Here is a 71,207-nt window from a genome sequence, read left to right as displayed (position 1 = left end):
CGAGCGTCATCAGTGTCTTTTAGATCACTAAGGGAGTAGCCACAAATATTGACTGAGCGCCTAATATGTGCCAGGAATTTGGGAGAATGTATTATATCGAATGCTCACCGCAATCACTGGGAGGCAGGCTGTTACCCTGTTGTTATTGATGAGGAAAGTTAAATTTCCAGAAGTTAAATAATGTGCCTCAAATTTTCATGGTGTCCATAGAATCAACCCAATAGACTACTCGGCAAAATGCTTCTACTTATAAAATCAAAAAGCCTTGCCAAAGCATGAAAAAAGCAAGTTTAAGGCTAAAAGAAGGACAGATAGCCTCACATGGTCCTGAGTAGATATACAGAATTCAATGCTTACAAAAGTTAGTCGAAGCTAAGAATAAATACTGCTTCACAAGATGCTATACAAATGTATTAATAATATTGTTAATGACATTCTTACGGGAAAGTAGGCTGTTCACAGCATGTTTCTGAAAATGATATTAGAAAGGACAGTCATATCTTTCTAGAAACTACCTTGAGACTAGGCCTAATTCTGTGTCTCTCACTTAACAGTCAATCAACAATTGCTTGTCAAATTAATGTGAAATTCTTGGTACTCTACTCAAAGGCAAAATTCAACTGAATAGGCCACGGATTTTCCCAGGCTTGATAATTTGTAAGTTTAGATGTTCTTAGCTAAGAGAAAGAGATAAGAAAGGAAGGAAGGATGGAAGGAAGGAAGGAAGGAAGGAAGGAAGGAAGGAAGGAAGGAAGGAAGGAAGGAAGGAAGGAAAGAAGGAAGGAAAGAAGGAAGGGAGGAAGGAAGGAAGGAAGGAAGGAAGGAAGGATGGAAGGAAGGAAGGAAGGAAGGATGGAAGGGAGGAAGGGAGGAAGGAAGGAAGGGAGGAAGGAAGGAAGGAAGGAAGAGAGGAAGGGAGGGAGGGAGGGAGGGAGGGAGGGAGGAAGCAGATGGAACTGATAGTGGATGAAGTCCGCTCAGGAAGTGACAGGATTTGGGGTAGTTACATTTAAGAATGCATAAACACATCTCAACCCCAATTCAGGGAAATCTCCTTGAAGATGGGGTAATATATTGGGGCAGAGTTTCCAGATTTCTCCACTCATCTATTTCTATTTTAACACAATTTTCAAATCTGGATATATTAGTATTAGTCCCAAATCTGAGTATTTTTCAATTTTACTATTTTATAAAATTCAGCAGATCTGCGACCTTTAAATCAGATCTCACCTGTCCTCATGACCTCAGGCTCTGTGACGTTTGCATATCATCAGGAGGTGGATCAAACTTTTGCACGCGGACTCGTTCTATGTCCCATGCACAGCTTTTGTGTATTTCTTTTAAAAATAGCCCACTTTGGTTCCATGCCAGAGCTGGCTCCTCATTTGCTTCTGCATTCGCTGGAGAGGTGCCCAGGCTGGAGGGTCGGCGGAGATGTGTGGGAGACTGCAGATTCCAGCCAAACCTGATGCAGCCCTAGGCTCAGGGACAGCTAACCAGAGGCCCATGGGACGGCTTTTGTTCCTATCCCCGAAGCCTTTCCAAGAGGCCTTGCGGCTTAGGAGCCTGTCTCTGAAATCCAGGGTTGGACTAGATTGTCTTCGGGGCTCATCCAGCGGGGAGCAGGGGAGCCAGGAGCCCCATAGATGCCAGGCTCCACAACCCTGGCAGGTGCCGGGCTCCGCTCAGGTGGGCCACACCTCTGGCCGTGCTCTTCCTCTTCCTCCCCGCTTCCTTCCTTACAGAGCCCTGGGGGCCTGACCCTTCCGCCCTCCAATAACAGTGTGAGGGGACAGGGGGGGAAAAAAACCCTTTTTATCTCACTAGGTGCATTGCCTATGTTGGGGAAGGGAAGGGAAGGTAGGGGAGGGCAGCGGGGAGGAGAAGGGAGAGGAGGGAAGGTCCCTCTCACAGGGGAAGGTCCCCTCTGCCCCTTACACCCTCCACTAAGGACACAGTCCCCATCACCACAATCCCTAGGCCCTTAGTGAGCCCCTAGGGTACCAGGTGTCCTGCTGGGTGTTGAGAGCTCCAGAAGAGAAGGTGAGGTCCCTGCTCATAGGCAGTTCATAACTCACTTGGGGAAAAGAATAAGCAAAACCATCCATTAATGTGATGTGCTTTCCAAGAGAGACATGAAGGCAGAGCTATCGGACTCAGCTTCGTCTCCGGCCCCCTCTGTCCCAGGTCCCTCCTAGTTTCACCCGGAAGTCCAGCACCACATCCTGGGATAAGCAAGGGGAAGCTCCAGTGGTGCCAGCAAAACAAAAAGCAAGTGAACCCTCTGGGGACAGAGGTTCAGTGTGTGTATCTGTCTGTCTGAGGGATGGTGAGATCAAGTGCTGAATGAATGGCCAGGAAATCATTCCATATGCTAAAGTTTCAAAGGCCACTGGGTGCCTTTTCCCTGCACACAATAGTGAGTGTTTCAAGGACAACCACATTCCGTGCTCTAGCAGACTTTATCATTTTTTAAAGATGTTATCCATTTATTTGACGGCAAGAGAGAGAGAGAGCACAAGCAGGGGTTGCAGCAGAGGGAGAGAGACAAGCAGGGTACGCCTGAGCAGAGAGCCTGATGTGGGGCTCGATTCCAGGACCCTGGGATCATGACCCGAGCCGAAGGCAGACGCTTAACCGCCTGAGCCTGGCAGGTGCCCGCTAGCAAAGTGAGCCTTGTCAACACAGTGCTTCCCAAACTAGCCGGAGAGGGGCTGGAGAACGGAAGCCACAGCCACCTGGAGTGGACACGGAATCCATACTCAGAGGTGTCCCCACGCTCTGCACAAGCGCAGGCCCGCTTCGGTCCACTCCTTTAGCAGGGTGCGCTCGTTTACTGGGACTGCCATAACCAAGTACCATTTTCTCACAGTTCTGGAGGATAGAAATCCAAGATCAACCCTGGAAGCAGGGTTGGTCTCTTCGGAGGCTTCTTTCTTGGGCTCGAAGACGGTTAGCTTCTCCCTGTCTTCCCACACTCTCCCCTCCGTGGTGTGGTCTGTATCCTAATCTCTTCTCACAAGGACACCGCTTGTACTGGATCAGGGCCCACCCAAATGACCTCATTTTGCCTTAATTCCTTCTACAAAGGCCCCCGCTCCAAATACAAACACAGTCTGAAGTCCTGGCCGTTAAGACGTCGCCGCCGTGTGGGTTTGGAAGGTGGAGAGGACACAGTTCAGCCCATAACAAGGGACATCTGCGGATGTGTGTCTTGGGTTGAGGAGGGACACAGCCTTCCCCTCACCCCTAAACCACGCTCATGTACACGTGGCTGAATAATCCAAATAACCGGCACTCTGGGGGACCACAGGTAAACTGAGGAAGGTGAGCTAAGGGAGTCTCAGGGGGGTAAGCCCCTCAGGATGAAGGAGAGATCATTTTCCAGCACAGAGAACAGAAAGGGGGGGAGGGGGCCCTGGGGGCCATGGGGTGAACAAGAGGGCTGGATCCCCCCTGCTTCTCAGTTAGCCCACACCTGAACCCCGTGCTCGGACTGGGCAGGTAGCTCAACACACACATTTCATGAGAGTAAAATGGCTGATACCAATCGAGAACGATCCACACCTCAGCTTGAGTGTTTCCTCCAACTCTCAGAAAATATAAACATATCGGCAAAAAATGCTCTGCCCTTCAGGACAACATTCTAAATTCTATCCAAACACCAAAATGTTGTTTGTATAATGAGTTTGTAAACAAAAGGAAAATATTAGAAGGCGTTGTTCGTGAATTCTGATAAGGTTATTAGTCTGTTCAGAGGCATCCTAATTATAAAGCTACACAATAAACTTCAATTCCCACAGAGTTATTCTTCTCTATCAGGCAGATGGTAATTGCTTTTTAAAATGTGTGTGTGTGTGTGTGTGTGTGTGTGTGTGTGTGTGTGTGTGTACAATGCATGGCTTATCTATTTAAGTTATCTGTTTCGAGGAAGTGATATCTATCTTTTCAAATTTTATTCTGCAGAGGCTAACTGAATAAAATGTCTTTTCAAGAAACATGTTGCTGCCGAGCTGAAAAAGCAGAGCTAGGAAAATAGAATATATTCTCAGAAAAGATGAGGTTGCAGAGTGATGGCTTCAGAGGGAGGTGGTATATGCCTCCCCCATCCCCCACTCGTGAATACAAAGGGCAGCAGTAAAGGTTTGGGCTGTTCTGCAGGCGGCACACCAGGCAGGTTGGGATGAAGGCGGCCTGCAGGTTTGGCCACATCCCAGCGGGAGGAGGAGTTCCAGCCATTTTTGGAATAGTCAAGTATTGGTTACTCCCAAAGACTTAGAGGATCATTCCCTTTCTTTAAAAGATGGCTTCCTATCGAGTGCTCCAGCCATAGCCCAGAATAATGCCTTTCTGCCTATAAAATGTTTCATGAAGATGAATATTTTGTGGCAGAGAGAGGGGGTTACCTTTCATTAGCAGAGGACGATGTAGGGCAGAATTTTAATGCTGTAGGTCAAAGCTTATTAGAAGTGAAGTCAATTTAGCATTTTCTGGATAATGAGAGACAAGACTAGACTAGACCAAATGAGGGCAGGACAATAATAAGCAAATAGCCCCATGCCGCGCATGGAGAAAGGGTAAAGGCTGTATGGTAAACCTTGAACACTTTCAGAGTTCAATGCCAATTCAGCCTGGATGCCCACTCACCCAGTCACCCACCCTCAGGGCAGGAAGGGTGGAGTGCTGCCCCTGAGCCATCCAGGCCCAAACCAAAGGCACTGGAAGGGAAAGAAGGCCACTTAGACCGGCAAGGGCGGCATCAGGCATCAGGCATCAGGGAGTCCTGCGGGATGCAGCGCCAATGCTCACAAGAGAAAGCCTTGCTATCCTGGCTTGCTTGCCCACAGAACGACAAACAGCCCGGCCTAGGCTTGTTTGTTGACTCAGAGAGCTGGTTTCAACAGAGAGACGCGAGTCTAAAGCAAAGAGAAAAGGGTCCTCACAATATCGTTGTGCACTAAAATACACCACCCTTGCAAAAACGATAATGGGACATTTGAGACACTTTTTTTAAAAGGGTCCACTTGCTTCTAATGAATTACTATAGATTTTTCTGTCATGGTGCCTGTGTATGTAACAGCCCACCCACATAAGCCATCTGTCCAAAACACATACATTTCTTGCAGATATGTTTATAATTAAAATTTATATTTTTAACAAGATAAAGGACAAAATGAAACCCAAACATGGGTTTAGCAGCATAGAGGCAACTCAGAGTCAGCAGCAGAAATCCAAAAATACCATTTGCTCCTGAAATAAATATTTGAAGTCTTGAACCACCAGCATCATTCCCCAAATATCTTGCTTTCATCCAGTTAAACACTCTTGCGCTTTGGGAATACTGTGAGATTCTAGAATCATGATGGGACAGTAACAGCCTTAGGCCTTAATTAGGGTCTCTGCATTCCATCAAAATTGTCATGACTCGTCCAAATCCAAAATTGGACACTGACTCGTGCCATCTTTTTTCCCCTCGCTCACACTTACTCTCATTTAAGCTGTCGCTCTCTACCTCCGGCCCTTTCTGTGTGTTTGAAAGACTTCCACGCCAGAGCTGCCCGGTCAGCTGATTTGTCTGTCTGTCAGGGGCTCTTGTCACATGCTAGGGATATAACCCTTCCCTAACCCCCCGCCAGGGATTCCAGGAAAAGAGCTGAGCTCAGCGACCCTGTGGAATGGCCTTGGTCTTGGCTGTTAAATGTCAGTCATGACTCATTCCAGTGTGGGGCAACCTGTGGTGTCTCTCCCACTCGTGGTCCTACAGTTTGTGGGGTCATGTGGCTCCAAGCAATGCGGGATCTCTCAGAGGCTGGCTGCCCACCTGAGACCCATTGACAATCAATCCCCTGCTTAAAAAACCAATACATAGGACAGTGGGGGGCATGAATCACCACCACAACAACCACCACCATAAAATGACAGCTCAGGTAGGACTCTTGCCCCTCCCTGCCTGGAGTGCCTGGATTTCTACACACGGAAGGCTGCAAAACATGTTTCCGGAGAGGCAGCGTCCCCAGTGAGGACTGCTGTGATCAGGCACAAGCGTTTCCACTTAAATACCCAGTCCTGGGCTAATTCGTCCGCACACACATTCAATCCTTCAGTAGGAGTGCGATCAGAAACGGTATCCACTAGGGGCGCCGGGGTGGCTCAGTCCTTGAGCGTCTGACTTCCGCTCAGGTCATGGTCCCAGGGCCCTGGGATCCAGCCCGGCATAGGCTCCCCGATCAGCGGGAAGCCTGCTTCTCCCTCTCCCGCTCCCCCTGCTTGTGTTCCCTCTCTTGGGGTGTCTCTCTCTGTCAAATAAATAAAATCTTTAAAAAAGAAAAAAAGAAATGCTATCCACTAAAAGACAGCAGACCAAATTTTATCTCCCATTGCTCTTGAAGATAATTGTTGCATATATTAAAATCTCTGGTTTTGTTCTTTTATCGTTTCAGATGTGAGTTCTTTGTTTAGAGTCGCTTTTTCTCAAAGGTTTGGTGGAGTTTTATCACTGTGAATCTGTGATTCCTCGGGAATTCCTGCCCAAATCCTGAGGGAAGTTGATGTGAATTTCTTGTCTCCCACGACTGACAGGGAGGGGTATCCTTCCAGAAGGACTGAACTGGTACTGGTTAACCAGGTAAGCAGCTTCCCCCTCATCCTGGGGTCTCTAGGTGCACCTACACTTTCTCCTAAGTTTGGGGACATCTTCCAACACAGTCTGTTGCTGACACAGCCAGGATCACCTTGGTGACTCTCTGGAACCCCTTCCTGTTCTTTACCTCCACTCACTCTGGAACAGCTCCAAGCTTTGTGGAAGAGCTTCTGTGCTGTGGATTCTCCGTTCTCTGACAGTCTGCTCCAATCCGCTCTTGTCTTTCAAGGGCTCCTCCAAATTTCATGTCCACAGATGAGCCTCTTTCTGGTTTTCTGGCAGTCATGCTGGTGGGAGTGCTAGCCAGGACAGTCAACCTGGAAAAGCATTTAGAAGAGTCTTGTAAAGTTAAACATATGCCTAGCTCTTGACACAGCCATGCCACGCCTTGTCATAGACCCGAGAGAAGTGAAAACGTATGTCCAAGAAGACTGGCACGTGAGTGTGCATGGATCTGTACTTCTGAAACAAATAATGCAATATATGTTAAGAAAAAAAAAGAAGAAGAAGATAGCAGAAGGGGAAGAATGAAGGGGAGTAAGTCGGAGGGGGAGACAAACCATGAGAGACGATGGACTCTGAAAAACAAGCTGAGGGTTCTAGAGCGGAGGGGGGTGGGGGGGATGGGTTAGCCTGGTGATGGGTATTAAGGAGGGCACGTTCTGCGTGGGGCACTGGGTGTTATGCACAAACAATGAATCATGGAACACTACATCCAAAACTAATGATGTAATGTATGGTGATTAACATAACAATAAAAAATTATTTTAAAAATTAAAAAAAAAAGAAGCTATATGCACCGCATTCAAAACTGGAAGCAACCCAAGGTCCTTGCACAGGAAGGTAGATAAATGGATCGTGGTATGTTCATGCAATGAGTTCTGCTCATCAATAAAAATGAACTATCAACACACACACAACATGGATGGACTACTTTATGGCGATAAAAATCACTACAGAGGGTGCCTCTGGTGGAGGGGTGGGGTGCGGGGGGGAGGGCTGGACCAGAAAGGAACTTTCCGGAGTGACGGAATTAGTCCATATCTTGATCGGGGTGTAAGTTACACAGGTGCGAACATTTTTCAAAATCCACTGGAATCTGCAATTAAGATCTGTGCACTTCACTGTATGTAAATTAATCCTCTATTTAAAATAATTTTTAAAATAAGATGCTATATTTGAGCACGAAATATGCATGGTTTATTTTTAATTATATTTTTCAAAGCTGACATGAGGCAAAAAGACATTTACTGTCTTACACTGCTGGTGAGATAAACAGCAAAGAAGCTCAAAAGATCCCATTACATTCTAATGCTTTGAAAATGCCTAAGATAAATATAATACATGTTCTCGGTTTCAGCTAATTATAATATTTCACTCACCACCCCTCAGCTGTGCCAGGAAGCAGAACTGACTTTCCTTTCTCAGAATACTATATTCCGACCTATATTTAGACCAAATATTTAAGGTAACATTGAATAGAGATGCCACCTTGACACACAATATCAGCTGTCATTTCACACTTCCACACAACCAGAAAGTAGTTGCCTTTGCCTCAAGCGAAGATGAAAAGGACAGGAAAAATGAGATGATTATCTCTGGAAATCTCTTTAGGACCAAGTGGTTTCTTCTCCAGAAAAGAATGCATGACTCATTGCATCACTCAAGCATTCCTTCAACTGCCAGTCCATATTCCGTAATTACAAAAGCTGTCGCGGACCCTTCCTTCTCTGCCCAAAAGCTAAGCATAGCCCAAGAGGAACTGTGCAGAGATTGCCGTGGGAGATGGTTCTCCCCGGGGCCTCCAGGTAAGCCGCATGCGCTGACCACCAATGCGCGGGATCACCTGACGCTGCGAGGTCCGGAATGAACCAAGGCTTTGTGATGCGAGGCTGGCCCCCCGGGGATGCTCCAGCCACAGTGGAGGCCAAGCAACTGTGGACTAGGGGCCCTGGGGCAGCGCACCTGCTGCCCTTCCAGCTCCCACAGCGGCTTCACCTGTGGCCCCTGAGCTCCCTCTCCTGGAGGTGGGCGGCTCACACCTTACGGTAACACCCCTCTTTCCTTTGGCTTCTTTGGGACCCAGTTTCTTCTTTGAATTCTCAAACATTTCAGCATGCTGTCACCAGTTATCTGGATTGAATCTCTTGCATGGAAACAGCGTGTCTCCGTGTTCCTCATCAGACCCTGATTAAGACCCAGGAGCAGTTTCCAAGCCTGGGCAGACTCCCTAACAGCACTGAGCTTGAGCCCGGTGATGGGCTCCATACCCATGCTGTAAAGTAGCAGCATCATCACTCTGTGATCATACCCTCTGTGGTTTGAGATGAAGGACACATGGAGCAGGGAGCAAGTAGCTATGCCCTTGGCCATCGGAGCAGGAATGCAGACACCACTGGGCGTGCACGGGAGGGCTGGTGTGACTGCCGGGGACAGCTTACAGGAGAAAAACAACGAGCCTCGGGATCGGAACTCTGAGCTCCAGAAGGGTCAGAGCCGGCAGGACACTCGGTGATTGCCCTAAAGGCTGTCCTGATTCTTACGGCTGCAGGACTGGTACAACTGAAAATCAATCCCCAAATTTGATTCTTGGAGTTGCAGAATTAAATAGTACTTTGAATTCACGGCCCTGCCGACCCTCTGATGTGAGAGTTAGGGCACCAGTTGGGGAAAAATAGCACCCTGACAACTGAAATGAGTCCATTGGGTTGACTCAGAAAGCTTTGAGAACCTACAGCCCTAGAGTCCCTTGACTCCCTTACCAGAGAAGTAATTTCTCCTTGCCAGGTTGAGGACACTAGCCTCCGTTTGCCTGAAGACTGAGAATAATCTTGCCCAGGGAAGTTGCCTCGTGAAGGGAGGGCCTACCGTCCTCAGCCCCCCCCCCCACCACTTTTCATTGCCACCAAACCCGGAGCCCGGCTCACCACGAGGGGACACGTGCCATGTTGGATCCAAGAGGAGAGATCGTGTACCCCAAAGGAATTGCAAGATGGTGTTAATTTGTACTGACAGAAACTGTGTCCCAATCTGAAGGGCAGAGTGGGGAATTGCTCAGGTGCAGGTCCGAGGAAATGCCAAATCAAGATTGCCTGCATACATGTTCCGAAACCCTTCATCCCACAGTTCCAGTCTCCTAAATTGAGCTTTAAAAACTCTACTAGGAGAATGCACGTGGTAAGTGACTCCCAGAGTCCAGACCTCCCTGTTTCCTTCTAGTGAGTGGAAGCTGGCCCCTGCTATCCAGGGCAAGACTGCACTTCCCAGGCTCCCTTGGGGCACGTGTGGCATGGGGTGCGAGTGAAGGTGGTGTATCTAACCTCCAGGACATTTAAGGACAGTCATTTCCAGAACCAGGAAAAGACAGCAACTGAAGCTACTGAGAAAACAATGTGGTAACTGCCCTGTCCCGTTACATACCAGAGAAATTAACTTCTTATTGGAGCCTCTGGATTACTTTTTGTTAAAGCAACTTAACGAATGTTCTAACTAATGTAAGACACACTCTCTTAAATTATAAATACTCCTAGAGAACCATGCATTACTTAAAATTTCATATGAATTCGTTTAACCAAGGTGTTCTCTTCCAGAATTCTTGACGGTAAGTCAGACAGCCCGGTACTTGGAAGGCCGCCTGCCCTGCACTTATGGCAGACAACCGTAATTGATGACCATGTTCTCCAAGCCCGATGCTAGCCCCCCTCACAGCACCCCTTGGCAGCTTCTACTAATTGATCCAAGTTGGTGAGGACAGAAAACCCACGTACCACCCTGAGTTAGGTTTGGATGGAAAAACAGCGAGCTGGGTTGGTCCCTGAAGAAAAGCTTTGAAAACTAAGAGCAGTGTGAGGGCCCCACGAGCTAGGAGTGAGGGAGAGCGTATGGTGAAGGACGCTCCCAGAACATGTGCTCTGTGCGGACACCATTCCAAGCCGGGGCAGTCCCATTCAGATCCCAGTTAGAGACGTCCGAGTTCTTGCTTACCAACTATAGAGTTTATCAACCAAAAAGGAATGTATAGAAGATGTCACTCGAAGAATCTCCAGGATGGTCAGGAATTTGTTTTGGAGGCTACACGGCCTGAATGACACCCGAATTATACTGCTGAACCGTCCCAAGGGAGACCTTCCTGCTCTAGCTGGGGTACGAGCATGTAGAGGGAACTATCAACCCTGAGGACTCCGGAGCCCGCCAGGAGTGGTTACTGCCTCTGAAGTGGCTCCCTCCCTCCCCAAGACAAACCCTCACTGGACCGCTATCTTCTAACCCAAAGTTCCGCTGTTCCATCAGATTGGCTGAGACCTCAATGTCTCTGTGCCTCGATTTACTCATCTATAAAGTGGAGACAAATACAGCACGTACTTAGTAGGTACCGACTTAGTGAAAATTAAGTGAATATATATAGTGCTTGGGATGGCACTTCAGGTGTGGCAAGTGCATCTAAGTGCCAGCTTTGGTGATCCCTAAGTGAATGGCATAAATTGCCGTGTGACCTGCTAACATCAGAGATCCACACTCTGCTGCCTTGGAGCGAACTCTTCTGGCAGGAAATGTTTTTGAGTTTTGATACTAAACTTAACACCTTCGCTTGAGAGAACGAACAGTGTGTATGAGCTGGGAGCAGGTATTTTGAGGTGGTCTGGTTGACGGCTTTGTGACGACAAGATTGGAGCTCATGAAGAAATAGACAAACTGGGACGTAGTCTTCTGAGGCAAAGAATAAATGGGCAAACCCCACTTCGTCATCTCTCTATAGAAACCACAACTGGAGAAAGCTGGCCCCTAGGACCATTGATTCAAATGCTCATCGGAGAGTCACTGGCAGGGACAGTGCCATTCCCAGAGGATCAGTGACTAAGACAACCAGCTTCTTTTCCTCCCTCCCTCCCGTGGTAGGTTGGAAAGGCTCTTTCTGCAGACATTCCCAAAGCGTCCCCTTCCCCACCCCATCACTGCTTGAGAACAGAGAAGCAAGAGACCCACAACTGCCTTAAACATTATTTTATTTAACTAAATGCTCTCAGTTCAACTGTCTCAATGTGAACTTATTCAATAAGCTAATTTTTAAATTTGCTAACGGTTTTTCATTATAACTGCAATATATTCCTTTTTGGAATATTTGAAAATCAAAGTAAAAAAATAACTATATCAACAAATGGTAACTTCTACACATTGCTGAGAGGTAGAACTTTCTAGAATCTTCTGGGATAAAAGAATGAGGGAGGTTTACAAACCATACGGGTCCTCTCCCACCCCTGCATCTCCCTACCATGCTGACTCTGAAGCAAATGTTTGGGTCCGTCATAATTGTTACTATGTAAATTTTTCTCCAACTCCTCTTTTGTCCTATGCATAGTTTTATGTTGTTGTAGCTACAGGGTGGATATAATTTTGCTCTGCTTTCTCACTTAAAATTATTATGCAGATCATAAATATTTTCATTTTGCTATATAATCCTCATAACTATAATGTTATTGCTGCGTAATACACCCTCAAGTGGATTAGGTATAATTTACTTACCGCTTCCCCTCTTGTTATAAATCTAGGGTTTTTTTCCTTTTTTTTTTTCACTAACATTGGGCTTTTGCCCTTTCAAGAGCTGATCAGAGATGCTATAAGTATGATGGATAGATACTAAGTAAGATGACTACCATCTTGGGTGTTGGTCGGTCCTGCTTTGGCCAGCATTTCACTCTCAAAAAGTATCTGCATTCAGATAATAAATTATGTGACCACCCTAGTAATAATCCCATTCAAATATAACGGTTTTATGATAGCTACGTGGGATTTTGGCTACACCATTCCCAAATCACACTGGATGACCTCCCTGCTTCAGGTAGAAATGATCACTGTCGCTGCCACAACTGTTTCCCTGAGGCCTTCCTCACCCCAGTTCAGCTGACTGTGGCAATGACAGTCACAGCCATTCTGGTGGGGGTTTTCTCATCCGCCAGGGGCTGGTGCTGATACCCCACCCAGCCAGAGTCCTGGCTGTGCACTGTGCTGTCAGGGACAGCTGGTCAATCCAGACTACAAGGCTGGGAGGCAGGGGACCAGGGTGTAAGTCGCAGCACAAGGCTGAGCTGGGCCAGTTGTTGAGCATCTTTGGAACTCAGTTTCTTCATCAGTACAATGGGTCAGACAAAACTCGAGAGGGCTTCTGAGGCCATAAAATGAGAAAACGTGTAATGCCTGCCCATACGTCACCGTCCACCGCGTACCCCTCTTCTTGCAGATTAAATGAACTCACAGTACTTTACAGACAAGACATCATCATCTTCCTTCTCAACCTATCCTTACAAAACAAAGCTGGACAAAATGAGGTCACCAGAAAAGCCCAGGAGACCCAGACAAGGAGACCTTCAGTCAGTTTCAGCTGAAACTAGGTCACCACCACTGGTTCTGCCTGGACCCCTGAACTGCTCTGAGTCCTGCCCACCTGAACACAGCCTCCAGGATACGGGCCTTTGTATACAGTCCTCTCTCCAGGGGACCTTGCCTCAGGGTGCAGGCGCCTAGCTCATTGCCCCAAGCTGGTGAGGATTAGGCTAACACCTCTTTTTCCCTGTAGGCAACCCCAGAAAACTGAGCTCCAGGACCATTCGGTCTCTGCTAGTCTCCGCAGTGACCTGAAGAGTTATTTCTCGCCGCGAAAATATTTAATAATTTGGAAAAACTGAAAATGATAAAGAGGCTTTAAAAAAAACAAAAACAAAACAAAACATGGTAGCACCTGAATGAACACGCTCTGCTGATGAACTCAGAGGCTTCCCAAGTTGAAAGCCAAGTCTGAGACAGCAGTGAAGTTTAGAGTTCTTAGCCATTGAGGTTTATGGGGTAATTTCTCCAGTATTTCAAGGAGATGGACACGCCTCTCACCATTGCGCAAATTGGCGTAGCGCGCTTCCTGCAAACCTCTGAGCTTCACTGGTCTTCGGGCTGTTCCAGCTTCTGGAGCACTGAACAAGCTTTTTGCTTGAAATTTCACCAGATAAAAATAAGTTTCAATGGGTTAAAGGCTGAAAGGGAGAAGAGGGGTGGAAGCCTCCAGGTTGGAGGAGGATACCCTTCCCTTCCGCGGGGGATCCCAGGGTTAGCCACGGGTGCCAGGGACTCCGGGGGGGGGGGCGCGAAGAGGGGCCAGCCCTGTGCCCTGAGCACTCGCCTGCGCCAGCGCTAGATGCATTTCCCTGTTTCCCGGCAGTTTTGGGAAAGACCCAAAAGGCAATGCTCAGCGGGCCTCTCCTCCCCTTTTCTGAACGCAGGGACCCTCCGGCGTGTGGCGCAGGAGGGGAGCCGGGCTGGAGCGGGTAAATTCGCATAACGTTCACCCCTTAAAGTTGTGACTTGAGAGGATTATTCGTTAGGGGCTTTGCGGCGGGCACGCTTCCATCATCCTCCCCGCCAGGCCCTGATTACTCGATCGGTCTTTATGAAAGCGTCCCCGCTGCTTGTCCCCTAGTCTTGGGCTTCCGCCGGCCCAGGACTGCTGTGTGGGACACTGGGCTCCATCTGGTCCCAGGGAATCCATAAACAGGTTGCTTTCTACCCTTTCCCGACACCCCTTCCCCTCCGGATTGCTCTAAGGGAGGTTAAACGAGGTCGGAGGCTCGGGCCAGGGGCCATGGCGAGCCCAGATCCCGGGCCGAAGGACCCTGGCCTCTGCGACCCCCATCAGTGCGCGCGCGTGCCCCTTCTCCCGCGGCTCCCGGGCCTCCGCCAGCTTGTGAGAAACGCTCGGCCCCGAGCCGCTACCCCGCACCCGGCGCCCGGCCAGCCCGCCGCGCGCTACTGTCTCCCCCCAGCGGCCGTGGCGTGTCGCCGCGGGAGCCGGGCGGCGGGCGGGCGGCGGGGGCGGCACGGCGCAGGCAAGCCCGCGGCTCCGCCCCGCGCCCCCCCCCCCCGCCGCCACGGCCGGCAGGGCCGCCCCCTCCGCGCCGCGCTCAGCTCAGACGGAGCAGCCGCCTCTGCAATGTCAGCAGCCGCAGCGGCGGCGACACGAGAGGCAGCGGCTGGGGCCCCGCGGTAGCCGCCAGCGCGGCACGGCGGGGGCGCACGGCGCGAGCCCGCGGCCACCTCGCTGCCTCCGGGGCGCTGCGGGCGGTTCTGCGCGCCCCGGCGCGGTGCTCGGACTCGAGGCCAGCCCCGCTGCGGCCGCGCACAAAGGACCGCTGACACCGGGCTCCGAGGGCTGCGCCCAGGGACCGGCCGGGAGACGGCCAGCCGCGCCGCGTCCGCGGCACGCCTGCCCTCGCCAGGCGGCCGGAGCCCGAGCCGGAGCGGGCCCCGTCATATGACAGCGGCGACACAGCGGCCGGCGAGCGCGCGTGCTGCCCACTCGGCTGCGCCACGGCCGCCGGCGCCGGGGGTGGCCCGCGCCGCGCCCCGCTGAGTGCTCCTCCGTCGCCGCCGCCCCGCGCCCCCCGCGCCCCGGCTCGCGGGCTCCGGGGGCAGGAGCCGAGGGGAGCCCCCCGCCGGCGCCGAGCCTAAAATGGCCACGCTGCTCCGCAAAATCGGGCTCATCCGCCTGCACAACCGGGACACGGAGGACCCCAAGCACCACCACAACCACCGCGGCGGCGGCGGCCAGCAGAGCGCGTCGCTGCGCGGCAAGGGCGGCGCCAAGAGCGGCGGCCACAAGCAGCCCCAGCAGCACCCCCCCGGGGGCGCGGGCGACGCGAGCCCGGGGCCCGGCAAGGGCAAGGGCAAGCGCGCGGCGGAGCTGGCCCCGCGCGACAAGCCGCCGCAGCCGGCCGCAGGGGCGGCGGGGGCGGCGGGCGCCGGGGGCCCCCGGGAGCGGGCGGCGGGCGCCAGGGCGGGGCCGGGCCCGGCGGCGGCGGCGGCGGCGGCGGCGGCGGCGGCGGCGGGGGGCGGCAGCCTGGTGCCCGCGGCGCGCCAGCAGCACTGCACGCAGGTGCGCAGCCGGCGGCTCATGAAGGAGCTGCAGGACATCGCGCGTCTCAGCGACCGCTTCATCTCCGTGGAGCTGGTGGACGAGAGCCTCTTCGACTGGAACGTGAAGCTGCACCAGGTGGACAAGGACTCGGTGCTGTGGCAGGACATGAAGGAGACCAACACCGAGTTCATCCTGCTCAACCTCACTTTCCCCGACAACTTCCCCTTCTCGCCGCCCTTCATGCGGGTGCTCAGCCCGCGCCTGGAGAACGGCTACGTGCTGGACGGCGGCGCCATCTGCATGGAGCTGCTCACGCCGCGCGGCTGGTCCAGCGCCTACACGGTGGAGGCCGTCATGCGCCAGTTCGCCGCCAGCCTGGTCAAGGGCCAGGTAAGGCGGGCGGGCCCGCGGGGAGGGCGGGGGCGCGGGGCGCCGGGCTGCCCCTTCCAGACCCGCCTGCGACGAGGCGACGCGCGCGGCGCCTCGGGCCCGCGTCCCGGAGCGCGGTCCTCCAACCCCTTCTCTCCCACCGGGTCTCGGGGCTCCGCGGGGTGTCGCCCGCGCTCGCGCTCCCTGTCTCGGCGCGGCGACCGTCCGCTTACTGCCCGGCTTTCCCCCAGGCCCTCCGCTGCCTTTCTGCCCCGTTTCTTGGGCGCCTGACCCCTCCCGTCTTCCTTCGCTCCCCATCCCTGCAACCGCTGTCCTTTATGGCTTTCTCCACTCCCCATCCACCTCTCTCTCCTCAACCTGTGCCCTCCACCATCTCTCCCCATCTCCTGCTCCCTCTCTCCCTTTCCTCCTTCCCAGCCCCCCTTAACTTCCCCTTCTGCTCGCCACTCCCACCCACGCTTGCCCCTCATCTGCTTCTCCCCATTTTGGACCCCCATAATCTCCTGAGGGTGCAACTTTACATGTTCCTCAGGATCTGAATGCCCAAGCGAGTTTATCACTCCCCTCCCCGCGCCTGTGCGCGCGGGAGCGCGCGCGCACACACACACACACACACACACACACACACACACGGGAAGGCCTCCTCCCCAACATCTCAGGTGGGTGCTGTGCAGGTGGGGTGCTCTGCGGAGACCCGGCCTGCTGGTGAATCTGCTCCCCTGCTCTGCTGGCTCCTTCTGAGCAGCATCTAGGGCAAAGGTGAAAATTGTGCTCTTCAGAAATTTCCCTGGAAAAGCAGAGGTGTGGTTTGAGTGGTTCCTTAAGTGACAAGGCCGGACTCTGTCAAGGAAATGCCTGGCACCTGCCCCCTTCCAGAACCATCACCTCTGCTCCTGGTCTCTCTCAGATGTTTCTCCCCTGGGTTTCCTCATGCCTCCTGGAGTTGAATCCTTTATCAGGGCTAAAGATTTTTAACTAAGTGGTGAAATGTGGGCGAGGGGAGGGGGGCGGGAGCTGGACGCCTGAGTCTTCTTGCCTGTTGCACCAGATGGCAGCTTTACCAAAAGAAATCCAGGGAACCTGAGAGCAAAGAATGAATGGATCTGCTGAGGTGTGTGCCCACCTGGCTGATGGTTTTGTCTTTCCACACTGTGTGCTCTTGATCGTGCTTGAGTTGGTTGATATTTTCTCCGAATCAGTAGTAAACAGCTAATAAAATCATATTTTTATATGGGCAATTGTAGATTTATGGAGAATCATTGTTTTATTTAGAAGACCCTGAATGACCTCTCGATTTGATCATTCTGCAGCCCTCATATCAGAAGCCGTCAGCCCCCTGTCACCTGCCTCTGCAGGGTCTTTCACAATGATCAAATCATGCTTGTTCTGCCAAGTTCACTGAAGGTGGAGCCCCTGGGATTCCACTCAAATAGCATCCTAACTCCAGTGGAGGAGTTAGGTCAAGAATGAAGTCTGTTGTTACCAAGTAACTATCTTTTCTGGGATTTAGGTTCCACTTATTTCTTGAGTTAGGAAAAGGATGGAGATGACAGCTCTGGAAAGACATCTTTAACCGAGAGAGCTTTAACACTTTAACGTGAGAGGTTCATTCTGAATTCTTTCCGTTCAATGCTGGCTCTGACGTAAGATACCGAAATTTAATACGAGCCACAGGAATGGGGGGACACTTTATTTTTTGAACAGGATTTATACAAATGATGTGGAAGAATATTCTGCAAAATGCCTTTGTTATCTATTTCTTAAATCGTTGCTAATCAGAACTCTCTGGAATAGTCTCTTACCTTCTTTCATTCTCCACAGTGAGATGAGTTTAGGGACCAGGGGAAGAGGAATATCATTTTGCCTTATAGAGCCACAGAATCATGACATTTTAGGTTTGGAAGAGATCCTAGACATCCCTTGGATCACAGCCTACATTTTGAAAGATGTAGGAAAATAAAGATTTCAAATGGGAAATGAGGAAGTTTCTTAAAAAGAGATATATCTTTGTAAATTAAATGGTTTCCATGTTTAAATTAATGTTATGCATAATAGTTGCATGCATGCCTGTGCACTTCTCTTAAAATAAGCAGGTCCTTGGGTCTATATTCCTTTCCTACATAATTCAAATTAAGAGTCTTGCACACAGTTTGCGAGCTAGAGACTTCAGTGTTGAAAGTAATTATCAACATTTTTATTTAGTATTTTCAAAATCTCACTTAATCGAACTCAGGGCCCTCCAGCAAGCATATGGTATTATCAACTGTTCTAAATTCTAGTGTATGAAAGATATAAACTGAAGGGAAGAAGGCAGCAACTTATGAAAACACCAGTTCAATTTCTTTGCATTTTCTGTGCTGACTTCAACACCCAAAAGGCACTGGCATGGGATGCACATAACCTCTCCAGAATGCAATGTGAGAATAAGAGAAATGAAGTCATAATGCTTCAAGATTCTGTGTGCAAAGGGATTCTAATAGTGTTTCAGGGACCTGAGCATTTCCTTTTATGAAGTCCCTGCCTACAGATTGTTCAGTGCACATACTGTAGTTACCAAATTATTTCCATAGTTAAAGGTAATAGAATTTGGGAAAGGAATCAAAGTACCTGATGAGGTATTCAAAGAGAACCGGGACTGCCACCAAACCAATAATTAGTTTAAAAGAAAGAGTCATTCTCTTCTAGTTCAGTTCCTCCATCTGTTGGTATTTCTTTTTTCGGATTCGTTTTTCTTAAGCGACAAAGTTAAGAAAGGCTTGTTTTCCTCTTGCATAACTGCTCAGCTTAACTTTCTGAATTGAGGATACACTAAGTTGATTTTGTTTCTATGCCTTCAGAGAAATCGTAAAATCTTTTAAAGGTTTCATTGGTAATAGTAACAAAAGATTTGCTTAACAGTTTTGTGCACAAAATAAAAAGTTTGGGGTTATCACATGATATGATAAATGCAGTCATTTCACGAGACCTTTGCCTGACTGGCCCATGTTATCAGTCTCTTCAGTGCTGCTTTGTGGTTGTTTTAAATGAAATTCCTATATGTTGCTTGTATGATGTATTCTATACAGAGATAGTGACACACTTGTCTTGCCTGTTTATTGTCTATTACTAGTCCTTCTTTTGACTAAATGGAGACATTTTTGGTAATTCTTTTGATTTTCTGCAATTGAATGAAAAATTCCCATACTTTTAAAGTGAACTGGTGAAAATGTTAAAACTTTGGGCCATTATATATATCCTTTATCATTTACTAAACCAAAAGAAGAAGATCCCTAGCTCTAGGGTAGGATTTTCCACATTCAGAAGCAGTAAGATGTTGGTCTGGAAAGTTAGGTCAGTTGCAGTGTGAGCTCTGTGTCTGCACCTCGTAGGTAGCCCCACGTGTGGACTCGTTTGCGGAGATTTCCGAGAACAGGCTCCGGAAGCCTGGGCTCACTAGCACCGAGGTTGGAGGGGCCTAGCCCGGGAAGTGCGACAGAGTTCCCTGGCTTACGCGCCCGGTTTGGAGCCTGGGATCAGTGAATGACTGCACAGAGACCCTCTATTTGCAGTTGTTCGAGCAGAAGGGTCCCCAAAAAGCCGCTCGAGGGGGCTCTTACTCCGAGTTCTGTTTTCTCATCACCGTACCTCCTGAGTGTCTCCTTGGTTAGACATCGCCAGGGGCAGGGAGCCAGACGGCCCTCGGAAAGCTGTTCCTCACTCCTCGTCTGCTTTCTCAGAGCCAGCCGCACGATGCAAGCCAGCGGGCAGCCACCGTGGCTAACTGCCATGCACCCCGCGCCGGGCCCCCGCCGGCTAAGCGAGCGCCCAGGCTGCTTCACCGGACTCGGTGCCCCTCTTCCGACGGTCTCTGTACGGGGCGGGGGGGGGGGGGACTGTAGCTCCACACAGCCAGGCAAAATCAATACGTCTTGTTCTAATTCTAGCAATGAGTGCCAAGGCGCTGGAAAGCGAGACGCGGTCGTGACCGGCTGGTCAGGAACGGCAGAGTCAAGCTGGGGGCCGCCTAAGCCGCTGGCTGTCCCCAGGCAGTGGTCCACTCCCTGTGACCGGCACGATAACCGTGTGTGTGTCTGCTGAGAACAGACACCCGGTCAGGCGTCAGCAGAACGGCGAGAACAGCGGGACTGAAACATCCTCAGATCGTAGTGTTTGAACTCCCGAGTAGTAAGCGATTCCAGGACAGTTATGTTTGCCTCGGAGTTAGCCTCTGGAATCTTTGAGTAATGGAAGCTGGCAGGTGTCAGAATGTGGTAGAAAAGGAACGGGCTCTGCACATCGGCCCTTTGATGAGACGGTGCATCTCTTGAGCAGATCTTAGGACTTAAGGCGCTGTGCATCATGAGTGTCGCTGAGAATTGTGCGCACGCACACGTGCACACACACAAATACCACCTTCTTCAGAACATCTTCCAGAGTACGAGGCCTAGGAGCAGCATTTTACTTAGGACTGTGACGTCTCCAGTTCTGGTCAGAAAAGGCGATATAGATGGCCAGCCCTTTGGGTCCCAAAATGTATTTGCTTCCAACCTGTTATCATTGACACATGGTTTGAAGGCCTGCATCAGTCTGTTAGGGCTGCTGGGTGGCTTAACCAACAGAAATTCACCATCTCACAGTTCTGGAAGGCAGCCTTTGGAAATCAGGTGTCAGCAGGGCAGGGCTCTTGTGAGGCTGTGAGGGAGAATCTGTCCCCAGGCTGCACTCCATGGCTGAGAGATGGCTGTCTCCTTCCTATGTATTCACAGGCTTGTCCCTTTGTGCGTGTCTGTGTCCCAATTTCATAAGGACACCAGTCATACTGGATTAGGGCCCACCCGAACGACAGCAGCTTAACTTGATCACCTCTGTAAAGACCCTGTCTCCAAATACAGTCACATTCCGAGGTGCGGGAGATGAGGACTCCAGTGCAGGAATCGTGTGGGGCCACAGTGCAGCCCAGAACAAGCCCAAACAGGAATTTTGTAACTAATTCAGCCTCCTAGAGATTTTTGCTGGTTTGCAAAGTAACGTGAGTGAAGCCAATTCCTATGAACACAGGACCACACTGAGGAGGGCCCAGCAGGACCAACTTGGAACAGAGTTAGCAGCCCCTGTAGGGGGAGGCAGTGGGGGGAGGGGAGAGTGTCAACAGTGACAACCAAGGGGTGGGTGAAGCCATGGGTTCACTGAGGAGAAAGCATTGGAGGGGAGTCCTTATGAGTCACTCCGTCATTTTGTCCTGTGCCAAGTGTAGGTGACAGAGATAATTGCCCACCCAGGATGACTCTGCAGCTTGAAGTAGCCATGTGCTTGACTGTTTGAAGAAAAAATAGCTTGTTCTGATATCAAGTAGGACGGGCAGGAGGACCCAGACAGGACTCTGTATCCTAAAAATAGGCCCATGCCAAGTTGGCGGGCTCCCATAGCTCGCTCCCCGGCAGTGTGCACAGCCTGTGGCTGATGGTACAGTTAATAATAGGAGCGACTCACTTTACCCTGAGTTGTGGACTTTTGAGAATCTGAATTTGCGAGATGAGAATGCCAATGCGTTTCTGTTTATTTGTCTGATTTAGATGAAGGGATGTGAGAGGTTTGTTTTTCTTGTTAAAGGACAGCATAGTTTGGGTAGGGGGTTCTTTGTTAATCGAAAATGCCAATAAGTCACAATATTTCAAAGATCGTTTTAAAGCCAGAGGCCCACAGATGAGAGTTCTGCCCTTTTCTGCTCTAGGAACAGTGTGTATGAATCCATGTTGACAAGTAAGGCAGACCCAGCCGGACCACTATGGGGACAGCTCAGGAACCAGCAAAATGGCTTTCATGCTGGTTTTGTTTTGTTTTGTTTTAAAGCACCCACTAATAGTGGGTTCTTGGAGCTGCATTTCAGATCTGGTGAAGGTGTGATCTTCGCTGGGTTGATAAGGTAATGGGGAGATGAGAAGGAGGGAGGGTGGCAGGTGTAACTTCTTTCCTCTCTGCCAGGGGTTCTCAGCCTGCCCCAGTAAATTAGATTCCCTGGGAGGGTTGAAATTATTCCAGTGCTGGGGCCCCACCCTCAGAGAGGCGGACGTCATGGGTCTAGAGTCAGGCCCCGGTAGAGGCTTGGAAAAACTCCCGTGTGAGTCTAATGTGTGGCTGGGGTTGAACAAGCCACCGACGACCAGGATGTGTCCCCTTTCTGTGCACGCTTCCTCACCAGCAGCCCCAGCAGGACCTGCAGACGGCGGGGATGTCATCGACCTCTCACCTTCCCCCTCCCGCCTTGGTGGACTCGCTGTCCTGGGCCACCCCTGGCAGAGCCCCCCGGAAGCCCTCCTGTTGTAGAGGAGCCATCACAAAACCAAGCCCTTCCTCCCTGGACTGAGGGGGAGCGCAGCCCCGGAAGAAGGACGTGTGCTCAAGAGAGTTCCCTGACCCATTAGACACAGTTGGGGGGACTCAGGAGCTCAGACTACCCAGAGGTAACCAGTAGGAACTAACCAGTTCTTACGGCACAGGGATTGAGTGCCTATGGACTACTATATACTAGACATTCCCCGGGTACACCGTGGTGCCTAAGACTCACATAAAGTGCCTGCCACGGAGAAGTACGCAGTGGGGACAATGAGAAACCCATTCATCTTTGGCGTGCCAGGGCCGCGCCACAGTCAGACCTTGCACGGATAAGTGCCCATTCGTTGAGTATCCATGGACCTGACCACTGGCAATGGCCCGTGTGTGCACTGGGGACTTGCGAGAGGAGGGGTCCTGGGGTCAGCAGGGTCTTCAAACCTCCTGCGTGATGTTCGCAGAGGGAACATTCTCCTTACAGGTGGGTGGGACCCCAGCGTTCAGGGCTCGCCTGTGTTTGTGAGTGTTATTCCATAGCCAAGAAGTGGGAAGAGCAGGCATTCCCAAAACACGCAGAGGAGTCGTTGTAATGGCAGAAATGTTTCCAGTAACCTCCATGCTTTCCTACCCAGCGAGACAGCAAACTACAATAAGGGTTAATTGTTCACTAATTCTGCCTCATCACACTTCGTTTGTTCATTCATTCCTTCCTGCGGCACCCATTTGCGGAGGGTCTACCATGCCGCGGCCCCCACAGCCAGGATGCCTGTGGTGTTCCCGTGGCACTCCATCATCATCCCACGTGTCATCCCTCCTCCTGGACGGCTCCCTGCCCGGCCACTTCAGTGAGACCGGGGGCAGTAAGTGGTGCCGGAGGACCCAGGACCCCAGCTTGAGAACGTTGGGGAAGGAAACTGATTTGGGACCCACCAAGGGGCAAAGCACTGGAAGCAGAGGGCAGGGCATGATTGTGGAGCCGAGAGAAGTCACCAGACCTACCTCTTCCCCACACAACAGGCCTGGGCATGGGCAGGGAGCAGGATAAATGGGGACCCTTCCTTTCATGTTTTCCCACCTGCCTTTCCTTCTCCACCTGCTCTCCTGCCTCATTAGATGCTGGTCACCTCCTGCTTGGACTCCTGCAGTGCCCCACCCAGTCTCTCTGTCCCCTTCCGTCCTCCATGCTGCAGCCTTCCCGGCTCCCCCAAGACACAGACCTGGCGCTCTCACATCCTTCATTATGGCCCTTATGGAATACCCTGCAAGCCCCCAAGTGCTGTCCACGCATGGTGGCCTGCCCCCACCTACCGTGGCCCCCAGGGAGGTCTATCCTCCCCCAGCCCCTGCCAGCCCTTAGCTCACAGGCTGGTCTCCTCCCCAGCATTCACCAGGTGAGACCCAGGCATCCTTGATGCTCCAACTCCTCGGCCAAAGGCCCTCTTCTCAACGACCTCACGTTTTCCGGAGGCCGCTCTTTTCTGTCCTTATCCTGCCAGACTGCGTTTACACAGGGCAGCTGTATTGCCCCTCCCATTGCACAATGCCCCACGCGTCGTGTGTGCCAAGTGAATTGTTGCTCATGCAACTTGCCGATCCGAGCAGACACCCCATTCCCTTCGCTTTGCCCCTGGTTGCAAAAGAAGATTGTGACTATGGATTGGGTACTCACTATGGACAGGCTGCCGAAATTTCTGAAAAACTTGAGAAAGAAATGCTTTTTGAATATAATTTCTACATTGGTGAAACAACTCAGATTGAAGAAATTACTACTGTAAAAATCATTTCTGTAAGATAAATACTAATTCTCCATCACAATATTTGGCAGGCAGTCCCGAGATTTTTTTTTTTATTATTATTAAAAGTTCTTTGATGAGAGAGGTAAGGAAATACTATCTTAGGATGGATTAGGTTACATTTTAAGTTGAAAGGTACTCAGCTCACATGGGAATCAAAGGAAGAATTTACATATAAATATTAAGGTGGTGCTTTCTGTTTTTTGATCTTGAAAATCAGACATTTCCAAAAATCAGAATATGGAGTTACAGAATTGATTATATATTGGTTATAATAAAAAGCAGTTATTACTATTTTATAAATTTGGACATGTTGTGCACATAATGATTAAAACAGTTATTTTTGCCTTACTGACACATATGAATTAGGGTGAATTTTGAGGGTCAGGCCGGATGCCCGTTTTGCTTCCCAGGAGACACGAGTCAGAAATTGGATGGAATGGTACAAAATAAATATTAATTGCTGCAAGGATTAATCTGTGTTGAGGTCTTTCATGATAACGACATACCCTACTTCACTCTGCTTCCCAGCCAGGGAAATGTAGAAATATTATGGAGGAAACTTGGAATTGAATTTGTTACAAGCTTAAATTCATTGTAACTAGTTGAATATTATAAGCCTTTAAAATGTAACTTTTAAAAGTCATCAGATTACTAAAATAATAATTGCTTTCATCTCCCTTTGTGCACGGGGGCTGCTTCTCAGGGAAGCTTGCCCTTCAGCATTGCACCCACAGGCAGAGAACACTCCCCTGGGCTGGGAGCCCCTGCAGTCCTACATGGGGAAAGCAGAGCACACTGGGGTAGGGTTCTGGGCAAGTGCCCTCCGCCAACGTGAACCTAGCACAGAGGAGCCCCCCAGAGTGGCGCCAGCAACCCCACCCCTCACAGAGCTGCTCATTTCTTCTTGATCACTTGTACAACGCATATGGTGAAACATCATCATCTTAGCTCATGGGAGACAGTTTCTCTAACTGTAGGATCCACCAGTGGAGTTATATAAAGCTTAAAGGAAATTATTATCACTCATAAATAAACCAGATCTAATAAAAAGTGAGTTTGAAGTCTGCTGGATTGAATTAGGTGATTTTTTAAAGTAATTTTGTTGAAAGAGGAATACTGGCCTCTGCCTTCTCATGGTCAGGAAAGATAAAGGTCTCTTGTTGGTTATTCTCCCAATAGGTCAGAGAGGAACCAGAGACCTCAGAACCCCTTCCTTCCTGCCGACTCTGTGTCTCTGACGAGGTCCACTGCATGCCCCCTTGGCATCTGGGGAGACCCATGGATCCCTCCTCAGAATAATTTTTTTTTTAATGCACAAAATAAAATTCACAGAATTTCAAAGGAAATCAATTATATTAAAATACATTTATCACATTTGTTAAAACGTTGGACTAAAATAGAACGTTAAGAAGCACATCTTTATTAACATATGTAATGTTGAGATCTAGAGACAGGTCTGACAGCTCCTATAATTGGACACAGCAATGGCATTTCAAGATATTTACACCAACTGGAATGTGATTTTCTTTTAAAATCTTGTTTTCTATTAGTGACAAAGTCAAGGCATTGCTAACACTGCTGGGGTTTCTTACCTTCAGTCAAAATTAAATGAAGTGCTGGATTGCATTGAGGAGGTGGTGAAAACAAAGTCATTTTGTTCCATCCAAGTTTAGGTACCCTTGTACCGTTGGGGATGTGGGCATGGCCCCAGGTCAGGAACCCCAGAGAGCGCATGGCTCTCAGTGTCCATGGCTGTCTTGGGAAAGCTCTGAAAGCTTATAATGCAGCTTCTGGCCAGAACACTGGGATTGAGGTTGAGGAGTCCAGCATGGATGTCAGTTCCACCATCATCCTGTTGGGTAGAGTGGGGATAAAGCCATGGACAGCATGGCAAGCGCAGGGCTCCCATGCCATCCCTTCTTCCCAACCTGCTTTGCTGCTGGGCAGGTAGACACCTCCTCAAGCCTCAGATGCCTCACTTGAAGATGAGAAATGTAACCCCATTGCCCAGGTGAATTGTAATGCCCAAAGGAAATAATGTACACAAGCGCCGCCCCACGCAGAGGAGGTGATCAGTTCCTGGTTCTTCCTCCACAGAAGTAGACTAAGTAGTGAAATAAACACACAAGGGAAGTATCACCCAAGACCCAGAATTGGACTCACATTCAGATCCATTACACACAAGGATCTGCTTTCATAACTTCTGGCATTTCAGGGCAATGTTGACATCCATTTGGCTCAAATTATTTCACCCTTGCCCATGATCTTACAAATAATCACAAAAATCTCAGGATAGCCTGCCACTCCCGCTCACTGCGGGCTCTTATCGTGGCATCTGTGGGTTTTCCATCCTTGAGTCATCGTGCTCCGTGAGGAGCTGATTTCTGATCGTAACCGTGACCGTTTATTGTCCAACCACAGGTCTGAGGACTACCGTTCATCTGTACGACTGCTCTCTTAAGAATCCTGTTTGTTAGCAGTATCATTAAATTAGCTTAATATTCGCGGCACTGTTAAGGTACAAAGTTACACACGAGAACATTACTTAATACATCCATTTCATCGTATCTCGCTACACACCGAATGTTTTGGTTAGCCGTTAAATATTGAGATGCTGTCTTCATTATGGAATATGATATAGCCAGTGGAACACTTGGGCTACCATTTTGTATCAAGATGAAGACCTGGCTCAGAAGTGAAATTTAAAATTGTGTAAAATGCTGTGGACATCAGCAGTGGCCACGGGTCAGCTGGATCACCTCTCTATAATGCACAGAGAATTTCACTGTGGTCAGGCATGCTTTGTCTTTCTAGACACCTTCAGGAAAGGCCTTTCCTTCCGTGGAATTCGAGGGAAATCTAGTTGAAATGTTCAACCCACAGGATTTGCATTTTTTTCAGACACCTCTGGGAGCGGATATGTGATATTTTGACTGTTAGAAGCGAATCAACAGTGAACACCGGTGTCTGCCTCACATTCTCGTTGCTCAGTTAGGGCCCCGAGTGTTGGCCCCAAAACTAGGGTTAGTCTTCCTGCATTGGGTAGGAGAGCACCCGAATGTCTCCAGGATCCTTGCGACCCCCAAGACTCTGGTGGGAAGGGGCAACGTTCTCGCAAGGAGAGGGGATGGCGCAGGCTCGCTGATCCCCCAGGATCTATACGCTGTTTCTGTTGTACTCTTGATGATTTTCCCATAGTTGAGCCACACCGAAATCTGAAACCCAAATTCTGAGGTCATTAGAGGTGTGAGTGTGCTCCACCCCGTGTTTCTCAGCCTGCTGCCCACACCGGTCTAAGAAGGGGTGTTCTCTTGTAAGTGAATCTGTAATATCTAAATCGGTGGATGGGCTTCGGTGGGTGTGGACCATCTTCAACAGCATAGCGAGCAAACAGAAACAGTTCTACCCACTGTGGCTCAGACCGATTTTTCACATTTCTGTGTGTTTCTTTTCCTCTCCGGTCGTCAGCTCTTTTGGTTGAGATCATGTCAGTCGCCCGATCCTAAGAAAATTATGAAAGGACCTCGGTCCACACCTTGGCCCCAGCCACACACCCCTGCATCTCAGAGGCTTGCTGGTCTCACGATCAGAGGCGCCACAGGGCACTCCAGGCTTCACTGGAAGGACGAGCCAGCAGGCTGTGTGTTCACTGCTACTCAGCACTTGATGGTTTTGCCCTCGACGGGGCCGTAATTTGCACGAGGGCAGGTGCCCCTGCTTAACATTTAAGGCCTGTGGGAAAAGGGACAGAGGTGCCACTTCAGAACTGGGTCAAGGTCAGCACCCAACCAGGAAAGGCGTTCACACCTGGGCGCGGGAGGAGGTGTAGGAAGAATGGAGATGTCTCTAAGAGGCGTCGGTGTGGGGGAAAGGCGTGCAGGTTCTGCCAACAGGTGCCGGCCGGGGGCAGCGTCTGGGGTGGACCAGCAGGAGCAAGGCGGACCCCCGTCCCAGAGCGTTGTTGGCATTCACCTTTACCGTTTCCAGAGCCCTTCCACAGGCATGGCTTTCTGGAGGTCCAAGGCAGGGAGGGATTCCGGCATGAGGAAGACGATGGGCTGGCAGCCAGGAGGGACCAGGCAAGTGCCTATTTTCTAGAGCTCCCGCTGGTAATGTCATTGAACCAGACCACTGCTTCTCAGGCAGGAACTGGGGGCTTCGAATTCCAAGGCGCATCTTCTTCCCTCTCTATTATCTCATTTCTGTAGCACCATCAGGTAGGAGTTGTCAAAGACCCAAGCTTGAGAGGCCACTGATTCGAGAGAAGGTGGCCTCCGTGAGGGCCTGGGCAGAAGCAGCTGGGGACGAGACATGAGGAAGAAAGGACTGCCTTCACTTAGCGTGCACTCAGGACAGAATGGGCCTCATCCAAAATCCCTGTGGGGCCACCCCCACAGGTCCAGTGGAAATATCCACTCTGTGCTGTGAAATTAAGTTGCCCCAGAGGGTTCAGGGAAATGTGAAGATCTCTGCAGGACGGAAACGCTTCTGACATTGCCCGCTTCTAAATCTACCAGGAAAGGCTATTATTTTGTAGTGTGTTTGGTCTTATGAAGAAGGATGCAGTGATGCTAACTAGCCTGAGGAGTCGGGCATAGTTTAAGAGAGTGACAAGAAGGGGGACTTTCTGCAGTCATCTTTCCTTTCAGAAGCATGACTCTCTCCGTCATCCGTTTGTTGGCTGGTCCACATGGACGGCCGGTCTTGTCTACACGGCCCCAGGGAGTACTGCTACTGTGCGTCCAGTGTTCTTGTCCTTCACCTCCTGCCAGTCTCCTTGATTTCACTACTTCCTGCTATTCTTTGGATTCAGTAAGTCCCAATGTTTATGGGTAGGTCGCATTTTAGAAAATATTTCAGAAAATTCTAGAAGGCATCACTCAGGTTGGATAAACAAAACCATACACCTGTACCATATGTTAAACGTCTAACATGGTAATCTGAAGAAATCTGGGGAAAGAATGCAGGTTTGGGAATGCCTGCAGAGACAAGAAAGAACCACAGGGATGACCAGGAGTGTGGTGTTTGCTGGGCGGGCTGCCTCGGGCAGGACACCCTTCCATGTCTCCATGCCGGTGTAGACGTCAGAGGTTGTTGGCTCGTGGTGTGGCCACTACCCCCTCCCACACTCTGTGGGCTTCAGGCCCGGACAGGACACAAGGCACCAGGAGCTGAGCCTTGAGCCAAAGAGTCCCCAAAGCCCAAGCTGAAGCTTAGCATTTGTGCTGTGAGTTTAAACTGAAGTTTTTTTCCACACTATTCTAAGGTTGTTGTTGTTGTTGTTTTAATTTGTAGAATCACATCATTAAGCAGGGTTGGGAAAAGTCGGCGTAGTGAACGCGCTCACCTGTAAACAAAGATTTCACTGATGTTTATTGAGGTGTGACAACGTTGGCATTTCTTTGCCATTTAAATCGAATTCTGCAAGAGATTGAAAATCCTGCACCAGACGGAATTCCAAAATTCCTAAATTCCAAGGTCAGAGTGGTGAGTTGTTATCCCATCAATGGCAAAGAAATGAGAAATAGCTCCCAGTCCGTTACAGTGGAACTTTCCAGCACACGTATTCTCTGTCTGTCCGTAAGGTCGTCGTTGGAAGTAGCTGACTTCATGTCATGCTGGCTTCATTTCTTACAGTCTTCTTCACACATACTGGTACTAGAATTTCAGAGCAAGGTGAGGTAGCAGCAATACTGAGATTATGTCTAAAGAAGGGCGAATATTTTAATTTCATAACAGAAAACCAGGAAATTAGAAAAATGGAACTCACCAAATTGCTGTCCCGTGACCCAGTGTTCTTGGTCTTGGCTTCCACTGCCCCAAAAGAGGAGAGGTGCTGTGGAGCCTGAGGAGGGTGGGGGACCCTGCACTCCCCCTACCACCAGTGCTCTGGGGGGTACCCCGAGGTGCTTCTCCGTGCCCCCTAATCACTCCCCCAGGACCCAGGACCTAGCAGCTCAGACTCAGGGTGAGGAGGGAGGCCACAGCTGGAGGACAGGAGCCAGCTCCCCGCGCCCTAGGTGGGAATCAGCGTGGGAACCCAAGACCTGGTCTCCCCACGAGCTCTTCCTGTACCACCCGACGCCCACTCAGACTTCCCAAGGTAACCCCCATCGGGCTTCAGCGAAAATGGAGTCTTGACTCATCATTTCCCCAACTTCGAACTCTCTCTTTCCGCCGGAGCACTCATCTAACCCACCACTGGGTTTATCACCTCCCCGCTCCCTGCCAGCTGTGGCCCTCTGCTGTTCAGGCCCTATAGCGTAGCCTCCCCTCTGCTCCCCCGTCCTGCCCTGCTCCCTTCCCACCCTGTCAGGTCCCTGGACAGCAGGGAGGCTGGACGGTGGTGAGCACCCTGACTGAGGGACTGGATTAGGGAGACCCAGCTCAGTGTCTTAGCAGCGGGTCTGCCTGTCCCTTCAGCTCCGCACTTCCTCCTCACACGCTGGAACCAGCCTTGGCAGGACTCAGTGAGCCGCCCCAGGGAGGAAATTGGCTTCCTCTCTGGCACCCCAAGGCCAAGCCTCCCGTTGGCATCCCAGCATCCATGCAGGCTCATCTGCGCTTCACACCCTCTGTGCAGCCTCTGCTGTCCCCCCGCCTGGGCCCCGGCCGAGTGCTCCCTTCCCTGTGCAAACCCCAGAGCATTCTGCTCCCCGCTTGCTGGGCACATGCTTCCTCCAGTGATCCCTGCCGTGTCTCCCAGCCTGCAGAATGGGATGCTCCCCGCAGGGGAGCACCTCCCCATGAATGGAGCACCTACCCCCCGGGGGGAGCACCTCCGCAGAGGGGGAGCACCGCCGCAGAGCGGGAGCACCGTGGTGGGGCTCCGGGGGGCACGTAGAGCCCAGGGAGACGGTCCAGCCCTGCAGCTGGTAGTCACTCCACAGTGATTGTAGAGAGACTGAGGTGATGACCTTCAGGTACTGCAGGATCATGAATCATCAAAAGGAAGATTACGGGTGTTGAGCGCACTGTAATTGCAGTGTCGGGAAAGTGGACATTTTTAGCAATAAAACGACACTCAATCAAAAGGCGTTTGCGCGTTGACACCAAGTACCAAAATAGTTTCGCCCCCGGTACGGTGTGCATCCCATGTGACTTGAGTTTTCTTTTCTTCTCTCAACGCCAAATGTACTGGTCATGGTGGTTCTGGAAAGGAGAATTGGTTGTATTGTTTTTGTTTTTAATCACGTGCCCTTGAAATGTCATCATCCTACTGGCCAGAAAACACAGGAGGTAGACGCCGGAGGGAAGCCAGGGTCTGGGCTGCAGGAGGTAGTGAAGGACCCTGCTCCCGTCCCTGGTTCATGCGTCCTCTTCCTGGCGGTGGCTCCTTTTGTCCAGCAGTTTTAATGTGAAGGGTGTGATTTGACGAACTTGTCCACCCACATCTCTTCCTCCATTTCTTCCTGGCCTCATCCTGATTGGAGGTTTCTGTGCCACTGTGTGAATTCATTCTGTCCCCCTCCCTCCTTCCCTCTGCTCCTCTCTCCCTCCCTCCTCCCTCCCTCTCCCTCCCCTCCTCTGTCTCCTCTCCTCTCCTCCTTCCGTTAGGCTGTAACTTTTCTGGTTGGAGCCTGTAGTAGCCTGTGTTATTATCTAAGGCTGCTGGGATCACAAGGTAACACAGACAGGTGGCTTCAACAACAGACGTTTATGTTCTCATGATCTGGAAGCTGGAAGCTGGAGATCGAGGTGTGGGCAGGTTGGGTTTCCCCTGAGGCCTCTCTCCCTGGCTGTCAACCCCCTCTCCTCCCTGTGTCCTTCCTGGGCGCCCCGCTGTGCGGGTCTGTGTCCGGATCTCCTCTAACAAGGACACCGCTCAGATTGGACTGGGACTCCCCCCCTCCCCCTCATGGCTTCGTTCTACCTTAATCACCTCTGGAAAGATTCCGTGTCCAAATACAGTTAGATTCTGAGTCCCTGGGGGTCAGGACATCAACATATAAATGTTGAGGACACAGCTGAGCCCCAAACAGAACCTTTCTTTCAAAGCATGCATGAGTATCCACTGTGCCCTGAACTTGGAGTCTCACCTCCCTGGTTGCCAGCGGCCTGGTGCTGGGGCCACGCTGCCTCGGGGTCTTGCGTGGCATAACTGGGCTCCGCTGGGCTCCTATAACTTCACATTCCTCCTCATGAGTTCCAGCTTTTCCAGAACACTTTGCTTCTCTTGACTTTCCCAGAATCTCTTTCTGTTCTACTTTTTCCTGATAATCATGATTGCCTTTATTTTTTTTTTTTTTAACTTAAGCAGGCTCCATGCCCAGCATGGAACCCAACACAGGGCTTGATCTCATGACCCTGAGATCAAGACCTGAGCTGAGATCGAGTACGTCGGTCATTTAACTGACTGCACCACCCAGGCGCCCCTTGATTGACTTTCCTTTTCCTTCCCACCTGTAGGGACTCTTCTCCCTGTATTTTTATCCAGCTGGGGAGCAGGGGCCCCATCCATCCGCTGGGGCACTCCCCTCCGGGCCCCCATTCCTCGGCCCTATTTGCTTGGCCCCACGTGACTGGTTTGCAGTCTCCGTAGACACCGTACCCCTGCTCCATGCCACTCCCCCCGTGTGTCCCCTGTTCTTGCCTCTCTCTCGCCAACCCATACTGTCTCAACAAACCTGCCGTCCCTGGACTGTCCCGCGTCCTGTGGCTCCTCTCTGGCTCGTGTGTCTCTGTTCCTCTTCCCCCAGGATCTGTGTCTGCCTCAGGGGAGCCAGATCAGCTCAGCCCCGGGGGCAGGTGGCCGGAAAGAGGGGACGCCCCAGCACATGCGTATGTCTGGGGCAGCAGAGAAAGAGAATGTTGGGCTAATAAGAGGGTGTGGAGGGGTGCAGGGGGTGCAGATAATTCAGGAGGAGCAGAAGGTTGATGGTTATTTCAAACACCCGCTTGAGAGTCGCTGATCCAGGAACTCCATAGTAGTGGACGCCCGAAGATCAAAGGTAGAGTCAATATGTTTTAAGCCAATTGGTTTTTATTCTGAAACACCCAAGTGGATGCATTTTTTTAATCAAAAGTTACTTTTATCATTTTAGAGGTCCTCATCAAACCCAGATGTAGGATGCTTTCTGAAAACCGTCAACTCTGTTTTTAGAGTAATTTTACTCATTCAAATTAGAGTTGCATCAGGAGACGATTCTTAGTTGTCAATTTTATTGATCAAACTGTTTGAAACAAGCACTCAGCTGGTATTGGTGATACATCATGTCCATCGTAGAATTTATGGGGAGGGCGGTTTGCACTTTGCATGTTTTCCTATTTTATTCAAAGAGGAATCCACCAAAATATGCCCAAATCTCTCCGCTAGCCTGCTGCCAAGACCCCAGAAAGGGCAGAGAGCCCCCTCCAGGAGGACTCCCCAGCAGAGCTAACAAAATTGACATGCAGAGACAGGGCCGTCTCCCCCAGATTCCTTGGACTCCTTGTGGAGCTACAGTCCACCCTTAAAAAAGTCCCTCCTGTCTTGTCTTCCCAGAACCTTGGACCCTAGAGTAAGCGTACTGGCTCTGTCACCAGCATGGGGGGGGGGGGTTGGGTAGCAGCGTGGTCTGAGCCTTCCCTGCAGCTCCTCAGTCATGAGTGCCTTATTTCTGTGTCTAGACTCACAGCTGACACAGGCATCATTCCCACGCCCGACCACGGAGGTCCGCTGATCCCACAGGTTCCACGAGCAGAGAGCTTTTCCATAAATGTCACAAATATCAGAGCCCAGCAAAATATCAGAAGACTGGGTCCTTAATATATATGATCCAAGGCTTTTTATAAAATAAAAAGGCATATTAAAGTGTTTATGTAATTTTCTTATTCAAACAGTGTACACTTTGATGTTCACATTTTAATTTCAGGATGATATCCCTGACGTTCACTATATCATAATTAAAATGGTCTATAGGGTATTTTTTTCTTCCACTACATGCATTTAACCAAACAAAGCAATTAAATGAGAAAGAAACTGATTTTCTCTGTTTCTGTTGCCTTTGATCTGCCTTCTCAATTATAATGGTGTCTTAGGGAAGTGATTGCTCTAATGAAGTTCAGTTTCACAGCATTTATTGAGTTGGAATCAGATGCCCTCCTGCAATGAAAGTGAAAACAGGAGACATCACAGGCAGAGACTCAGGCCAGACCCTGCGTCGGTCAGTGGCCTTCAGAGGCCACAAGCGCTGGGGACGGTGAGCTGTCCTGGTGGGACCGAGTTGCAGGTCGGTTACTGTGTACCAGCGTCGAGTCCAGATACGCAAAGGTCCTTCTGAGACAGGGGACGGCGTAATGACCTGGACGGGCCCCTCAGAACACCTGCCCTTCCCAGAGGGCAGTTCTGGAAATGGGCCCTTTCCATCTCCAGATGGTCCACTTGAGTCAGGGCCTGCGATGAGCCAGTTCTATAATATTATAGCCTTTATCATCATCATCATCATCATCATGATTTGGGATTCTTGCTATTAATATTACTGGTTCTATATTTCATGAAGGGGCCAGAAAAAGCGTAGACTGAGTGATAACACACAATAATGTAATGTATGTTTAGTCTGTCTAATTTTTAGAGCTCTTAAGAGTTTTTTCTGATTATAGCCATGCTTACTATATAAAATGTGTGCAGTACCTGAATTTACAAAGTAGAGACTGAAAGCTCCGTGATTCTGCCAGCCAGAAATAAGCACCTGAGGATGGTCACCGACCACGTTTAGTCATCCGCTGTGCGGGGAAGACCCCAGCCATCCTCTGGCTCTTGTTATCATGTAACTTTTGCGGCTCACCTCCTTAGACTGGCCTCCTGAGGAACACACATGCAGACTTTCCTTGGAGCGCTGCCCAGGCGTGACTCACTGGCATCAGGCCTGTGCATACTGACCTTCTCTAGGGATTGCCAGAATCTTCCAGAATGGCTTCCCTGGCCAGTCCATGTCCCTCCTCAAAAACCTCATTGTTACCCTTCATCCTGCGTCTTGCCCTTGACAGGTAACAAGTGGTACGTTACCTCTGTTTTAAAGGGGAGTTCTCTGATAGTCAGTTTGGACATTGCCCTCTATAATTTTTAGCTGTTCCGATTCTTTTCTCTGAATATTTTTCCCTACTTTTCTTTGGGTTTCTGGTTATCTGGCTTTTTCTTGGAATTCTCTGATTTCCAGATATAATTTCTTGTGTGGGTTTTAGACGTTGTGAATATTTTCTCCCAATATATGCATTTTCTCTGTCTTGCTCTCTCTCATCTTTTATTGAAGAAAAAAAAAAAACCCTCTACTTTTGAAGGTGTTCCTTTCTCCATCTTTTCATGGTCAAAGTTGTATTTCACGTGAAGACCGTTACATCACGAGATATGCCCTTCTGTTTTCTCCCACTGGCTTTGTAACCTTCGCCTTTGCATTTAAATTTAGCCCATTGTCTTCGTGCATGTTGTTAGGTAGAAATCCACCTTCCTTTCCCTCTGTGTAGTGAACACGGTTCCCCAGCCCTGTCTACCGGCCCACCTGGCCCTTTTCCACTGCCTTTTATTTTATTTTATTTATTTTTTGCCACTTTTATCCTGTGACAAGTCCCCACATAAATATGACTCCCTTAACTGCCCACTCGTGGACAAATACTGTATTGTCTTTAGGAACAGCCTCCTGATCTAACATCAGATAGCACAAGACCTCTTCTTTGCTCTTCTTTGTTTTTTATGAATCATGAATGTTCCATGTAAGTTTTTTTCAATTACTCATCAAGAGTTTTGCACATAGTGGTGATTTACTTCCTACAACAGAGCATCCCCTGAAATCCAGCATGACCCAATGGACACATATTTCCTGCACGTGGTCTGTTGTGGCTTGGTGCCCCTTTCCAGCTGGGGCACGTGACCTTGAGCACACAGGGACAGGGGACGAGAATGGACCAGCATATCCGCTCCTAACGGCCCCCACCCAGAAGGACATGCGTCACTTCTGCCTCAGTCCACTGGCCAGCACTGGCCGTGGGGCCACAAGCTGATGGTGGGAGCTGGGAAGCACATGGCTGTTTGTAAAGCTTTAACCTGTCCACCATGTCAAGTTCATCAAAAATGGCCATGTCTTAAACTCATCAAGTTGTACATGCAGCTTTTTGTATGTCAGTCATACCTCAATCAGTGGTTTAAAGAAAAAAATAGCTAAGCCTTTAGGATTTTCTGTGTAGGCAGTTGTACCATCCACAAATAATGAGGTCAGCGGAATACTCCATCCTGGTGGCACAGAAAAACTCTCAATATCATGAGAGGCAGACAAACAAAACCAGAGCAAAACTATTGTTTTCGCCAGTTCAAATATGAAGACAGAAGAAGCTTGATTTTTGTGTATTTGGATCTTAACACAAGCCAACATAAATATGAAATAACAAAACCAGGACGATGCATTTGAGAAACTGTCCTTCCACCATTTAAAACATCACTGCAGAATCTACCTGGGGTCAACTGTTGTGTCGCCGGGAACAATCGTTTGGGTGGTTTGCTCCTAACTCCCTCCGCATCTCGTTAGCGTGCCCTGTGACCAGCCCCCGTAGACGTTTTGACTGCAAACAGGACAACACATCGCAGGAGTTGTTTTCAGTAAACAGGAGAGATCTGACTTTGAAATTCCAGTTTTCTGAACACGTTCACATTATTAATGACACTTCATGGGAAGCTGTGCCGGAAACTGGGTGCAGGCGGAAGTTTCTAGCCTGCCAGCGCCAGTGGACGTGGGGTCTAACGGACTCTGCCCACCGCCACCTTCTGCGCGTCCGTGGGGGTCCCCCCTCCAGCGCATAACACTGGTTCTTAGGCTCTACCTAAGGATGAGCGTGGGCCGGGGGTGGGGTGGTGGGAACGGGGCAGTCCACTTCAGGGGAAGTTGGGATGTCCGGGCTTATGCAGAGGAATTGCCAATTCTTGGAGCCCGTGGGATGCTGGCGTGTCTGGTGACTATCCAATCACAGTCTGTAGAATGCAACCATTTCCCAGAATTTTGCATCATGGGGTTCCAGCCTATTCCAGAACTAGGCTGGGGGTGCAGAGGAACACTGTCATTTACCATTTCTACACCCCTGAGAAGTCTTCCTGCTCTACCCGGTCATTTGCAAAACTGCAACAAGTGTGCCGCTGGGTGAGGCGTAGATGAGCTAACGTGTGCAGAATACCAAGCAGGACCGGGGTCGGGAACTGTGTACTACCTTTGCTTTGGAATTCTAGCCGGGACGTAAAGTAGCCTTGAGGTCAACGTTGATAGTTCTTCAAGATTTGTCATTCGCCCCTCCAGAAGCATGCTTGTGCACCCAGTGGGTGCTGGGTATGTAGGGCGCGAGGCTGGAGGTGAGAATTTGGGTACCATTCCATCTGCGTGCCACCCCGGCAACTGGTGCTTTCCCGTGCTCACCCCACAGCAAGGATGTGCCCCCCACCCCCGGGATCTGAGGCTGCCGTGCTCAGCATCCACCTGGGTTTTGATGAGAGATGAGCCCCGCCCCATGTGTGAAGCAACTCAGTGTCACCGTGAAAGGGACTGGACTGGAGGAAGAGAAGGGCCTCGTCCTCTGGCCCCAAAGCTCAGTGCCCTCCCACAGAGGAGGAAACTTTGTTTGGAGAGAACAGGAAATGAGTCAAATGTAATCCTGATTAGGGGTAGGGTGGGGGTGGGGTGGCCTTAGAAAAGGACTTGTGCCTCTGATACAAGCAAATAAAGTGACCTTTGTTTTTCCACAGGGGACTGGCACAATTGGATATACTGCCTAAAAAATTTATGTAGTACTTAAATACGATTAGGAAAAGCTCAATTAAAAATTGTGCCAATATCATACAAACGTGCTCATGATCTAGACACGTTTGGGGTGTGAGCCACTAGAGTGGGCAGCCCGTATTTATATTCCCATCACCTGGTGTTGCTGTCTCGAGCACAGCAGAGTGGCTGGGAGCATGGACACGGGGGCCCAACTTCGTGGGTTCAAGGTCCAGTTCTACCAGCTTCCTTCTCTGTGACCTTGGCAGCTGAGCTCGGCCTCGGTTTCCCCATCATAAGGGAAGTCATAGCAGTTCCTCACCGGTGAGGACTGAGCGAGTCTATGCATGGCAAGCTCTTAGGACAGTGACTGGCACAAGCTTTACCTATATTGTGTTATAAAGTATGCACTGTTTGAAGATCCCTGGTAATGTGTACAAAATCACTGATTGAAGTCTTCACTTATTATAATTTTTACTTAATCAGAGAGAAAAGATCCTATGGCAACACCATTATACAAATAAAAGAGTGGAAATCAGAACCTCCCCAAAGTAATGACCTAAAAGTAATAACAGCCATCCCAGTTGCTTATAGAAAATCACTTTTTGATTTTTATTAGGTCAGCCAAAATCAGTCCCTCGGTTTTCTAAGCCGTTCAGCCAGAGCCTAGAAATTTGAATTTAGAACCGACTTCCGTTTTTGATTGCAGTCTTAAGACTACTTTATGATTACAGAATACTGCATTTTCCAGAAAGATCCCTGCTCCTTGCTTTTTCAACACTTAGCTATTTTATGCTGTATCTTTGCCCTGTGTTTTCTTGCAAACAGAAAACGCGAGTGTTGGGACTGTTACCTGCGTAACACCAGCAGACACAGGAAGCTGGGATGGTGGTGTGTAGCCTGAAGGGGTTTGAATCCTTCACTTTTATCCCATTATGCATAGCACACTGCCAGTGGACTCTAAATGCTCAGACCTCTCAATTTAACGAGAGACCAGCGTTCAGCGGAGGGTGCGGGTAGGAAGGCAGGGGTCAGGGGTCATGGAGGGGTGGGAGCCGGTGGGGAGCCAGAGGAGGCCAGGGTGCGAGAGGGACTGCAATGCAAGGAGCAGCAGAGCCCAGCCATGGGGGCAAAATGCTGACGTCCGGTGGATTCATGTTCACGGTGCAGAAGTGCACAGGCTTTCCGGAAGCTGCCTCTGTCATGGGTGCTGGATTTTACCTCAGGACCCTCCAGAATGTGTGATGTATGAAAATGCTCTTCATTTTTTAAGTCAGTGCATTAGGACTGCTTGAGTTAGAGGGAAAGTTCATCACCCACCGTGGACTGCCGTGGCTTGGAACACTTGGCAGTCCTCAGGAGTCAGGCTGGCAGCGCGCCTCAGGTGTTGCCCAGGTGCTGGGTGAGTGTCTGGAGATCTCCAGGGAGCTGGTCTCCCTCACCCTTCTCTGCTTTCCCGCAGCACTCGGTCTAATAATGGCCGGGAGGTGAGGGAGCCGTGCCTCCTCCATCTACCACCCTGAAACCTCATTAGCACCTCATTAGAGCCAGTGCGCAAAACAGTCAAAATTGTGTTCTCAGGGCAGATGCAGGCGTGGTTCAAGCTTACTTACTCTAAGGTGTGTGGATATTAAAAGTTCCCCAGGGACTCAGAAACGCCCGCCTCCACCCATCCTCGAAGGGAGTTTAGAGAATCAGAGCCCAAATCGTAGCATTTTCACGTTTAAATTTTTCCAGGAAATAGTCCCAAGATTCCCAATGATTTCAAAGTGTCATGAGCTCTGTTTATTTAATGTTGCAGAATTTCCTGTTGGGTTTGGAAGGTCCTGTGCCCGCCGTGTGATGAGGCTGGAGCTTTCTCTGTCCTCACAAATCGCATGGCGCAGGGAGGTCGCAGAGCTAGGAAGGGCCACCGTACGTCGCAAAGACACGCACGCCTCCTGAAACTGGAAACCGTCTCGAGAGCAAAAGCAGGTGTTACCTCGGTTGCCTGTGAAACCCTTGTGTTACTTCTTGATGTGATTGTTCCAGAACAACCCAATTTGGGATTATTTTGTCAGACTCGTGAAGCTCCTGCCAGTAGGCCCAGAGAGTGGGACACGGCTGCCCCCTGTTCTGACAGGTGAATCCCCAGTGATGGTTCCTGTCACACTTCCCAGTGACTTTCTCGGCCTCCCTCATCTCTTTGGAGTTCCCGGCAGGGCCGTGAGGCTGTCACTGTTGTCTGCACAAGAGAGCACTCTTCCATGCGCCGCTGAACGGCGGGAGCGGGTGGAGGGTGTCGCTGGTTCCCGGGGGGTAGGGGGGGATCATAACGTCAAGCAGACCACGGGCCGGAGGCGGGTCACCTCTCACTGTCGTGGGGTGAAGCTGCAGGACTGAGCGACCCATGTCAGCAGACCTGGCTTCTGGGGGTCGGCAGGCACGAGTCGAGCAGATGGGCATCAGCCCTGGAGAGAGGACAACCCGGCCTCTCCCACCAAGCTCCCCCCAGCCCCGAGTGCCTCCCTCCTCATCCTGTTGGGCAGCAGACCAGAGGCTCCGGGTCCCAAGGGCCTGCTCCTGCAGCCTCGGGCAGGTGGAGAAGGTGGGTGGCCACACGTCCGCGTGAGTGGGGTCCCGGCCCCCAGAAAGGAGGGTGCAGTGAGGACTGGGCCACCAGGAATGAACAGGTGCGCTAAAACACCTGTGGGCCCTGGGGGAAGAACTTTGATCCTCATCCTTTTCAAACTGTGTTCCAAAAAGAGGGGGAAATAGGGTGCCTTAAGGAAGGTCCAAGGTGTGGGGTTGATGGGTGGCCTGGATTCTGACCTGGAAGGTCAACCTGGTAGGAAAATGCCACGTTTCCTGCCAGCCACTCATTCAGGGCAGAAGGAGGCAGAGCAATCGTCCGTAAGAAGGCCAGGGTTGCTGAGGCTAATACAGTTAACACGCACCTGTTCGTCCCAGGGGAGCCAGGTCCGTGGGAGGGAGACGGACGTGAATGGAGATATGCCAGTGCGTGGAGCGTCCAGTGGCAGTGTCCCTGACAGCAGGGACAGAGGTGTGCTCCTGGGACTTCACTAGAACCCCACACGTAGACAGCTGGATCTAGCTCATAAGTCGAAGACGCTGAAGGGGTGGCTGTTTTGTGCTGAACAAATCCTCTAGCCTTGAACGTGGAACACCGTGTCCTTGGCTTGGCTCGCCCACGAGCTCCCTTTGCATTCTCTGTCTCGCGAAAGTGGAAACCACAGATTGCCAGCCGCCTTGAGGGACCGGGACCATGTGTGAACAGGTGTCTCACTGAGGAAGGCCCACTTGCCCGGATCACGTAGGAACCAGAGTCGAGGAGGGGACCAAGGTCCACAGTGTGGCGGGAAGAATGGGCAGGTCCAGGGCACTGATCAGCTCGGGGTTTAGACAAACAGTGGTTAACTATGGGGTGGCAGGCCCGGAGCCCCATTTTACAAAGCGGGTGCAGAGGGACGAAGGGGGTTCAGTGACCTCAGCCCGTCCCCTGTCCAGTGGGAGAAGGCCAGGCTGGGCAGCGTTTTATGGAGTCGATGGTCAGTATCTTGTTTTCCTTCACTTGCATCCACAACCGTTCTTGTTTCTGAGAGCCGGCCTGGCCTTGGGCTCCAGCACTGCTTTGAAATCCTGTGTGACTCTGGCACATTACTTGACCTCTCTGTGTCTGCTTATTCATCTGAAAGCCAGGGTTGATTATAGCGAAGCCTCCCTGGTGGGCTTTCGGGGAGGGTTTAACACGTGTGTTCAAACTCCATCCTGAGAACGATGTCTGGCTCACAGCCGCCATGACTGCCTTTAATCAGTACGTCTAGCTGTCACTCACTGTATTCTGGTGCCACTAATGAAACCCACAGGGACCCAGCTGCTTAAGCAGAAGTGTAAGTATTAGTGGAATCTCAAAAAAAATTTTTTTTGGAAATGATTGTCTGAAATAATTTAAATTTTTAGCAAAAAGTTTCTTTTTCTCTGCTTATTTCTTCCATGAAAAGAGCATCTGTCTCAAAAAAAAGATTCACTAATTGCTAGAACTTTCTTTAAAGTGTAGAGGAAAGAGATGCTTGTGTTTTGCAAGCCTTTGAACCATGCCTTTGGTGTTGCCAGTGGCTTGAGGATGTTTTACGATCATATTAAATAGGTAGCTCCAGTTTAATTCCTCCTGAATATTACCCGAGTTTATATAAAACTGATGCTGGCTTTGACATCCTGAGATGTTCATAAATTTGAGAGAAAATACATGAGTACATTAATTACCTATTCATTGGGAAAATATTAGAGACTCTAGTAGAGAATAGGTTACCTAAGATTTCTCAATGGAAAATTCTAGAGTGTTCCACTAAGTAAACAGTTCTTCTTGAGTGAAGAGGCTTTGTATCCTGGGCAATATTCTGGAACTTTGCCCTGGTGAGCGTTACTGCCATGGGAAAGCCGGGCAGTGGTCTTACCGGGACAGGGAGCTTGACGCTGGCCAAAAGTGCTCATTCATTCATTCACTCCTGCCTCCGCCCCCCGGGCTCCTGGGTTAAGCCCTGTGCATCCCCCTCACCCAGTCTCACCTGGTGCCTCCAGCAGCCCGCACCAGATCTGCTGGGTGGTAGGCACTTAATAAAGCTTTGGGAAATACAGGTTACTTTCTTGGGACTTTTTTGTAGCCAAGCTGTACTTACGAACCAGGCTTGTTTGATATCGATGTACAGAGATTGCTTAAGTATAAGGCCAAGAAGAGTTTTTTATGTTGCGATTTCATGACAAATCAAGGAAGCATCATACGTTCCGTGGGTGGTTTTCCAGCACTCACTGGGCACCTGCACGCCCACTGCCAACTTGGCATTCCTGGCGCCCCCCTTGTCTGCCGCCGCCCACGGAAGCCTCAGCTCCTTGCTTCTCCTCTCACCTGACCCCCCGCCTGCCCCCTCTCCCTCTCCCTGTCCCGGGGCGTGTGCTAAGACAGCGTGGTCCTCGCTCCGCATCACCATGCCCCACTGCACACGGTCCAGTTCCTGGCTGTATCCTTCTCCAAAGGCTCACCCCCGAGGCAGGTGTCGGTGTGCGTGGGACTCAAGTGTGGAGACAGGCACAGGGAAAGCAGGTCACTCAGGAGCCAGCGGCCGCGTCCCCTCCTTCCTCCCCTGGGGACCCTCCCCACATCTATCATTTGGACCCCGTGATGGGAGAGCCCTGAGCACTGCGTCCACTCCTCCTGCCCCGGGTGCTGCATTCTGATACACATCCCGAAACCCCAACTGAAAGGGACTCAGAATCTGGTCCTGGAAACCTGTTTCCTCCTGGAGCAGAGACCCAGAGTGCCCCAGGCCTCCTTAGCCACAGGACAGATTCTTCTCTAATTGACAAACATCTCACACCTGACCAGCCACCCACTTCCCAAGTGACGTGTCCCAAAAGAAAACCTGACCTGGTGACTTGCCACCCACGGAAGAGGGCCAGATGCTACAGGATGGTAGTTGGGGTTCTATCATGCTCATCTCTGGAGTGAGAAGCATTGTGTCCCCCAAACATATACTGAAGTGCTGACCCCCCCACCCCCCACCTATGAATGTGTCCTCCTTTGGACAAAGGATCTTAGCAGACAGAAAGTTAAGGGGAGGTCATGCTGGATTAGGGTGGGCCCTGATGCATGGTCAGTGTCCTGGTAAGAAGAGGGAAGTTCGGAGACAGACCCATGGGTCGTAAGCCACGTGGACATGAAGGCAGAGATCGGGGTGTTACATCTGCAAGGCAGGGGTTCCTGACGAGGGACAACAAGCCACCGGAAGCTAGGGGAGCCATGGCAGAAATTCTCTCCTAAAAAAACCCCCCAGAAACAGGAAACTTGATCCCGGACTTCTGGCCTCCAGAATTGTGAGAAAATAAATTTCTGATGATTTAAGCCCCGGGTCTGGCATTCTGTTACAGGAGCCCCAGGAACGAACACACTTCCTGTGTCACCGCCTCCCTCTCTGTCCTCCCAGGACCACCTGGACACACACTCCCTGACTTGTCCTTTGAGTCCACCCCCCGAGCACCTCCTCCAGGCAGTCTTCCCTGCCTCTCTAGCCCCCAGACCATGGTAAATGTATCCTCGTGCACTCGCCCAGCATGCTTCCTGCTCAGCCCAGAGTGGGGGCCATCAGAGGACACTTGGCCATTGTGGAGACATCGTGGTTATCACAACTGGCATGGGGCTACTATGGCGTCTGGTGGGCTGAGGCCAGGGACGCTGCTGAGCATCCTACAGTGCATGGTTCAGCCCCACAGCCGAGAACAGTCCAGGCCCAGATGTCTGTAGGACTGCATCATTATGCCCCTTCCCCTTCTGCCCGGCCAACCCCTCGGCACTCCCTCTCCCTGCCCTGGCTGGTGCTGGGCAGACTCCCTGGCAGGTGGGGGCATCTCCCACTGTAAACTGACCACCCTACAAACGGGCTCCTGCGGCCTGGGGCTTCCCTGACTCAGCCAGCGGGGGCTTCCCTCGGGGTTACTGTTGGCTTCCGTCAGCGGTCCTTTCACCACAGGGACCCTCATACACCTGCTTGCAGTTTGAAAGTCCCCACCACAGCCACACACACATGTGCACGCACGCACACAGGAGTCACTACCCACAGGAGCATCCGTGTGCACGCTCGTGCACATACACACTCACACGTGCTCGTGCACACAGGTACTTGGACATGAGCACACATGCACACACACACACCCAGTTCTCCACGTGTGGGCACATGTGTGCACAGGCATGCATGCATGCCAACATGCACACTCATGCACACACACATTCTCAGACCCATGGTACCTGCTGCAGAATCAAGTGAGCTCATTGCCACTCTCAGCTTCTGTTTGATGCCTCATCGCACAGGCTCAAGCTCAAGTCCCTCCCTCGCTGACCAGCAGCTCAGTGTAACTGTTTGGATTTGGAATCATTTCTTTGAAGCTGCGTCATCTGTTAATAGGGTCTTATCTGTGCTCTAGAATTTTGTAAGCTGATCGGCTTTGCACTTTAGGCTTAAAGAGAGGCAAAATCATGGCTGCTTTTCCAGGAGGAGCTCCTTTCAAAGATCCGGAGGTTCACCTCATCTGCCCCACACCCAGCACCTCCTTTACTCCGAGTTTCTCCTGCATAGAGCCACGTTATGGAGCGAGGCTGCCCCAACACAGCACACGTTAGAAGCCCATGTTGGAAGGGTTAAGGATTGTGAGCGCTTTTAGACTAACAATTACATGTTCAAAGACTTTGAAAACAAGTAGCCGCTCTGTAATTCAGCCAAGGAAATGAGTGAAAGAACCCCAAAATTTCACATGAGGAGTCTGGAAACTCTATTTTTAAAAGAGCATAAGCCTATAATTCATGGGCAAATGAAACACAGAAATGCCACGATAGTAGGTTTGCAACGAAAAATAAAGTAGTAAGAAAAAAATCTAATCAAGGGAGAAACATAGAATGAGTGTATTTATCTCAACCTGTTAAAATAGACGTTATTGAAAAAGCTGGGAAATGAGCCACCTAAATGCAAAATACTGGATTTCCTGAAGAGCACTGTGACAGAATAAACCAAGTCATAATATCCACACGAAAGACGGAAATTTTGTGTGTGTGTTTTCAAGAGGCCAGAACGAAGCTAACTTTGTCAGAGGGTGAGAGCTTCTGTGATTGTTCCAAAAATAAAAGCCCCATTTATTGTGTCCACCCGGTGCCTGGCACTGTGCCAAGCATCTTACATGTTTTAACCTATTAAATCCCTATAAAAATCCAGTGTCATATCCCACTATTCTTAGGTTTATTTTATAGATGAGGAAATTGAGATTCAGAGAGGTTAAGTAACTCACCCAAGGTCACACAGCCAGGAAGTGTTGGAGCAGGGATTTGAAGCCAGGTCTGTTGAATTCTGCACTTTCACCCCAACACACACACACACACACACACACACACACACACACACACACACACAGGCTCCGTGCCCCAAATTCACCAAGTGTCTTTTCCATTGTTCTCTGAATAGAGCCAATTGTTTCAACTTCTCCTCTGGGACCTCTGATGCCTGCCACCCATATGTCAAGGCTCAGCTCAAATGCCATGAAACATAGAAGGCTTTCTCGATGTGCAACCAGCGCCGCTCCCCCGTTCTCCTGCCCCAGCCCCGTGGTGGCACCCACCCTCCCCTCTGAGCTGTATGAGGACCAGAATCGCTTCCACCTTAGAAAACCCTGCAGTCCCAGTAGCCAGAAGCTCCTGACTTGAGGAAGACTTGTAGCAATCCTTTGCCAAACAAATAGATAACGAACGGACTCCTCCTTGTTCTGTGCCATCTTATTCGGTACGCCAGCCATTCTCAAAGGGGTGATTTTACTCCTGAGGGGACATTTGGCAGTGTCTGGGGACAATCCAGTTGTCAGAACTCGGGGGGGGGGCGGGGCACTGCATCTAGTGGGTGGAGGCCAACAACGCTGCTTAACATCCTGTAGTTCACAGGACCGCCCCTAACAGAGAAGGACCTGGCCCATGATGCCGACGGGACTGAGGCTGGGAAGACCCGACGTGTGCCTTCCGTCTCAGCGACCCATGCCGTGATGGGCTAGGAGCCCCTACAGGCAGGGGCCACTATTACTTTGTCTTTCTAGACCGTGCATCTGACACAATGAATGAATGAATGAACGAATGAACGAATGAAACTCAGTGTGCACACTGGGGTCATGGAAACCACATAAGATCAGGGGATTGAACTGAGGACCTGAGTTTGGAGTTGCTTATTAAAGTGTAGACATGTGTGGCTGTATAGAATTTTTCATGTTGGATTATTGTGATTGGCCCCCAAAAAGCTACGAGGCCAAAAAAAAAAAAAAAAAAAGACAAATCAAAGTACCCGGTAATGGCTTGGTTTGACAAACACGGCCCTAGAGAACTGTATTCTCATTAGCCCTGTTTGCATCAATGTTACGGTGAGGTTTTTAAGGTCGTTAGAGAAGAATCCCCTGGTTGCTCATAACTATGGGTTTACTGTCTGGGGCTCAGGAGAGAGAGGCTGTTTACTCATCTAAACTCTTACTGATCACACAATTTCACAGTGGCTTGAGTAAATTGTCACATCCAGGTCTTTTCGCATTAAATACAAGTAGAGGTATTTTAGTGGAGAAACAAGAGTTATTCCGGGAATCCCTCCAGAAAAGACTCTTTGGTTATTAGTTAAATGGAAACAGACAAGGAAGAAATATGAATGTCATGACAGTGAGAAAAACAGTTCTCAATTAATTGTAACACAATTTACATTTTTCAAAGTGCTTCTAAGTTCAGTATCTTACGTGACATTCATAATGATGCTGGGCAACGAATGCCGTCCCCACTTTATAGAGGAAAATACAGAGGGTCAGAACAGTTGGGCCAAAGGTTTCCCCAAAGTCCATGGGGCAAGAGACTGCACCTGGAGGGAAGAATGGGAGCTGGCTCACGGTCAGAATGGCCTTGGGCATCAGGGGCCCCGGGCAGATGGAGCATCCCCCTTCTTGGTGCAGTGAGCACCTCAAGAGCATCTCAGCAGAAACAGCTCGGCCACCCACCCTGCGGGGGACCAGCCAGTGGAAGTGCTGCTTTCCAAGCTCAGTGTTTCCCTGGGTGATATTTTAACAGCCAATCAGAAGAGGACGGGCAATTTATGAAAAGAGATCTGTTAACCATAAACTAAAATGCCAGAGACCACAGAGGAAGGGAAAGTCTTCATGGGCATTTGAGGGCAGTGAAGGCCCAGAGACCTCCGGTGGACTGACAACAGGCTCTGTCTCCTGGTCGCTGAATTGACTTGAGTGCTGGGGCTTTATTTTCATACTATTTCCTGGGAAGAAAGGGAAACAAAGAGTGGTCTGTTCATCTGGGGTTCATTTTGTCTGTTGTTTTTTGTAATAGTTGGGACTTCCACAAAGAACAGGCAAAAAGTATGTGTTCACGCCAAAAACGGAATATTCCAAGATTATCGTAAGCTTGTTTTTGCTGTTTTCAGTTCAGAATTATCAAACCATGCCACAAACTTCCGGTGTTCTAGACAAGAATGATAGAGATGGCTGGAATTTGCATTTTATACAAAAGAATATAGCCTGATATTTGCTCCCACTTGATGTAGAGATTGATGCGGGCACCCCTGCAAAGATGCATGTGCTTGTGTTTAATGAAACAACTTCAGACTTTGATCTCAACCCATCAGGATGATAATTATAAATGTACTAGGTTTCGTGGTCCCTTTTTATCAAGTATAACGATACCACATAAGCAAAGTAGGAAGTTCTAAAATTAAAACTAGGAGTCACATCCTGGAGAGGCATGGGGAAGTTTCTGGAAGTCGGTAAATGGCCATCTCCTGCCTTCTTGTCTCCCAGTCTTCCTTCACCCCTTTAGCAGCGCATTTAGTGTGAACTGGGCAGCAGATTAGATAAGGTGGCATTGCCCTTCATCGGCAGATGAACAAGTTCGGCCAGAAAGATGTCCAGAGGGGTCAGGACACAGCTGTACCTCGGGACTTCTGGCTTCTTCCCTGGGCATGGGTCTCTGTCTCCAGTGTTGAAAGGACAGATGTTGAACCATATGTCCTGAATTTAAGAACACAGAACAGTGTTCCATTCCTACTTTTAGTGATTGGGTGCCGTTTTCCCCGTGAATGGCAAGGCTGGTATGGCTGTGTTCCCACTAGCACTGTCCGTGGGTTGTCCGAGACGGCTGAGATTGGGCGGACCTCGCCTGCCTGTGGTCACGCAGGCCCAGGTGACTGTCGTCCGGATGCCTGTCCAAGGGAGCACCCGCCCGGCCACTGGTGGCGAGGCCTGGTGCCGGGTCAGGCCCACAGGTGTGCCGTAACAAAACCGCTCCGTGCTGGGGATGCAGAGAGACTTGTTGGTGAAGGTCTGCAAACAGGAGGCTGCTGGAGAGAGTGCGTGTGCTTGTTGGTGGGTCAAACTCAGCCAGGTCTTTCTGGGGTAGCTCCTCCACCCCACCTGCAGAACGTGTGCATGAGATGCTCAGGAAGACACGCAGACCTCCCAGGGGGCGCTGAGGGAAGCCAGCCCGGGGAAGTGTGGCTCATCACGAGGCCTCATGCGGGGATGGCTGGCGGCGAGGCTGGGGGTTAAGAGCCGGGGGGACAGCCCTCACCGACGGAGGCCCCCACGCTGCGGCGAGCTCCTCTTCTCCTTCAGTCTGCTCCTTCCCTTGGTTTCCAAATAAACCTCATTCCCGCAGCTTTCTGGAAAGGAGGGCCTGGCCCGAGACATGGTCACATCAGGAATGCCTTTGGGTTCCCTCTCCCTCGTGATCTAGAGCCTGCTGCGTCTGTCCCGAGATGGATTAGACTCTCTTGTCCACTGCAGACGTTCATGTCCCATCTTTCGGGCCAGAAACACCTGCTCCCGGTGAGGGGGATGGGCCTGGGCCCCTGCCCCTCTCCAGGGATTGTGCAAGGAGCGCCGGCCCCTCACCTTTGCTCCCTCTTGGGAGCCCTGGAGAGCCTCCCTCCTCCTCGAAAACGGCCCCCCTGCCCACCTGTCTTCTCAGGAAGTGGCTCCCATGTGATGTAAATTACAAGAAATTCACCCATTGTTCCTGGGCTTGAGTTTTAAGAGTTTTGAAATGTGTGTGTAAATACATAAATGTACACATCTAACTGTGAATCTCTGTCTTCACTGTTGTGGGAGAGGGCTGGAAGTCACAGCACAGCATCCTCCGGTCGGGGGGAGAGGCCGTGGAAGCCCCACTTTGCCCCAGGAACACCCCGCCGTCTCTGCGGATGGCAGATGCTCTCCTGGGACAGCCGGCCCTCCCTCCCAGGCCAGAGGGAGCGGGGGTGGGGGGGGTGGGGGGGGTGAGGAGCAGGTGCTTCCCAGCCCCCGGAATGAGGCGTCTGAGGAAGCCGGGCTGCACCCCTCCCTCCCCACCAGCCTGCGCCCCTGCTCTATTGGTGCCATCCAGGGGGCTTCTGACCTGGTTTGTCTTTCCCTCTCCCGCAGGGGCGGATCTGTAGAAAGGCCGGCAAATCAAAAAAGTCCTTCAGCCGCAAGGAAGCCGAAGCTACCTTCAAGAGTTTGGTGAAGACGCATGAAAAGTACGGCTGGGTCACCCCGCCCGTGTCTGATGGCTGATGTGCTCGACGTGCGGGAGACGCTCCAGCCACCTGTCCACACACACGAGTTCCCGACATCTCCTCCTCAACGCCGAGCATCCTCACCCTTTTCTACTCCAGCCGGAACTGAATCCTGAATGCCAAGGAGACGTTTAAGTTATTTATGAACAGATGTGTTCACAGGGAGAACGAGGGAGCCAACGCTGTTCGGGATTAGGTTTCGACTGTAAATGAGCGGCCATCTCGAAGTCACTTTAGAACCAGTGTTGAGATGGTGACATTCCCCAGCCCGCCTGCCCCTCCGCCTGCCCCCTCACACTGCCCTTGGCTTCTTCCCAGACCGCAGCTCCAAAGAGCAGGCAGGAGCCCCAGGGCCTGCTGCTCGACCCACTTACCGTGCACGGCACGTTCCCGTGTACTAGGAACACCCTGCATTGCTGTGCCCTTTGTCTCTGTTTCTCTTCCGGGCAGGTCGACATAACCTGGAGACGTGTCCTTCTGTGGCCCCGTGTGACAACATGTAGACCTCATTCGTGCTATGACCTTTGGCTCCTGAAAACACAAATTTCATATTGCCAGGTTCTTGTAATTTAGAACAACAACTGCCCCCTTCGTGAAAATGTGCTCCGTCGGCCGGCGCGGCAGCGAGCCACTGTCCCCCGGCGAGGCAGGGCCCGGGGACGGACGGCAGGGCTCCTGGGGCCGCCGTGGGCTCCCCGGGGCTCCGCGGTGGGACAGCCTCCTCGGTATTCTGGAATGCTCCGATGACACCACATCCGTGTTCCTGTCTCCTCCCAGCTGGTCAACCCACCACCACGAGCAAGGGACAATTTCCCGTTCCCTGAAATCATCGGACTCATTTTACTCTCCATGCTAGTGACAGAGAATGCCAGGACTGCCAAAGGCCGCCAAGTGATGGTCCGAGGACTTGCATGACCGGGTCTGTTCCTCACCCTCCTGTCACTTGTGTGCCCCGGGGGCTGGGCTGCGTGATGCGTGAGCACCCTCGCCGTGATAGCAACTCCCCGTTACTCCATCGCCCACACTTTCATTTTTCTCTTCTGTTAAGTTACTTAGAACTTTCTAAGAAACTCCATGAAGTGAGGAAACACTGTTTATAACAATACATGGGAAGAGGTAAAATGTTCATCCCAGGTGGAAAACCTTATTGGATGCATTTTAAATAAAATCATGCATACCTGACACAACGCCTCGAGAATCCAATCACTGGGGCCTAGCCTTCCCTTTAAAACATTTCATCTGTCTTTAGAATTTAATAGTCCAAATACCGTGATGACGTTCCCCAGCAAATTACCAAACAATGAGTCTTAGGAACCCATGCTCTTTGCAAAACTCCAGTGTGTTAACATGGTCCCCAGAAGCAACCCAGGAGGCCATCAGAAGTTAACAGTAAGTGTGAATGGTTGATTTGGCCAAACTTGGATGTTGCTGATTATATTTTCCCACTACAAGGGAAGAGAAATCTTTGCTGATTACATACAATTCTTTGGGCAGTTTGGACTAACTCAGGGACCTGTTCACTTGTCCAGGGTTGTCAGAGGTCCAAGAGACCTGGCCTCAGAAGACAGGGGTCAGCTCCCAGCACAACCAGCCATTCATCAAATCTACCCTTTCCCGCTGCTTTTGTTTATATTTTTTAACACTTTCTCAAATGCCCCTAATTCACACGTAGCTCTGTCCAGACAAGAAGGCAGTGTATTGAGGATGCGTGGCTGCCTGCTCACATTCCCTCTGAGTAATAATAGTTACGAAATTCGATGACACTCCTTCATGCGATCCTCCCAAGTGGAATTCTCCATCCTGGAAACCTGACATTTAGCGCACGGTCTTGGGCCCTCAGGCTACTTGTTGTCATGGGATTACTCTGTAGGCTCCCAAGATACAGGACAGAAGCAGCTTGCTGGGGAAAGCACCTGAGCTTATTTCTTTCCAGATGTTTCCCTCTCCTGATGCAAAATGTAAAGCAACTTTCTTTTAAGAACCATATGGATGCATTTGGATATACAGAGAGTATACAATGTGTATATAACCATATGCAGCGTATCTCCAGAGCCAGCCGCTTCCAGGCTGGCTGCTAGCTGATTAGAGAACGTGTCCACCGCAGTTTCTGGGTTATGCCCCACCTGAGGGGCAGCCAGGAGGCTCGTGACCCCTTGAGGGTGGGCTCGGTCGCTGCCAACAGCGGCGGGGGGAGACACCCGGCCCAATCTCAAGGCCCCAGCACACCCTGAATTTGATTTCTTTTGCATGTGACTTCCATTAGGTTTGTCAGGCGCTGGAAGCTTGTAAAAGAAATATTCTTCGCTGAAAGAAGTGCCATTTTTCGCTTAAATGGTAAGTTTTTCTCATTTTCAAAGCAGTGGAGAATAGTTGAAAATGCGACTATTGCTTTGACTCTCTGCGCTGGAAGAACTCCCTTTTCGGCATCGTCAGCCAACAGGGGAGCCTGGCCGTGGCCGTGCCCCGCTGACCCCGCATGAGGGGCCTGCCTGCCTCGGAGCGCAGGGCGGGAGGGAGGCTTGCTGCAGACCCAGCAAGCGCCTAGCAGGGGGCTCCTTTGCACACAGGCCGAGAGCGCCATCCTTCTTCAGACAGACAGCTGGGGGACGCTTGGACGGGGCTGCAGACATTCATGTCCTCCAGAGGCTGCAGGGCCAGGGGGAGGAAAAAGCCATGCATGCTTCTCCTGCGCACCCGGAGGATTCCCTGGGCCTCCTGCAGCCGTCCTCAGGTGTCCCCTCCACTGCAGTCCACGGGCTGCTCAAGTTCTACGTGTGCAACAAGATGATTGGCCCGGTCCCCCCCCCCCCCACACACACAGGCGCACGCGCACGCGCACACGCACACAGGACGCACAGGAAGACTCACAGTCTCTAAAATCCATTACTCAGGAAAAACAAAAAGACGGTTTAGGCCCCAGCGTTTTAGCTCCCAAGTTCCCTCCGTCTATCAAAATTCAACCTTATTTCTTGAGAGGGAAATCTGAGGACTCGTGACAAAGACCCAATGGAAGGACAGTTGCCCTCCGTGTCTGTGTGACTCAGCAGGTAAGTCCACCTGCTCAAGCCCCGGTTTCTTGGCCTGTAAACTCCTACGGGATCCGTGTGAGAACTGACCTAAGCCGTGAGGGAAAGTGCTTGGGAAATCCAGAAATTGTCGCATGAACTTTGTGTGTCACTTTTCCAGTATGGGGAGCTCTATGTTAAACAACGGGCTTTAATTAGAACACATTTAAATAAAGGCTCCGGAATTGAATAATTACAATGATTCAGACAGAATTAACTTGCGATCATATACTGGTGTTCCGTCCCCAGTCCTCTGTAAGTCAGTCAACCAAACTTACTGGCCATCTCACCACTCACTCTGACGTAGGGAAGGGGCAAGTTTTAGACATGCCTCCTTCCCTAGAGGAACTTAAAAAGACAAGAATAACACACAGCAGGGTGCCTGGGCGGCTCCGTCGGTGGAGCGTGTGCCTTCGGCTCAGGGCATGATCTCAGGGTCCTGGGACTGAGTCCAGTGTTGGGCTCCCTGCTCAGCGGGGAGCCTCCTTCTCCCTCTCCCTCTGTGGCTCCCCCTGCTGTGCGCTCTCTCTGTCAAATAAATAGATAAAATCTTAAAAAAAAAAAAAAGAATAACAGGAGCCACCAACGAACGAGTGGAGACCTGAGGCAGCTGACCGCCACACTGCACTGCGGACCTTGTAGACTTTTTCCGAGCCCAGGGGCTCCCCGACGGTGGTCAGGCCAGGCTCCATGGAGAAGTCAGGGCTGAGGGATGGCTGAGCAAGAGGGAAGAAGGGCAGGCATAGAAGTGAAGGAGGGCCGGGGGTGCCCTTGTAGGGGACACGATGTTCGTCCCCGCTGGCCCTGGCCAGGGACGCCTGGGCAGCTCCTTGCCGCTCTCACTTGCGGGGGCCTCTCTATAGATCTGATTTCGGGAGGCAAGACACATGCTAAACTTACAGCCGAACCTGGCATGTGGGGCTGGCCCCTTCTCTAGAATTCTATTTCAGTGTTTTATCTGAACCCTTCTAACAGCATGCAAAATTTTAATGGAATTTGCTTTCTAGAGGGGCAGAACTGGCTTCCCAAGTGCAGTGAGGGTTGAACCACGGAATCTGGGAGGTCACTTGGTCTACCTTCAGACACTCTGCAGGGGAGGAAACAAGCCCAGATGGGTTGAGTGGCATTTCCAAAGTCGACTGGAGGGGTGATGCCAAGGCCACCCTCTTGCTGGTGCTTCCTGATCTCCCGTGATTCTCCCCATGGACCATGAGGCAATTCACATGGCCCACATTCAAGAGCACACTTTTGAGCTCACCGTTGGGTTGACCTTGAGCCACAGGCCTTCCCAGCTAGTTGGGAAGCACCCAGAGTGACGATCCATTACACAACAAAACCAAGTTGGTGAGAAGGCAGTTTGCACATCCAAGTGCTCTACGGAGCTATGGCTTGGAGCTCAGCCCGTGGGATCATAATCAATACTCCTTCCCTCCAAAGACATTAATATAATATGCAGTTTTCCTTAGCTTTAGGTTATGCTTTACCTTATCTTTGTGATTTTTGCAACCTCCAGTTTACATAGTACAGAGTATCACTCAACCCCAGGATCCATCTGACCCACAGGATGTGGCCAACGAACTGGAAAGGCCAAACAAACACTGTGGGCATCCAGGGAGGCAATAAACGATATTCCCTTGGTTCCAGGAAAAAGCAGAGGAAAGAAGTATGCTGGCAAAGAGACATAATCAAGGCAGAGTACTGGAATAGACTGTAGATACAAAGGGGAGCAAGGTTTAGTTTCAAGGTCGTAACAGGGCTAGACAAACAGCAGAGTGCCCGGCGGAGGGAGTCAGGTTCCAAGGTAATCCTCTTGGGCCAGTAAGGCGGTATGTGGTGAGAGAGTAAATATCTGCACTGCTTCCCACTGCAGACTGACCCTGTTTCTCCTACAGAGGGTGCTTACTCCTTTCTTTCACTGGTAAATTAAGTGGCCGTCTGCTTCGTAGACATGCATTCACTTTATATCGATAGATCCTGGTGATGTCAATAACTGAGCAACAATAGAACCACTGTCGCTGGATGTGCTTGGTTTTATTCCTACTCACCTCTTCCACCAACATGACCTCGTTTCATGCACATTGTCTCCACTATGACCATAGTAGGATGCCGATCTACACATCTTGGGCTGCTGTGAACTTTCAAACTGTCCTCACAATTCACACTGAAGCTTTGGTGTATACTCTTTCTAAAGTCATCCAGTTCTGTGGTCCTCAAAAGGAGGGGGAGGAAATAGGAAATAGGAAAGAAATGTTGACTTTCAGAAGAGGGTGACTGTATGCATGAGTCAAATAATCTAGAAGCACTGTCCTCAGGGGAAAAACAACAATTCAGAAAAACAAGACTTTAAAACCAATAGATGTCTTTCCATGGAATGTTTGTTGAAGTCCTTGCAAGGTCTATGTTCAGTATTTGCAGGAATGTCTCTTGAGTCTCCATATGCATTATCCAACATGGTCCATCGCGGTTGATTTCCTGTCATGTGCTGCCCTCTGATCTTTTGTGCTTTGATTTAGTTGTGGTTTGCTAACTCAGAACTTTGAAGCGTGTCATGAGTATTCTCTACAAAAATCAATGAAATATAACTGAACCACAGCTAATGAAGCATCACTGTGATTTAGATTTCTCCTTCAGCTGCCATTTGCATTATAAAGATTGTTGAACATGTTTGCCAAAGAGTCCCATTAAAGTTGAAATTGTATGCTTAGCACAATACTGTAGCCTAAACTAAGGCTCAATTACAGAGAGATTCCTCTAAAAAACTGTTATAGACTAGCAATTCTAGAACATGACAATTTTCACACACCCGAAGTTCAATCTGTTTAAAAGGTATTACAGCTAATTTTCCACACTAGTATATGAATTGGCTTCCAGTTTTTATTTTAAACTTTATCAGAGAAATTTCCCAGGCTTTATGTCAATATTGAAATCATTTTCCAATCAAGAGCACATTCTTTTTTAAAATCTGAAAATGTGACTGTGTAAGTATTGAGTAGGTGAGGGCTCTGGGATCAAACAGCCTTGAATCCACCCTCTGTCTCTTCTCACACGTGGACGAGGAACTTAGCCTCTGAGACACTCAGCTGCCACTTTCTTCCCTAAACTAGGAGGTGAGTATCTGCTGTGGAGGGTGGCGATGATGAGACAGGCAGGACGTGGGAAGCACGAAACCCGTGCGTGGCCTGGAACTTATGCTCAGTATGTTATTTTAGAGATAACAGTGAGAGTGATCTGCCATGATCAAATCAACAGCTTGAGTTGCGTGTTGGAATCTACTTGAGGTTGTTCATGTCATCCCTTTGCGTGAAGGCATGGTAGAGCCACCCTCGAGAGGGTGCTGGCTCTGAATTTCTCTTGGGCAATGGAGGTGAGAATGTGACCGGACACTCTCCCCAGAACGTACAAAGCTCCTGCTGGGTGGGAGAGTGGATGGCAGAGGCTTGGGTAGTCTCTATCCAGGGACATAGTTTTCTCAAGGCAGAAGTTAAAGACCCACTAGGATTGCACCTGGACCCTGACACTAAGAATTTAAGGTGTGGTTTCTGAACCCATAAGTAGGGGCTGATCAAAAAGCACAAAATGGGGGCTCCTGGGTGGCTCAGTCAGTTAAGCGTCCAACTCTCGATTTCGGCTCAGGTCATGATCTCAGGGTCCTGGGATCAAGCCCCACATTGGGCTCCATGCTCCATGCTCAGCAGTGAGTCTGCTTCTCTTCCTTTCCCCTGCCCCCCACCACTATTCACACTCACTGTCTGTCTCTCAAATAAAGAAATAAAATCTTTAAAAAAAATGCACACAATGCATGTTCTTGACCTCTGCTTTGTTTGTCCCTTAAGTGCTTGTCTTAAAGAGTTCTATTCCTGCCAGAATAAACACAACACATTCATGGAAACAAGATATCTTTCCGTAGACACGGGGAAGTGGTAGAGATACCGATGTGGCTCTACACAATCTGATTGCCAAAACGAAGTGTTTTATCGGACGGATGATGCTTAGTCTGCTCTGCCTACACGGGAGGGATCCTGGACAACCAGGCAGGGACTGGCCAGTGTAGAGACAATGGGCTCAGGATGCGGCGGTTTTGGACGTACAACTTTTTTTTTTTGTTTAAATTGATCCCATAATATTTTTATTTATTTTTTTAAGGATTTATTTATGTATGTATGTATTTATTTATTTGAGAGAGAGCATGAGCGGAGGGGAGGGGCAGAGGGAGAGGGAGAAGGAGGCTCCCCGCTGAGCAGGGAGCCCGATGCAGGACTTGATCCCAGGACCCTGCGCTCATGACTGAGCTGAAGACAGATGCTTAACTGACTGAGCCACCCAGGCGCCCTCCCAGAGCATTTTTAAAAGATTTTTGGGAGGGCCATGAAAGGTTTTCTGGTAAATCATTTTGAAGGTTAAACCAATTAAATAATTCTAGACAACATAAATAAACTTTCCCGTAGCAACCCATTCCTACTTTTTTCTGTTCCTACATTTGCAAAGCTTTTAATTTCTCAAAGACCTTTTAGAACTACCTTCTCGTTTCCTCTCCGTAGGCAACGCTGCGAGGTAGATTTGAGGCAACACTAACCAAGCTTAGAGCCAGGAAACAGGCGTGAAAAGTGTGAATTGATTTCTCCAATCTGATTTTACTTAAACATGGTCAATTTGTTTCCCGTGTCACTAAAACATTACATTAAGTCAATCCTAAAACAACATTTAAGTGTCTGCCTTCAGGGAATATTTCTGGCTATGACTTTCCAGAGTTTGCCCCTTGGAAGTAATGCAGATCACTCTTCATTTGACAGGACTTCTTACTTCGACCACATTCACACGTGTGCGCACACGTACACACACGGGAACACGCCTGGTTTATGAAATCTGATCTCATTGTTTCAGAGATTTTCTTCTCACTTGACTCTGCTTTCCACATTTGTCGGTGCTGCTTTTCCACAAAACATAGTAGCTTCCCAGACAAGATACGGTCCCACGCGATCCCATGCTGCCTCCTTCGTGCTCCCGTGCTGAGGGCCTCCTGGGATCCCTGCTGCCCTCTGCTGGGGAGCTTGTGTCCTCTGTCCTGCCCCCGGAGCCCTGGACATCATGGCATCCAGGGTCAGACCTCCCCACCACATTTAAAGGGGGGAACAAAAGCTGTTCTTAGTAAATGATGGCTTGGAGCTTGCTAAATTTACTCTAGAAAGTGTCGGAAATAAAAGAGAAGGCTCCCACTCTCAATCTTCATGCCAAGGATTTATTTAACAAATGAACTGGAAAGGGCCCCGGAGATCACTGGAAATAACCCTGTCATTTACTTTAGTTCCATCTGTCCCTGGCCGAGTCCTCAGCTCAGAGTCTGTTCAAACACTTCCTTCCCAGCACACAGAGGTTTTAAAATGAGGCTATTCCGATGACTCCTAACAGTGAAAGGATTCTTAATAACCCAGAGACCTCATTTTTCAGAAGGTGTTTTAAGGCGCAAGAAGTTACATTCAGAGTCAGGGTCTTCATCTAACATACTATAAACCTGGGACCAGAAATGGGGGCCTTGTTATTTCCAGTGGTGTTACCTTAGAAGCGTAAAATGTATCTACATACGCACACGCGTGTGATGCATCCAAGAACTAGGGGCTATCTTAGAGCATGAAGGAAAAAATATATAGAGGTACATAGTAGTGGGTTGAATAGTGATCCCCAAAAAGATATGTCCAAATCCTAAGCCCCAGAACGTGTGGACTCTACTTTATTTGAAAAAAAAAAAAAAAAAGTCTCTGCAGATGCAATTGAAGCAAGGGTCCCAAGACGAGATCATCCTGGAATCCGGCTGGGGCCCAAATCCAATGACAGTTGTCTTAGAGGAGAAAAGCACAAGGAGATCTGAGACACAGACACACGGGGAAGCTGAGATGAACGGGGAGGCCGACTGAAGGGATGAGTCAGCACCAAGGATCGACAGAAAGGCCAGAGGCCAGGAGGGAAGCATCCAGTGGATTCGCCCTCCGAGCCCCCAGGAGGAGCTATGCCTGATTTGGGACTGGTGTCCCTCCTTCATGGACTGGCAGCTTATTTGATGCTCTCTCACCAAAAGCTATCCCTTTGAGCTTCTCTCTTTAAATCTCCCCAAATGTCCAAGTACCAAGATGTTAATGACCTTGGTGCTTTCTTACATAAGGAGGAAAGGTCAACGTGGTGTGACAGTGGGCTCCAGGGGTGGAAGAAAAAGAGCCGGAAGAAGTCGAAGGCTTACGGAGAGCAGACCAGGAACAAAGATGCCCCCGCTGAGTCAGCCACACCTGAAGGGTCACACTCTTGAACAATCCCCCTTTCCTGCTATACGGCAGGAAGGAAGACAGGAGTCTAGATCCTCCCTGAAATGAGAGATTCTTCGGCTGGCCTCGAAGAAGTAATCTGCCAAGTCATGAGGGGCCACGTGGAGCTGACACAAGGTTCTCTGGGAGCTGAGAGAGGCCCTAGCTGACACCAACAAGAAACAGGGGTCCTAGCTCCACAGGGGCAAGGGACGACAGTCTGCCAAGAACTGCCTGAGCTTGGAAGGAGACCCAGGCTCTAGAAAGGAATGCAGCCCAACTGACACCTGGATTGCAAACTGCTGAGTCCCCAAACCGGGGACCCAGCTGAGCCAGGCCTGGGCTCCTGGACCACGGGAATTGTCACGTAACACATATGTGTTATTTTAACTGCTGAAAGTTACACAGTAATAAAAAATGAATATATCAGTCAAACCTCACATTTTCGCCCTGCTCTACCCCTACCTGGAGACGTGGAACTCTGTGGTGAAACAAAGGTTCTGGCAGAGGAGGGTGGGCCTTGCCCCGATGTTTCGTTGTGGTTTCTCTGGGGTCCTTCTCTGGGGAGGAAGCAGGAGGAAAAGCTGACATGGTTCTGCTTGGTCTGAGTAAGCATCCACCAAAGGCGACTCCAGGTCAGCTCATTTTACTAGGAAACCCCACATCAACTCCTTGGGGGGAGTGAATCACCAACTGCCCAAGTGCACCTTCCCTTTAACCGGATTTTCCTCAACCAAGTCAAATTGCTCTGAGTCAGGCAGACCTGCAGGGAGGTGTTCACTGAGTCACCAGCTGAGGGCAATCGTCCCACCGCGTGGTCCTGCGGATGCCGTCCCACGGTCCTGGCTCAGCGCCTCAGTGGCCGGCCCCCCGCCCGGCGGTGAACAGACGACATCTTGGCGACATGACAACATCAGGGGAAAGAGAAGCAGGACATTAATTTTGGTAAAAAAAACATGACTCTCCTCCAGGAAGAAAAACTGCCAGCCCTACAAATTCATCCCCTAAAACTGCTAGGAAGCGTTGCTGCCCTCTGAGAAGCAAACCTGCCGGACGGCCCCTCGAGCCCACTGCAGGCCCACCCACCACCGGGCCTAAAGGCACCAGGACCCCCAAGCGCGGTGCTGCCCAAGGCCCAGAGACTAAGGACCCTCTCCCCTTTCCCCTCTCGTGCTCCTGGTCACGCTCGCTACTCGCTCTCCTCTCTCCACCAGCAGAAACTCCGGACTTCTCCCAGGATGAACCCACCCGGGGTGTGCCCCCCACACTCCGTGGCTCACCTGCCCACCAGCACTCAGCCCCGTGCATAGTCCTGAGGGCCTGATGGTGCTGTCGATGCTGGGAGGCCTGGGGGAGGGTTAACCAGGACGAGAGGACATTCTGCTTAGAGGGAGGTCAGGAATAGGGACCAGGGAAGGAGAGAAGCTCGGCATCTCCCTTGTTCTGCAGCTGGGAGCTTTGAGGGGCATGTGGGAACGCGCGGGTGGTTCTAGGTGATGTTAATTCCTTGTCTTCCCCCAAGCTGATTTGGCAGTGCTAAATGAAGCACCAAGTACGAGTGAAATCATCAAACTGTGGTCAGGTCCAATTCTCTCACTGAGATAAGGAGGGAACAGCAGTGCCTCCTGACTTGGACCTGCTTCTGACCGGTTCCCCTGGAGCCGATGGTCCCAGCGACCATGCCCACTTGCAGGCCTGGAGGGAGGGGTGCACCTGGCACAAAGGCCCCCTGGCCCTGCGGGGTCTGCTGGTGAGATGGGCCGTGGGAGGGCACCTGCCTCTCGATTCCAAGCCTGACACAGAAGACTGGCATTTCTCAACCACACGCAGCACACGAACCAGCCACATAAGCAGGACCTGTTCACAAATACCCGTCTAGAGTTCACCCTGTAATTACTTCCTCTCTCACATGGAGAACTGTGTTTTGTTTCTTTCAAAAGCTTTCTTTCCTTCCCCACGATTCTAAACGTTGGACAGAGTAGGAGATGCGCCAACAAAGGCTTCCTGTCCTGCTAGGGATGCCCGGCTGGGACCCACACTTCAGGTGGGCCCAGCGGGGCCATCAGAACATGAGCCCTGGCAGGGACCACGGCTGCGTGGGCCTGCAAGCCACAGAATCCAAGCAGAACGGGCCCACAGCGCCCACGGGAGCTTCCTCAGGTTCTGTTTGCATGGGTTCTTTCTTCTTTTTTCTTTTTTCCATTTCAGTAGGGGGAAAAGCCATATATTTCCTATAATTTTTTACTAAAAGCAAAAGAAAAGAAGAAAGAAAAGAAAGGAAAAGAAAAGAAAAGAAAAGAAAAGAAAAGGTGCCAGAGCAACGAGAGAGGAGATGGGGACAGGAAACAATGTGACGGGACCCCCAGAGGGCGTCTATGTGAGCGAGGAGGGTAGGGAAGAAATTCGGTGTACTTACAGTGCTATTGCTGAACCAGGCAAATAAAGGGGAGCAAGGATGGGAGACTCCCTGGTTCACCCCGGGCTGGTAGGATGCTGAGGGACAAGGAAATAAAGAAAGGCTCCAGCAGGAGAGTGGTTCCTCCTCACTCCCCAGCGGCCTCTGCAGGAACATTGTGGCCCTGCGTGCACCTCATGCAGCTGGGGGGTGAGCCTGGGGAGGACGCCTGGAGGTCTCCACCCGAAGGCCCAGGCCAGCCTGCGGTCCACAGTCGCGGGGCCCATTTACCCACGGGCAGCCATTGGTCAGTCGCCCCCCCCCCCCGGTGGAATTCCAGGCATATAAGAAGATGGCTTACAGACTGCTCAGTGCTAAAGCAGGGGACACACCTGTACTATGGGTCAGGCACACCCTGCCCACGGCGGGGGGGGGGGGAGCCCCAGCCAGTGTGACTGCAGAATCACTGTCCCCTGAGACATGCCAGAGGACGTCCTAACCCCGGAATCTGCTGCTCTGTGACCTTCCACAGCAAAAGCAACTTTTCAGCTGTGATCAGTCAAGGACCTTCAGCTGGAGATGATCCCAGATTATCTGGGCCCGTCCAGTGTGACCAAAGTGTGATTTATAAGAGGGGCCAGAGCATCACAGAGATGGGATGACAGAGGCAGAAGCCCGAGCGACACAGGAAGGGGCCACCGGCCAACAAGGGCAGGCGACCTCTAGAACCCAGAACAAGCAGGATGGGGCTTCTCCCTGGAGCCTCTAGAAGTCACAGTCCTGCCAATGTCTTGACTTTCGGATTTCTGATTTTCGGAACTGTAAGACAACAAATGTGGTCCTGTTAGAGCAGCCCCAGGACAGCAACACCCCTGGGTGCACCAGAGCCCACTGGCAAAGCTGCAGGTCCCGCGGGTGTCCGGGGCAGCGTGGCCGGCTCGGGGAAGGGCCCGGACGGTCGCAAGCCCGGCCCATGCGTGGAGGGCCCCCCAGGGGCAGGCACGTCCGTGATGCCCTCCTTGTCACCCAGCCGGGCTCCCAGGACATAGGAACATGCAGGGGAGGCTGATCCCAGGAAAAGGCTGACAGGGGCAGAGGGCGGGGAGCCCAGGGACGGTTCTGGGACCCGGGTCTAGGAGCACCTGAGCTGTTAGCCCCCAAGCCCAAACCTAGGGGAGCAGGTCGGATAGAGGAGGCCCCCATGGAGGGTGCGACCTCTTTGTGAGCTGCCCACGAGCCGAGGACCCTCCCTGCAGGCCTTGGATCCAACCTCGTCTGCCCAGCGAGGCCCCCCGACACTGATTACCCGTAGCCACAACCCCCCTCCACACCAGCCCCACTCCTGGGCCCCTCCCGACGGCTGCGCTCCTCACAGCATTCACTGCGGTTCTAGAACGGGGGTGTGTCCACAGTGCACCCCCAGCGCCCAGGGCAGGGCCTGGCTTGGAGGGATGCCTCCCTACACTTCACGCCTTCTCTGGCTGTCTGCCTCCCTACGAATGTGGGCTTCCTTCTCTCCCTTGTGGGGGCTGTGGGTCACCTTCCCACGTTTGGCTGGTCCTGCCCTTCCAGCGCTCATCGGCCTTTCCACGCCCAGGGCCCACCTGCCCGCGCTCCTCCGGCACCCGCCCATCGCCGCCCCTGACCTGGAGGCCACAGCGTCCACCCTGGCAGGGACCCTGGGGGTTCCCTTCTGCCAGCACACAGCAGGTGCTCAGTAAGCGTCTGTGAGCAGAGTGAACAGAGGCTAAGGAAATGAATTCCCGGGGGTTCCGATGGGGCCGCAGAGAGGGCTGGCCCTATAGAAGCTCGGAAGAGAAAAGGATTCCTGGATTATTGAACCACAACTCTTCCTACAGGGACGCACTTCCCAGCCAGGAGGGCTGCCAGGTCCACTGGGAAAAAGAAAAAAAAAAGAAAACACAGGAAGCTCAGTTAAAAGTTCGACTTCAGATAACAATGGGTAACTTTTTAGTGTAAGTATTGCATGGGAAATACTGATATTAAAATTTTTTTAATCTGAAATTTGAATTTAACTGGGTGTCCCATATTTTATCTGGCAATTTATTTCACCTGTCCCCCCAGTGCATCCCGATGACGGGCAGAAGCAAGACTCTCGGGAAGCGCCGTGACGAGACGTAGGTCTAACAGTGGCTGAGCTCAGGCCCTGCCCCCACGGGACAGCTGGCTTGCCCTCCATCCCCCGCTCCTGCCTCCCGCCTCCCGCCTCACTGCCGGTCTGACCCCACAGCCCTGGCTCCCTAGCACAGCAGGACGGAGGGCGCTCCCCTCCCTATGCCAGGTCCCAGTGCTCGGTCTGAGGGCACCCACAGACTGGCGGCCGTAACCCCCTCTGCCCAATGCACCCTGGACCCAGCCTGCCTCTCTGCATCCTGCTCCATGTGCAGGGAGTGGGGCTTGGCAGCAAGTCCCTAAGCTACCTTTAAAAAATGTGCAACTCCAAAGTGCCTGCAGCAGGTGGTTGGGATAACTCAGGGGCAGCAGGTGACCCATGAAGCTCAGGGCAGCATGCCTGGCAGAGCGAGCCAAGGTCAGCACCAGCCCTGCTTTCTGGTCACCCTGGTGCTCCCCACAGCAGAGGATCCTGAGACCTAGCCCTGGAAGTGGGAGAAGGCAGGACCCCAAATCCTCTGCCATGTTCAGGAGTGGAGCAGTGGTGAGTTAAGAGACTGAGGCTGTTTCTTCTTGCTCAGGAAGAACATCATGGGCCCACAGTTCCTGAGCTCAGGCAGCCTCACCCCAGGTTTCCACACCCCATGACCAGCGTGTGCCCCCTTCCCCTGGGCCTCCACACCCCATGACCAGCCTGTCTCCCCTCCCCCACAGGCCTCCACACCCCATGACCATGTGTCTCTCTGTCCTGCAGACCTCTCAACAGGACCCATTTCACAGGGAAGGTAATGGAGTGAGGCTCTCCTAAAGAACCTATGTGTCTGCCCAGAGTCACTGCCAGGAACTTTCCAGAATCAGGAGCGGTGGGAGGAGCGGTCCGGGAACATCAGAAGCGAGCAAATACAGACTCACTTTCCATGCGGCACTGGCACCCTGTAATTCTAGAGGACAGTTCTGGAACCTTGGCCTACCTGTGACCGTTTCTGATGATTTCCCAAAGGCCCACGTGGTCCTTCCACAAGTCAGCGCAACATGCCCCCCGTCCCCTGTGGAGCGATACGTCTAGAGGTAGTGTGAGGCCGACACGGCACGTTTGCTTCGGGGACGTATTTCCCAAGTCTCTCCCCAGGCCTTGATGTCCCGGTGTCTGGGACTGGGCAGGCGGAATGGGCAATAGCATCATCCAGGGTTGTCTGAGCCAGGGACAACCACCAGGAGTGGTGACGACCAGCTTGATGTCAGCCCCGAGTGTCCTCCAGTGCCCCCCAGTGCGCCCTATCCATTCACCGTGTTTCTCCCCACTGACACCTCCAGGGCTGCTGGGGCCCCAAGCCTCCCCCCGGGGAGCCTGCTGGCCAGGCACCAGAAGCCAGGCGCCGAGCACAGTGGGCTTTGGGAGGGCTGGTTTCACACGGGGCGGAGCGAAGGCCCGGAGGCGGATTCTGCAGAGCAAGCCGGCTGGAACAGAGCTGGCGCCGGCCTGGACTCCTGGACTCGGGTGACATGGATAACTCTATCACTCACGGAGGAAGGAAATGGCATCCGACAGAGAGACACGCTCACGCCTCCAGGGCCGACGCCGGCAGCCGTGGTGTGGACGGGTCCGCGTGGATCTGGGAGGAACAGCCACCACATCTGTGTTGCCGGGACCACACAAAGGGAGTTGATTTTAAGTCCAGACCGCATGCTTCCCTGCTCGCACTGTCCAGAAGCGGTGACATTCTAAAACCTCTCCCGCTCCGGCACACCTAACGAGCCTGCGCCGTGCATGTTTTTCCAATGCGTGGTTGAGCTTACAAGACGATACGGAAAAATTCAGAAGAAACAAAATAAGGCTAGACCCCAAATCTGAAGAAGTTAGGAGGCCCTGAGCCAGAACCCTGGGTGATTCCTGTCCCCAGAGGTGTCTGTCTGGATCCGTGCAGACAGGACGCAAGGCCTTGACGAGACACCTCTGCCCACAGCCCGGACACCCGAGGGACTCCCGTCCGGTAAAGGGGAGGGAGGCCAAGCTGAGTGACGGACGCACTGAGCGGCACCTGGGAGCAGCTCCTGGAGGGCAGGGAGGAGAGAGCTCAGGCTCAAGCAGGACAGGAGGGGGGACAGAGCCACCGGAGGGTGCTCAGCAATGGTGGCCAAGGGCAACAGCGCTGGAGGCCACGCCACCGCCCTGAGAAATCCCAGGATCTGCTGCATTGGGGTCGTAGGCCGGAGGGCTCTGTCACCAAGAGGCAGGAAACAGGCCGTCAGTGGAGGTGGGGGTCACCAGGCCAGCAGGGTGTAGGGATGGAGGGGGATGGGGTGACGTCCAAGCTCTGAGGGCCTCACACACTAGTACCTTTGCATCGCACTTCAAGAGAATGTGGGGCTCGACACGGGGCCAGGGGCTCAGGCAGGGGTCCCACGTTCCGCCACAGAAGATGCACCAGCAGACCCCGGCGGGTGTTCTGAGCGGGAGCCAAGTCCCATGGGCAGGGCTGATAGAGGAGATGGGGAGCAGGGCTGGGGTGCACGGGGCCCCAGGCACGGGCAGCAGCGAGACTGGCCTGGTCCCAGTTGGGCCCTCAAGCCAGAAGCAGAGCTGAGAACGTGATGTGATTGACTCGACCCCACGTGGGTGTCTGAGGTTTCAGGGGTGGAGCGTGCTTCACTCCAGACCAGCTCAGGATGGGGAGCGAGCTTCCAGCGGACGACACCGGGGCGTGGGGGGTGGCTGTCTCAGGAAGCTTCTCGGCCGCCACAACAGACCACCCCAGACCAGGCGGCGTCAGCTGAACGCACTTTCATGTTCTCATCGTCTGGAGCCTGGACGCCTGAGATCAAGGCTCAGCTTGGTTTCTACGGAAGCCGCTCTCCTTGGCCCACAGGAGACAGTTGCCTGTTTCTCACACGGACTGTCCTCTGCACGCGTGCCCGCTCTCACTTCCTCTTCCTAGGAGGACAGCCGTGCTCTGGGGTTGGGGGCCCAGCCTCAGAGCCCACGTTAGCCTTAACCACCGCCCGCCCAGACCCCATCTCCTCTTACTCACGCTGGGACTTAGGGCTTCAACACAGGAACTTGGGGGCCAACAGTTCGGTCCGTACACAGTCTGCGGCTGAGGATATGGGGTCAGGGTGGGCCCTGGACTGCCCGGTGCTGAGAGAGCCAACAAAGTACGGCCCTCCAGCATCCTGAGCAAGCCCTGAGTGGGGCTGGCTGACAGGCCTGGCCCCGGGATGGCGCACGCCCCCCAGCCTGTCCCGGTCCAGACGCTCTGTCCCTCATGCGGGCAGCAGGGTGGGTGCCCCCACGTCCGTGCCCTGGCACCCTGGTTCCACTGCTCCCCGGCTGAGGTCTCGTGCCTGTGCCCCGGCCACGTGACCCGGGGGGGGGAGGGGGAGTGGTGGGCGTGCGCCCTCACCCGCCTGCCGCAGGACCAGGGAGAGCATTTCTACCCTGCTTTGGAAGGGACACTCCGGTGGGTTTTCTTCTGTTTTATTCTTTAACTTCTGATTTTTTTTCCCTTTTATTTCAATTTCAATTTGATTGCCTGAATTCCCTTCCGTCGGAAGGCTGAATAACACACCATTGTACATATGAGCTCCATGCGTTTATCTGTTCCTCCACCCACGGACGCTTGGGCTGCTTTCCCCCCGGAGCACGTGCCAATTCTCCTGCAGGCTGGTTCCATGCCCTTGTCCCGGGGACAACCACGCGTGTTCAGACTCTGCTATCTGCTGCATGGTGCACTTGGGCAGAGAGGACCATCGTCAAGTGTCTCTAGGTATTGGAACGGCCGCACATCCTCGGCGTGCTTGTAGGTGGGCTCTGGGGCCTCCTGCTGCTCGCTCCGCAGCTGGGGTCGCGTCCTCAGTTGGCAGCGCGGCCGCGGGCCAGAGACCTCCTCCTTTGCCGGCATTAGGCGTCTTCAGTACTAGAGGAACGGCTTCCTGAAAGATGGTTGGCCCTTCGTGTGTCTGAACTGAGACCCATTATAACCCCGGCCGATGAGAGGAAGAACTTTCAGAGGAAGGGAGCAGTTGCCCAGGAAGAAATCGCCCTCAGGAAGCAGGAAGCTCCCCAACTTGGGGGGTACTCAATGGCTAGAAAACCATGAGGGAGGGAGGGGCGTTAAAGAGGTCTCTGAATGAGAAGGTGGGGGGGATGAGGGAGTCCCCAGATCTCTTCCACCTCCAGGAGCCAGGACAAGACAGCCCATCGGCCTCCACACCACAACAGGGTGAAAACAGCAAGCACAGGCTCACAGGGAGCTGCTGGGCGCGAGGAGGAAGATGGAGCACATGCAAGGGAGCCTGGGATTCAGAGAGAGACACACTGAACGAGGAGCCAGAGGGGGGGGCCTGTTCCCTGCAGAGTGCCAGCCAGCGGTGTGGCCAGAGAGACACACTGAACGAGGAGCCAGAGGGGGGGGCCTGTTCCCTGCAGAGTGCCAGCCAGCGGTGTGGCCTCGGGAGGAAGGTAAGTAGGCAACCCCCGTTCCCAGTGTTCACCAGCTTCCCTCCACCGGTGGCAGTGCTGTCCCTGGTTTGGCTTGTCTGGCAGTGCTGAGCAGGAGCAGGCCCTCAGCCAGGGGCCCCGAGGCAGGGGTGGGCAGAGCACCCCCACCTCTCCATGCGGGTTTGGCTGGCCTTGGTCTCGATGACACACGGCTCCCCCAGGAAGCCACAGACAAGGCCACAGCGCTGGGCAAGGGGACCATCTGCACGATTCGGCACAAACCACTGTGATAGGTAACGTTTGCATGAAAGCAGGCAGACAGACATTGTAGTCCATGAACCTGGGCACAGAAGACCGACCCATTTCTTTGCCGAAATTTCTTTAACTCTGTTTAATCCTGACTTGGGTCGCCAGTCTGCCATGAGGGCAGGACACTGGGTCTCAGCCAAGGCCATGAGACTCTGGGGGTCCTCACAGAGCCTCACTCAGCCCCCCACACTGGTCACCATGGGCCCCAGACTCTGCTGTCTCCGAACAGGGACCCCAGGGGCCCTGGTTGAGTCTGGTCCCCCTCGAGGGCCTGTAGCTCTTCCCTCTGCCACCCAGCCATCTCCCCAGGGACCTCCAGTCCTCTGTCTACAAGGCCCACTCCTCTGAGCACCCTCAACCTCAGCTTTCCCCCAATTCAGGGAGGGAGGATTCTCGAAGACAGCTTCTGCTGTTGGCCACGTGAGGTGACTCACCCCACGCCCCTGAAGCCACGGGCAAGTGCTGGTCAGCCTCACCTCACCAGCCTTTGTACACCCCCGAGGACGGTATGGTTATTACCCCATTTGGGGATGGGAAAGGGAGGTGTGGCTGTACAAAGAGACTTGCCCAAGGTTTCCCAGCAGAGGACATGAAATGAGAAACCTTGCCTACCAGGCCGTGGTCCAGAGATGCAGGCTGTCCACTAAGATGGCTATCTTTATGTGTCAGCTTGCCCGGGGAGGGCCAGCTGTTCGGCCAAATGCCAAGCTAGGTGTTGCTCTGAAGGTATTTTTAGCTGGAATAACCATTTAAATCTGCCGACTGTGAGTAAAGCAGATGAGCGTCCATAACATGGGTGGGCCTCATCCAACCACTTGAAGGCTTCAAGAGCAAACACTGAGGTTTCCCAAAGGAGAAGCAATTTGGCCTCAAGACTGCACCAGAGAAAACCCGCCTCACTCTCCTGCTAGCTGCCGTGAAGAATTCACACCCAGGACCGCACCACTGGGTCCTCGGCGTCTATATCCTGCTGGTTCTGTTTCTCTGGAACACGTTGACCAGATGCCCATCTCTGTGTGGGTGGCATGGGGGCCTTTCCCAAGCTCCCCACAACCTTGACCAGACTTCAAGGACCACAGATGGTAATGAGCCTCGGACCCCGCCAGGCTCCATGCATGAGGTCACAAAGTGGAGCCCTCACCCCACCTGTGGCGTCCTTGCTTTCACTGGGAGCACACTGGCTCAGGACTCCACCATAAGCTCTCCCCCAGGCCAGCTCAGCGAGGGGTGCACGTGGCACTCTGTGTGGGTGTATGTTGGTTCCAATCTTGTTTATCTTTCTTTCGAAATATTGAAAGGGATTTTTTTTCCCCACTAAAATGTGTGCCTACTGACACGTTTTGATCTGTCTTCATTGTTCTGTAATTGCCACTCAGACATGGTATTAAGCGGTGAATGAAAATCCCCGCATTGCCTCACGCTAATGGAAGGTTTTAAGAAGAGAAACATTCTGGAACAATCCTGCCGTGTTCTGTCGCCAGCCTGGCATCTCTGCTCAGGGAGGAGCAAGCACCAAGCTGGGGACAGACAGAGGGAGGGTGTGGAAGTGGCCGCGGCTCTCAGCTGAGCCACTCCATTAGACCGCAGGGGGACGGGAGGTCCACAGGACCATTTACTTGGACTTCAGTAGTCAGAGAGAAAACTGGGTATTTAATTTTCAAACATCACCATCTGCCAAGTTCATGGCATGTGGTCACATCCTAAGACAGAAAAGTGGAAAAAGAGAAAAATATGATTTTATATCACTAAAACAAACAAACAAACAAAGAAAATATATCTGGAGCCTAAGAGAGATTTCCTACCCCTGGAAGTCCTGTTCCAACAATTAGTCATCCATTCTTGAGATTTCAAAATGCCCGAGGTCGCAGAGTGCTGATAGGGGAGGATGGGTTTACTTTAACAACCAGAAAATGTGCTTTTGGATCTTGTGCTCCTAGGGCCTAAATCTTAACTTCTTCTAAAAGTGGCAAGAAGGCTCTGCAGGCACATGGCAGTGAGGAAGACAGAGTCGTGGGTGGAATGGTGGTTGGTCAGGCTGCCAGAGCCAGATGGCTGCCCCACGCTAGACCTCTCCCAGGGAGGGATCCCCCTGGGCTCTGAGGACCTAGCCAACCTCCTGGGTCCACCTCAGTCCACCACTGACCCACTTAATACCTGCAAGTTTGGTCTAAGCTGCACTGTCCAATATGGTAGCCGTTAGTCACACATGGCCTGTCCAAATCGAGACGTGGCTGAAAAGTCTTCTAATACGCACCAAATGTCAAAGAGTGAGTATGGAAAGGAAAGAGGAATGTGAAATATTTCTGTAATAATTTTATTGATTGCACATCAAAATTATATTTTAGATACATCTGATTAAATAAAATATATTATTTAAAGTTAATTTTACCAGCTTTTTCTTACTACTTTAATGTGGCTAAAGAAAGAATTAAAATTACACATAGGCAGCTTGCATCAGATTTCTGTTGAATGGCATTGCTCTAAGGTGTAGGGCAGTGGCCTCTAGATGGATCAAGGATACTCGCCTCTGGGCATCCATGGCCATGTGTCATCCCCTCCCCTGGAGGGACAACCTCAAGCCATAGGAGCATGGCCACGTTGAGGGAAGTCAACTTCTATGATTGGATTGCAAAAGCTTTCGACTTGGTCTTGTTGGCAGCCTCTCTCTGACTCTGATACAGCAAACTGCCATGTTGGACGGACTCACGTGGCAAGACC

At 51.4% G+C, this 71,207-nt stretch overlaps 1 protein-coding gene across 1 annotated transcript; it reads left to right on the top strand.

Moving 5' to 3' along the window:
- Nucleotides 1-15,131: 15,131 nt before the first annotated feature.
- Nucleotides 15,132-49,857, top strand: UBE2QL1 (ubiquitin conjugating enzyme E2 QL1). Its single transcript, XM_088023725.1, has 2 exons — nt 15,132-15,926; nt 49,726-49,857. Exons 1-2 carry the CDS (start codon nt 15,132-15,134, stop codon nt 49,855-49,857), a joined length of 927 nt encoding a protein of 308 aa, XP_087879851.1.
- Nucleotides 49,858-71,207: the final 21,350 nt, after the last annotated feature.

The sequence above is a fragment of the Eumetopias jubatus genome, unplaced genomic scaffold (assembly GCF_037043125.1).
Source record: "Eumetopias jubatus isolate StellerSeaLion01/CBP00866 unplaced genomic scaffold, mEumJub1_p1.0 scaffold_5, whole genome shotgun sequence".
Lineage (NCBI taxonomy): Eukaryota > Metazoa > Chordata > Mammalia > Carnivora > Otariidae > Eumetopias > Eumetopias jubatus.
Note: the sequence above shows the minus strand (reverse complement) of the source record. Positions and strands in the feature narration are given on the sequence as shown.

What these genes read in the sequence shown, in the direction of transcription:
- UBE2QL1 (XM_088023725.1), top strand. Translation starts at nt 15,132, where the DNA reads ATGGCCACGCTGCTCCGCAAAATCGGGCTCATCCGCCTGCACAACCGG. An exon ending in CCAGCCTGGTCAAGGGCCAG is followed by an intron (nt 15,927 to 49,725) that starts GTAAGGCGGGCG and finishes CCTCTCCCGCAG; the next exon opens with GGGCGGATCTGTAGAAAGGC.